This window comes from Orbicella franksi, chromosome 11 (genome assembly GCF_964199315.1).
Source record: "Orbicella franksi chromosome 11, jaOrbFran1.1, whole genome shotgun sequence".
In the NCBI taxonomy this organism is placed as follows: domain Eukaryota; kingdom Metazoa; phylum Cnidaria; class Anthozoa; order Scleractinia; family Merulinidae; genus Orbicella; species Orbicella franksi.
The window spans coordinates 10,653,370-10,714,519 of NC_138155.1; the positions used below are offsets into that span (position 1 = coordinate 10,653,370).

The 61,150-nt window shown below is 38.3% G+C and overlaps 2 protein-coding genes and 2 long non-coding RNA genes across 8 annotated transcripts; 2 read left to right on the forward strand and 2 right to left on the reverse strand.

Annotated features, from left to right (window-relative positions):
* Positions 1-18,304: 18,304 nt before the first annotated feature.
* Positions 18,305-19,827, forward strand: LOC145503002 (uncharacterized). The gene is made up of 3 exons (XR_014051411.1): positions 18,305-18,462; positions 19,278-19,368; positions 19,741-19,827. It is a non-coding gene; the product is annotated as an uncharacterized LOC145503002 (long non-coding RNA).
* A 6,371-nt stretch (positions 19,828-26,198) lies between these two features.
* Positions 26,199-44,875, reverse strand: LOC145460164 (DNA excision repair protein ERCC-6-like). Its single transcript, XM_081444899.1, has 22 exons — positions 44,791-44,875; positions 43,681-43,859; positions 42,741-42,973; positions 42,253-42,378; positions 41,678-41,784; positions 40,889-40,932; positions 40,336-40,464; positions 39,769-39,861; positions 38,848-39,041; positions 37,900-38,008; positions 36,903-37,021; positions 36,279-36,495; positions 35,597-35,710; positions 34,541-34,589; positions 34,382-34,427; positions 33,257-33,400; positions 32,123-32,271; positions 31,611-31,711; positions 30,849-31,106; positions 30,138-30,256; positions 29,690-29,857; positions 26,199-27,932 (listed from the first exon to the last, which is right to left on the reverse strand). The coding sequence occupies exons 1-22, from the start codon at positions 44,873-44,875 to the stop codon at positions 27,800-27,802; spliced, it is 2,916 nt and encodes a 971-aa protein (XP_081301025.1). The 3' UTR covers positions 26,199-27,799.
* A 359-nt stretch (positions 44,876-45,234) lies between these two features.
* LOC145460167 (uncharacterized) lies at positions 45,235-53,670 on the forward strand. 5 transcript variants are annotated; one of them, XR_014039808.1, is made up of 7 exons: positions 45,235-45,320; positions 46,398-46,447; positions 47,084-47,204; positions 48,046-48,160; positions 50,044-52,171; positions 52,583-52,819; positions 53,583-53,670. It is a non-coding gene; the product is annotated as an uncharacterized LOC145460167 (long non-coding RNA). The 5 variants fall into 5 exon arrangements; XR_014039806.1 differs by having other exon boundaries at positions 48,046-52,171; XR_014039805.1 differs by lacking the exon at positions 48,046-48,160.
* A 2,242-nt stretch (positions 53,671-55,912) lies between these two features.
* LOC145460166 (mediator of RNA polymerase II transcription subunit 20-like) lies at positions 55,913-59,678 on the reverse strand. Its single transcript, XM_081444901.1, has 5 exons — positions 59,530-59,678; positions 58,992-59,140; positions 58,622-58,785; positions 57,106-57,195; positions 55,913-56,136 (listed from the first exon to the last, which is right to left on the reverse strand). Exons 1-5 carry the CDS (start codon positions 59,541-59,543, stop codon positions 55,924-55,926), a joined length of 630 nt encoding a protein of 209 aa, XP_081301027.1. The 5' UTR covers positions 59,544-59,678; the 3' UTR covers positions 55,913-55,923.
* Between the last annotated feature and the right edge of the window lie 1,472 nt (positions 59,679-61,150).

The following is a 61,150-nucleotide window of genomic DNA, read 5'->3' on the forward strand; positions in this document are numbered from 1 at the left end:
GCTTTGCAGTGGCTGAAGAGCTTTAAAGATTTGGAAGGACAAATGGCACAATGGTTAGAAATCCGGGTACTTATGACTATGAGGTAGTGTATCGTCCGGGAGCCAAGCATGGGAATGCAGATGTATTGTCGAGGCAACCATGCAGTCGTGCGGAGCGTGGATTTCCGACAGAATCGAGGCAAGGCATACACCCGAGGATGATTCGTTTTGTGGTGCAGTTACAAGGAATGGAAGTCGGGAACGTAATTTAGGAGCAGGTTCCTCTCAAGAAATGGAATGCTGGATTGATGGAATAACGAGAGAAGAACTACAAAATGAGCAACGATGCGATCCATCTTATCACCCGTAATATGCTGGCTGGAATCTGGACAGGGACGACCTAAGTGGGAGTAGATTTCTTCTCTTTCTCCAGACCATAAAGGCTATTGGGCAAAGTTTGAGAGACTTATCCTGAAGGAAGGAATTCTGTACTGCAAGTGGGAGGTCGCAAGTCTCCGACAAGAGCAAAGCTTAAAATTGGTCATTCCTAAGAGTCTTCAAGAAAAATTGTTGTTGTCTCTGCGTAACTCAGTGAAGGCTGGTCATCTGGGAGTGAAGAAGACCCTAAAGCGTGTCAAGCAGCGGTACTACTGGTGTGGAAGCAGCCGTGATGTAAAGGCGTGGTTCCGAAACTCCCTGCGAAAGTGCTCATCTCGAAGAAAACCGCAGAAAAAGTTTCAAGCCCCACTTAAAGTTTACAATGTGGAGGCACCCCTTGAGAGGCTCGCCATTGATGTATTAGGACCTCTGCCGGAAACAGACCGGCTAATTCGGTACATTTTGGTACATTTTCGGTACATTTTTCTCGCAATGGGTGGAGACGCTTACCATGCCTGAACAATCTGCAGCAACTTTGGCACATCCCTTGGTCACTGAGGTTATTTCCAGGTTTGGTGTTCCCTTGCAAGTTCACACTGACCAAGGACGTAACTTCGAATCGCTGCTGTTTAAGGAAGTTTCTCGGCTTCTGGATATCGAGAAAACTCGGACAACCCCCTTGCACCCACAATCAGATGGGATGGTGGAACGACTAAATCGTACATTGGAGGGTATGTTATCCAAATTTGTCCAAGAAAACCAGCGAAACTGGGATTAGCGACTACCTCTTTTTGGCCATGGCTTATCAGTCTGCGATGCATGAAAAGCACTGGCTGTGCACCAAAGGCATATGTCCAGCCAATGATTTCGAAAGTTGAATCCAGGAGTGCCATTTGTCCAGAGTTACCATTTCAGTTTGTTTAAGAGGTTTGGAACGGTTCCTAGTTACACTTAAGTTACATTTAAGTCAAGAGTTAACACTTCAGTGTGATTAAGACATTTGGAGCGGTTCATAGTTATATTTAAGTTACAATCAAGTTTAAGTGAGACATTTTCAACGGTTCCAAATTACAGTAGAGGTATTTTCGGGAAGGATGTTTTTCAAATCAATGCTTTCTCCTTCGTCGTTGTTGTTGTTGTTGTTGTTGTTTTTGATTATGTAAAATAGCGTTGTTGGCTTTAGAATGATCCTTGATGCGAGGATGCATCTCTTTTATTGGAAGGGGGGAAATCTAATGAAATTGATATAGTAATTGCACGAGCTGAGGTGCGCGTGCTAAGATGTATAACGGTTGTATTTGAATGTATCTTCGCACAAGTTCTAAGACTATAAGACGGTTATATGGCGAGCACGGAATGCGCAATGTACTCGTAATACAGGATATATAAGAGACTCACGTTATGTGGTAGTCCGTGTGTGTTAGTAGACTTGCTCTGTACAAGTAAGCTAAACGTGAGGAGTCGAGTAATTAAACCGCTGACTGTTGGACTCTTTGAGTGGAAGTCGTTGTCGCTTGCGCGCGTTACAATACTTCGTCAAAGGAAATAGAGGTAGCACTGTATATTTTTCCTCAAAATACACTGCACATCTTTGGCTGGCCTTTTTCCTCCAGCCAGGATATCACAAACAAGCATACAAACACAGCTTGCCCAAATCCCTTCCCACTCCTTCAATATGCTGTCACAATTTTTTAACTCCATTTACTACAGCTTAGTGATGGCAAATTTCAACTCCCTAAGCACGTCAAGGATGTATTCCCTGCGGGGGGGGGGGGGATGTTGCTCACTTTTGATACCCACTCCTCTATAAAAATAACAGGAAACAGAAATGTAAAGAAGATTAGTATTTGGGCGTGAGATTTCATTTTATTTCAATTATTTTCAAGTGTTGTATTATAGACACTAACTCTCCATGTAAGGTTCTGCCATGTGTAATGATAAATGATGTTGTAATCAATTTGCTTTTGTAACTGTTGGTGTTGAATAGAAAGACACCTCTGAAACTTTTACATATAATTGTTATGTTGCAAAATATTCCTCACCAAATATATTTGATATGAGTAATTCACACTGGGATGACTCAAAAGGACCAAGGGATGACTCAAAAGGACCCCTATTGACTGCAAAAATACATGTTTTGCACAAAATACACTTTGCAAAGAAAAAAATATTTACATTTAAATTAGCTAAACTTCGATACTGTGCAAACAATTATTTGATGAAGATCAACTCTGAAATACTATAAATGTTTTGGCTTTAATTGCTGAATTGTCTGGAAATAAAATCTGTTCGATGAATGAACTATTTACACCGGGATGACTCGAAAGAACCCCTCTCGACTTCAAAAATGCATTTTTATATGTTTTCCACAAAATACTTCTTACAAAGAAAAAAATCTATAACTTACATTTATATTATTTGGTATAGTGCGATGTATAATGAAAAATCAAGGAAATTTCAGCTAGGCTTTGTTATCATTTTATGAAGATTGACAATGAAATGCTATAATTATAAATTTTTTGGCTTTAATTGCTGAATTGTCTAGAAATAAAATATATTCCATAAGATCTTTACACACCGCGATGACTCAGAAGGACTAACGGATAACATGAAGGGACTCCTCTTGACTGCAAAAATACGTGTTTAGACATTTTTCACGATAGAAACTTTACTAAGAACAAAAATTTTACATTTATAGGATCCTTAATACCTACCTTAAATGATAATAATTTCACAGAGAACTGAGAAGTACAATATATGAAAGAATTGGGATTTCTCACAACCGCCTCAACACTTGGCTGCCATATTGGTAGCTGCCGAACATTCTTCGGGACGCATCGTCTGACGTCAGTGTTTTAAATATTTAATGAGGTCCTTCCGAGTCATCCCTTTTAACAGCGACCCAACATTTTGAGCATGTATCATTGAGGCGCAAAGCACTATAAGGAAGAGGCAGGAACCAAAAAAAGAGAGAGGGAGAGAGAGAGAGAGAAAGAGAGAGAGAGCTAGATGAAATGGCACATTGGTAACCTTCTTGTGGCACATTGGTAACTCAGTATGGCACACGTGCACCCAGTGTGGCATATTGGTTACTCGAAGTGGCACATTGGTAACCAATGGAGCACATTGGTAACCGATGTGGCACATTGGTAACCGATGTGGCACATTGGTAACCGATGTGGCACATTGGTAACCGATGTGGCACATTGGTAACTGATGTGGCACATTGGTAACCAATAGTGGCACATTAGTAACCAGTGTGACTACATTGCTAAAATTAGAACTTATTGAAGTGTTTGTAGGATCACTAATTTCTTAAAGTTCTCCCGTCACTGAATAACTGATTGTTATTGATTAACAGAGGTGAAACTGAAATCAAGCAATTTGCAATAAAACATCATTATACATGGCACTGAGTGTTTTATATCAATTGTTGGATAAAGCAGTGACTTGTGTGAAGCACCCCGTATTACCTCGCTGTGTCCGCTGTACGCGATAATCTTGCAGAAAAAACAGTGGAAATGACGTTATTGTCAGTATGGCACACGCTACCACCAGGAACCGTGGGCAAGTGGTTTCATTGCAAAGTTTTTGATATTTTATGGTGTCATTTCTATGATCTAGGAGAGTGTTGACCATGGAAAATGTGGTTCACTTGCTTTTTATAATAACAACGAAAATTTCGCCAATGAATTAGTGGCGAAATGAGTGCAAAATTGCGAGTGCGCACGCGACAGCACACAGATAACTTTTCTGCTTGAAACCAATGTTTACGTCGAAAATTTTGCCCAGGTGTCTTAATTGATTCTTAACAACTCACTGCAGTGACAGTTGTGACAGTTTGTTATGTCACCTCCAAAGGTTGTCTTGCATTGTACTACTGGTTATGTCATTTTTATCGTCTACACTCTCGTCGACTATAGCTCTCGACTAATGAGGGTGCGTGGATTGTCATAGTTATCACTACCGCAGTGAGTGAACCTGAAGCGAACGAACGAGGCAGCAGATCTAATTGATGTATATAGGGGAAATTAAACACTTAACACTTAAACGCAAGGAATTGTTGTCGCCGGTAAGATCGAAGACGAAAGGAATTGTGGTTATGCGCGAATGGAAAAATTAACATACGCTATTTTCCATGTGCTCTCTCGCGATGAAGCAAAAGCCTAAGAGGGGAAAAACAACAGCTCAACCAACCCCAACGGCCACCTTTCTATAACGTACACCTCACTATAACCACGACATATTTCCTTAAGTATCATTTTAAATTTTTTTTAAGCTGTCTAACCGAAATATTGGGCATTAAATTTACCCTTTTCAGCCGTCCGGTCAGCCCTTCAATTGGTTTTATGCTTTAGAATTTTTCTTACCTACCGTAAACCGACCCATTAATTTTACTCTTATTGAAACCTACACCTCCAACGACCGCCTTTGTAGAACGGCTAGAGTGGCCGTTGTAGAGAGGTTCATCTGTATAGACTCAAAATGCACTCGCAAAAATTCACATGCCTACAAAATTGCCTAGTACGTCTAATCATTTTAATTGGGCTGAAGGAATTTCTTCTAACCGGACAAGGGCTTTGAATCGACTGGTTCTTTTCACCCTGTACATCCACTCATGCAGGCACAACTCATTGCAGAGAGCGACCCCACCCACTGTAGGGTTGTTTAATTTGCAGGGTTTAATAACTCCTGTAATTAAACTGTTCAAAGTTTATTTTTATCATGAAGCCGCCTCCAATTACAACGGATGTGTTGTTACGGTATCGCTTGACCGCCAGACAGATATACTACGAAACTGTTCTACGAACCCAATTTATTTATTTAACAATAAGAAATATAATCTTAGCTGCAAAGGAGTGATTTCTTAACAATACAATCTACTACCAAACTGCTAAATTTAAGTCACCACTGACACGAACTCACAACAAATCTCGGTGTCTCCAAAGAGATCTCCTTGCGGTCCGCTTGACCTTGAACACAGTTCCTCAATAGCTTTTACAATAACGATAGCACTCTATAGCTTCTCCACTCGGTTTCTACCGAGAACTACTCACGAGACTTTATAGCTTCTTCTCTCGGTCTCTGTCGAGAACAACAGCGAGACAATCTATACTACCTAGATGATTCTTTATATACATTTATGTAATATTCTAGAACATTCTTGGGGCTTCTATTTATGTAGCATTACATTATAATTACATTATTCGGTAGAATGTTCTAAAATGTTCCATAGCGTGACAGTAGAAGGTTCTGGCACAAACATTGCGTGACTTGACATTCTAGAAGTTTCCAGAGACTTATATTTACATCCGTTCTCCATAACAGTGTTATTTTCCTGAACCATATTTTTGGAATACCAACGTTAAAATCAAATAATTATAACACTGCTGCATGCACGAGTGAAACTGAAGGAAACGCCTGTTTGCTTGTGGCGTCATTTTACTACAACTACCAGGACTCATTAAATTTTAGTCCCGGTGAGTGTTTCAGGACAATTTAACAATTTTAAATGTAATTTAAGTCATTGGAAAATCTTAACATAATAAAAGGAACTATAAAAATTAGGGAAAACTAAAGCTTGAAAGACTGATATATCAATTGCTTACACAGAGCTCTTAAACTTAATTAGTTTTGAAGAGTACATTGTTAATGTTCTACAGTGAATTAATAACAAAAGTATGGCACAATGTCTTTGTCTTTCCTGATTTTATAAATTTTTATCTTCTTAAGCCGGTTTCATTTATGTTAAATGTAACAGACTAACTTATAACCCATATTCTATACTTCTAAATATCACAGTTGTGAATCCAAAGGGAGTACTCCTTATGATCAACTACATATGAAGCTGCGCTACCTTTTTCAAGCCAGACGTATAGAAAAAAAAGTGGAGAATTCGCGACTTCTGGCACAGACTTAACATTCGGGGCAGACATTTAAGCAATAAGTACAATCAGGAGACACAAACAGAGCTATTGATGCTTTACTCTCTCGCCGATATTAAAACACAAGAGAAAACATTGGAGAAATGATCATCAATCTCTGTAAGTAGAATTATGTCTCAGTCGTGCAAGAAAACTCATGGCACCGTCCTTACCCACTCATGTTGGTTTTCACGTCATATGACGTCATAATATCCACAATCATGGATCTAACATGTTGGATTTCTTAGCTTTTAAGGAAGTTGGAAAATAACAAGTAAAAATAATCCAGAATGATGATTACTGACAAATATCAATTATACAATACCGCTTAGAAAAAAAAATCCAGTTTTACTCAATCCGCATGACGTGAAGACACAGTTTGCACATCAAAATCTCAACGACGAACAAATGAACAGGCAAGAACGTTTTGGTATCATAGGGGGTACCATTTTCAAGGAGGCGAGGCAGGGTTAGCATTTACCCTTCGTTCGTTGCACGTCCAGGGGTCAATCCAAAAGAGAACCCAGCGTTTATATTTCTAAGACTGATAAATGTCTGGCTTTTGACCCAGTCAGCGACATTATTAATCAGCTAACTCATAAATTCACATTTAGTTCATGTTGTTGTTATTTCTGGAGCTTTCGAACTTTCACAAATTCTAGGGTAATTATTTTCATTTTTTAAGAGTACTTATTTGATAATCTAAAAGCTAGTGAGTGCAAGGAACAACACAATACATTATATCAACGCGACTCGAAGAAAAACTAGTCATACAGGTATTTCAGATTGTTACGGATTGTCATCGTCTCGTACACTCCATTGAAAGGTTATTTGCCCCCTTAAGATTTTTTTGACGCACACGAGAGTCTTAATTAATAAAGACCGTTTAATATATCATAATATCACTTCCACATAATGACATAATGACAATGATTATACTTTTAAAAACACAGTACGTACTTTTAACCAAAGGCATTTTTCTGATTCAATTACAGAGCTCAATCCTTGAGATCGGATGTAACTCGTTGAATTAAAAAAGGAGAAGTGACACACAGGACGTTTTCCATTCAACCAAAAATTCCGAAAATTTTGAAACGGGGACAACTGGTACGAAAATCTCCACAAATTGTTGAATTTCCTTAAAGCGAGTCATTCAACCGAAAGTTCTGGAAATTTCGGTAAGAAAATCCAAAATCAAAATCAAAATTCTTGGTCTTTTTCGGAAATTCTGGAAAATGCTGTTCAGTTCGGCAGTGGAAATTCTGGAGAATTCAAACCAGACTCTTTCGACGAATGAAAAGTGCCCAGGGAGTTTAGCTGGAAAAAAAGTTAATCGAGGGCTTCATGTAATTCTCTTGGTTACGTTATCGTTGTCACGCATGTCACTTTGAAAACGTATTGACCCCTTGTAACTACTATAAAAATAATAAATAGAAACATAGAAGAACATTAACAGCAACGACAACTAATCAGGAAAATATCAATAATCAAATGTATCCATTTCAATTTTATTTTATAGAATGACTGAGCTATTACGCGCGCACTCATTGGTCGATGGGTGTGTTCAGAGGAAAGTATGTAAATACGTTTGTCACGTGTTCGCGCGTATTTTTTTAGCAATATTTAATGAAAGTAACACAGGGCCTTTTTCGTGATTACATAGCCTCATCTAAGCACTCGGAGGTTGTGAGAATTCTTGAAAGTTATGCAAACCCTCGACTGTGTCTTGGCATAATTGTCTCGAATTCTCCAAAAACCCCTTGTGTTTAGATGAGGCTATTTTAAGACGGGAAAAAGTTCAACATTGCTTAAAAAAAAAATATCCAAAAAAATGTCATTTGCATAGGCCCTAGAATGATTGAATTTACAAATAGGTTACTTTGGAAGAATTGAACGATTTATTATTCAACCGTCTACATATATGCATTTTCTAGGTGTATATTTTATAGGTTTGCTTCAAGTGGACTTACGTGGGAAAAAATAAACGTCCTTAAAAATGTTGCCTTTTTTGGTCCCTCGATAATGTGACGAAAATCTGTTACTGAGGTGATGTTTTCTTGGTTCGAAGCCTAGCACTTCTAGTCTTTTCATTATCGACAGATTAGACAGCGCTAGTAAAGCATCATGCGCCACAACCCATTCACTCTAGGATCAATATGTCGTCCTTGTTTTTCTTGGGTTTCTCTTTTCTTTCTACTGAAGAGATCACTTTAGCTGTTCCATTTGTTCTATATCATATTACTCAAGAAAATAGCTATTAATTTTCTTTTTTTGTCTAATCATATTATTCGAGTTGCCTTGAAAGCGTTTTTTTTTATAATGGAAGGGAGAAACTCCGATCAGGTTCAATTCTCGAGAAAACAAACTGATCCACCCCATCAGTTATCAAATCATAGAAATTGAGCGCGAGTAATCTAATTGTTAATTCCCGAAGTTAGTAATCGAACCAAATCAAACGTTAGATTAATCGAACACAATCGACATCTCACAACAAAAGTCATAATCATCATCAGCAGCAGCAGGAGCAGCAGCAAATGCAATCCATCGTTCGATTGTTGTAACGTCGGGTTAATTAAAATGATTCATTGCCGTTCTCGCCGGGTCCAAAATTCTTATTAGGCACCTTAAGCAACAGACGTCGCCGGCCTAACGACGGCAACCGGAAACGTGACATTTCTTTCGAGACGTCACTGCGCATGTACAACACGTTGTGACCTGACGTTGCCCTGAGGTCGAGAACGTGAGAACGTGGAGTTTCACGTCGCGACGAAAACGTGAGTACTTAATCTTTTGTTTTGATCCCTTTTAGCTTACTTTTGTGCTACTTTGGTGCCGAACCAAGGTAGAGCTGCATAATGATTGCCTTTATGCTTAAAACAATGTTCTGGAAGTATTCCTGGACTCATTTTTTCTTAACTGAAAAATTGTTTTTGGCATGTCAAACTAGCCTTCAGCGAAGAGGTTGCTTTCATCCAACGTAATGCCGCTCAGTATAATTAGTTTTTTCAGATTTTCTCAACTTATAATCGGTAGATTGCTATAGCTTGAAATAACATTGATTTTATTTTGGCAATACCCTCGTCTTGGTATTTCGTTTAACGTAGAGGCTTTTTTAATCGACTCGATGAATTTTGTATTCGAACAGTGTGTACATGTACATTTTTAATGTTTACAAGAGCTGGCAAACTTCGCGCTACCAAATTGTCTCGCCTGGATTTTATTTCTTGTAAATACAAGATTATTGCATCCTTCGTAGAATGCTGTTTACGATTCTTTATCAAAAGAGCTGGCGAAACTCCTGTATTTGAGCGGCCGATCAGTCTGTCGAATGAAAAACGCAGTGAGCTGAGATTTTGTTCAAAATATATGTGTGTGTAATCTTGGCAGTCTGAAAATACACCTGTTTTTTTTTTTTTTCTCAATGAGCGGTGATACAAACTTTGGTTAAAAATCGCAATTAATTGCTTTAGCAATACACGTTTTACAAGTAAAATAATTTTTGCTCTTTACGTTTGACATTTCAAAGCAGGCAAAGTTTATAAACTTAAATTGTTTCGTTATCTTTCGCAATGATTTTACATCTCTTAGTAAAACATGAATAGTATAAGGTTTAATTCCATCGAGTTATTTTTAAACTATAGTTTATCTTCAACTCGTAGACGGAGTGAACAAAACAAAAAGATATGATGCTAGCCCGAGAAATCCTTCTTTAAGGAAGGTAACTTGCTGTCGCGACCGCAACCTGAAGCCGTTCTAGCCCCAGTTTCTTATCGGTCGTCACGTCGCCGTCGTCAACGAAAACGTCTGTTGCTTAAGGTGCCTGTTGGGTAGTTTAAGTAACCACGACGGCGGCGCCCAGGATAACGTCGATTAAAAAAGATGAATTTATATTTTACCTACGAATCTCGCAGTACTCTTTAGTCATTTACTTTGTTATCACAGTCAAAACTATCACAAAACTCAGTCAGGAACACAGCGATAAATTTAAAATGGAATTTAAAAACAAAATGGTCGTTGCGGCTCACGTTCTCAAGAGAACGCAGAATTTGGTCATGTCATGGCTTTGATGTTTTGCAGAGGACGGCAAAGAAATGTTCGAAGAGTCATGACACAAGTGCACAACCATTGTCCTGCTCAACAAATCTTTTGTTTAGCGACGTTCCCGTTGCCGTTGCCGTCGTGGTTTTCTTAAACTCGCTATTAAACTCGAAGTAGGTGTTAATTTAACGCTGAGTTATTATCATGACCAAAGGAAACTAACCAAGGCGACGATAATATGCTCAGGTTTTTTTTTTTCCTTTTTTTTTCTTATTTTGCCAGCTGTAGATATAACATTACGAAGATGTCAGGCTTAACGCGATTGGACAAATATTATATTTCAAGGACCTTAGGAAAATATTATTCGCGGAGGTAGGGAGGTGTTCGACTGTAGCGTCAGAAAGACTACAGATAATCTCTTAGTACGTTCCCGAACACTCAATTCGAGGTTTATTACACAGCAGAATAAAAAATATTACTAAAACCTCGGTGGAAACTTTTGCCACCGAAAGCAAATGACTACGACAATAACAAGAGAATTGAGTTGAGTTGCTCCCTCTCTATATTAAAGGTGTAAGCTACTTTCTTACACTCAACTTATTTCATAGCGTCGTTTATGTATAATGAGTTTTTTTCTTCCTTGTCATCCTCTTCTTTCTGTCTTCTTTTTCTCTCAAAACTGTGATGTGAACTGATAGTGTTGGTGACGGATGCTCGCTTTTAGTTCCAACCCAACAGCTGCAGTTATGCCTCGGTTTTTGTTTTTTTCCTGTAAAATGTTTGTGAGGATTTCACCTAGTTCAGTTCATTTTTGCTGTGTAGTCTCATCACAGTCAGGTCGCCAGTAAACCCAGATACCGGTTGAAGATGGTTGCAATCCAACTGATAGAGCTCGTCTCCTTTGTACTTGGTATCTCACAGGGATTTTTGCCAATACGACCCGAGCTTGTTCGTAGTATTCCTCTTTGGAGTAACTAATGCTCTGGCCACTGACAACGTTTGGAACCAATGTGCAACTTGCTGAACAAACCCATGACTCCAAAAAAAATGTTGAGTGTTTATAAGAAATATTATTGTTGTTTCTTGTCGTTAGAACATCACAGTTCACTACGAAAGCAACTTGAAGACCAGGCTAAAATGTAAACTAAGGAAACGCTTTTATAATAGGGCTAAAATCTGTTTTGAAAACATCTCCATCGTTACTTGGCCGATTTATTGCTTTCCTGCAATATAAACTCGTTTCCACGGCAACAACATGTATTGTTACGTTTGCCCGTTGTGACAGCAAAGCCAGAATTTGCTTTATTCAAGGACTGTTTCTACGGCAACAGTTGCCAATAGTTTGCTCCGTTACTACAAAACAGCCACGCATAGTTTTGTCGCTATTGTTGTGCTAAATAGGCCAAAATAAAGCGGTTTGCTTAATTAGCAGTTGACGTCATATATTACACCAGTGGATAGGATCAAAGATGCCGCGTTATATTATACCTGGAAAAGTTTCGTCTTCGTCGCTGAAGAGGCTTTACATTGAATGTCATGTACTTAAATCCTAAATTCCTTATTCCGTCAGATGGATTAACTGTGATTAGTTTGTTAAATATGTCCGTCAAGGTTTTGACTTAAAGTGGTTCCAGTTTCATATTGGCAACCAACGATATGATTGACGACTATTGCAGCCATAGAAATCTCCCTCAATAGAGAGCGACTAACTGTTGAGAAGATGTGCTTCAAGATTCTTCTCCATCTTTCTAACTCGATGATTTACTAGAATCGCAGTGACGAAATTAATGTTTTTACTTGATTTACACCACAAGCCTGAACTTTTACCGGGGTAGTGCCTTAAATATACGTACATGCAATTAAGGTTACAGTATACCTTCGGGTCGGCAATTTTCTTCAAATTTGGATTTTTGGGTCAAAATAGTGGTTGAAGAATAATCTCTAATTTCTGAAAAAAAATTTTGAAAAAGGCTAAATATTGGCGGAGAAATGGCGGTGTTACGTTTTCACCGGAAGTAAAAGTTTACCTCTTGATTGACAGCCCTATGGCGCGTATGCAATCAACCGAGACGATTTTCGCGGGAATTACCTATATGGATGTCACGAATTGACTACTCAGTTGATCAGCATTGTTGTTCTGATTACCCAGCATATTTGGTATTAGGCGTGTCTCTATTAAGTTATAAGTAAACATAGACCACGTTTAAACCATGGACCGGTTCGAAAAAGCGAAAACAGCGAAGAACGAATGAAAATACATCAATGGGTGAAGAAGCGAAGGTTCGCCACGCGGATGAAGCTATAGTTACCGTATAAGACGGGCAAATATTCGTGGTAAGAGAAAAGAAAGGTTCTGTAAAAATTTCGGAACTTGACAGCAATAACAGGGATGCTGACAGAGACTCTTCTGATAAGTCCGATATCGACGAATCGTCGGACTCATTGAGACCATTTGAAATATTATCCATGCACAGTTTCCCGCACACAGTTGCTCTCGGCGCTTTCTTTTGTTTGTTTCCTTCGCTCAGCCACTCTAACGTTCGTATCCTTTTTAGTCTTCCCCATTTTGCCAGACCAACTTCAAGAAAAACCGAGCTACAGAAAAATTATCTCTCTGCCTTCGGTTCCTTGAGCGCATTGCGAAACACAAGAGTTTTTTAGAGATTCGCGCGTAAATTTCACCAGGAGGTTAACGGTAGTAAACTTTCCCTGCACTGATTGGCTTAGTTATCTGAGAACCCAGTTGAAGGCGTTTGTGGGCGGAGTTTGTTTGCGAAGCAGAGAATTTTTCTTAACGCTGCTTTCTCGAATAAATTTTTTCACTTGAAGCAGACACTTTAAAGAGTTATAACTCAAAGGGAATTTGTTCAATTGCTCTTAAATTTGGACAGTGGCTAGCTTAACATATAAACTACAAAAGCGTGTCTGGGAATTGTTAGTGACGAAATACTTTTTCTTCGAGAGCGATTTTTGTACGATCACTCCACATTTTTTAAATCCTATTTCGAAAATGTTCTGTAACTTTTTACTGCAATTGAATATGCCAAAACGCAGACACGTTTTTTAAGCGCTTTGGGCCCTGAAACCGAGGAAAAAATTAAATTGGCGAAAAACGAAATTCGCTTTGACTTGTAGCTTTCGAAAGGTGATTCAGGCGCTCGCATTTAGTGGTCGTGAAAAATTCCACAATTCATTTTCTTTCAAAATTCTTGGTATGGTTTGATAGCCAGCTCCATAAGCTTTAATTTGATATAGGGGTTTAGGTATCTACAGCTTAAACTGCACGCGCTACATCGCTTGCGCGCGAGACACCCCTGAAGGTATACTGTAACCTTAAGTCGCTTGTTATTCAACTGCAAATATATTTTAGAACTGTCCCATGTTGCGCCGAAAGGCTAGCTATAGAAGCTAGCATTATTTTAGATTATTTTTCCACTGCCATGGTTCAAAGGGTCATGCATAAGTAATAAAAAATCTAAAAAAAGGAAGGTTTACAACAGCAGGATCTTTGTCATGTAATATATCAGACACGAAAAACCGTGTTTGACCACCTTTCCAAACACCGAGAAGAGAGTTGAAAATACGACGCGTAGCGGAGTATTTTTACGCACTTCGAGGTGTTTGGAAATGTGGTCAAACACTGTCTTAAGTGTTTGATATATCTATTAACCGAAACTAAAACTAATGAGAAGATGGAGAGATAAAATCGTAAAAATCTATGCTAATTAAGATCAGATATGCAAACACCGTCTCGGTCATAATTTTCATTGTTCAAACTTGACGAATTATTAATAAACTTCATAACGTATTTTCAAATATGTCCTCAGCCTCTGAATTTCGATATCCATTACTTCGTCATCTACTTTAGAATCTCTTTTTTCAAGACTTAGGTTTGCTCTTCGCACCGTCAACGAATATGGTTATTTACATGATATTACATGTATTCGAGACCTTTCCTACCTAAAACATTTTTTTTTTCAGAAATCCATAGGAATCTCCCTAAATAGAGAGCGACTAACTGTTGAGAAGATGTGCTTCAAGATTCTTCTCCATCTTTTTAACTCGATGATTTACTAGAATCGCAGTGACGAAATTACTGTTTTTGTACTGGCACCGTAGTCCAGGGTTATTTACCATTTACTTAGAAAAACCGGTTCGTCAACGAATTGTTGAAATGGTAAGCAAATATTACTGATGGTAAGCTGCGTTCAGATTGATCATTTATCATTTACGTAAAAACCCCAATTTACCAAGAGGGCCTAAGATGAGTTCGACTACCCGGTCAGTTCCTAGATGGCGGCTGGTTTGGTAACGAATTGCAAATGTTAAACATTTTTTATTCGGATATCTGGACTACCTGTCCGTTTATTTCGGATGTTTTCAGGTTGGTCGAGACAAAAATGTCCAACCATTTTCAATCTGACCGAAATTTCCGGAATTTTTGGATCAATGGTAAACAACCTATATCTCCGAGGAGCTATTCAAGCTAACCCAAAGCTGATTTGTGACGGTACCGGTAAAAGAAAATTTGCATAAATCAAGCCTCTCCTGTCAAGGCTTGAACATCCAACTCTATATTATTATCTCGGTATTAATGTTGGTGCCCATATGGATGGGCACCAGCATGGCGTCTCCATACAAATCTCTATAAATTTGGGTAAAAAAATTTCTCCGCATATCTCGCATAAGAAAAATTGCTGTGACCAAACTTTTGGCGAGAGTCTTTGCATATTTACCTTCTTTCATTTCCCAGATTCTGGACTTTCTCTATTGACCGGTTTTGATTTTTATTTTTGATCTATTTTGAATTGCGTGACACTGAAAACCAGCAATTGGTTGTATAGGGTCACTACAGAAAGTGCAGATCGGGTCGAAGGACAAAACAAATTAAAGAGAACAAAAGCAACAAGTCATTTTACCTATCTTTACTTATTTGTCCTGTAATTTAACCAAAGTTCTGTACAAGCTTTCGACACATTACCTCCTCTTATATATAATATAATATGTATTTTAATCTAGGCAGCAAAATTCTCACAGTGAGCAGATGATGACATCGTGCTTTGATTGTCATTTTACAATGAGTCCTGCTACTTGTTAAAACTTCTGAACCTCAATACGCGAGGGGAGTCTCCTTGATATCGGTTCTTGGTGATGTTTTTTATTTTATTTTTATTTTCTTTTAACACTAATCATAAAATTATAATTTCCTCGATTGTGATTGGTTTAAAAAACTCCTATTTTTCACTTGCCAAGTTGTTAAGGGACAGTTTGTTATTGGACAGTTTGTTATCCGACAGTTCAATAAGCCAATCACATTCAAAGCTATAGTTACGTGCGTGCGTGTGCGCGCGCGCTTTTGTGTTTTTGGCGCCTAATTGCCGGTAGGAGGCACGATGGGCTTAGAATGCTTACATCTCCTTTGTAGGTATTTTCCCTTTCTTTCATAACTTGGCTATTCTTCTTTTCTCGGAAATTGTAATTTTTAGCGGACCTCCGGCGGCCCGAAGGGCCACCAAGCGGAGCCCCATACTCATATAGGAAAGAAAAAGAAACCCATGAGTTGATTTTCTCATGGTTATCATGGCTAGCGGTATTGCTCGTGGGCGCGTACGCACGACGGCGACGACGGCGACGACGGCGACGGAGTTGCCCAACATGGCGGCCATACTCCAAATAATAGCTTGACAGACATGCAGCCTTAGTTTACCGTGTACTTCCTTGATATTGGACATCCATGTTATGATCAATTGACACCCGTCAAAACAAGGTATCCGCTGACCTGTATCACGTAACCATATCGCAGGCCCAAGTTTACAGCTCCTCGAGGTCACGTGGTTTTTTGAAGTTGACCGCTGACCAAGTGCTGGTTATCCATTGGATCGCGGGTTCATATTAGGTTAACTTGTTGAAAACAGGGCAGGATTGTTCGGAAGCCGGTTAACGCTAACCCAGGATTACAAGTTAGCCAAATTATAACTTTTTCTTCTGTACAAATGTTTCTGCTGTTTTGTTTTGTGTATAGGGTGATTATTAAAACATAAAACAGAAGGCCAGACAATATACAAAAAACCTCACCTCAACTCAAATCAAAATTCTACCTTTTTCTGGGTTAACTTAATCGGGCTTTGAACAACCCAGGCCAGGAGCTACGCTTTTAGGCTGGCCTAAATCTATATATTATGATTAATTGGTAATAATACTTCGTGTCGTCGAATTCGGTCTGTAATCACACTCGTGATAAACAAATCGGACTCCCGCTGCGCGGACGTCCGATTTTGTTATCACTCTTATGATAACCGACCGAATTGGACTCCACTCAGTCCTATTACCTTAAAAAAAAATATCTGTCCCCACCATTTACTCGACGGTTCTTGTTTAGATGTACAGTATACCCGCTAAAACTTAGGGTGAATATGACGAAGTTAATGTGTATAATAAAGGAAAAGTAGGATAAGAGTTATGGCCATTTCCTTTTCCAGCTCTTCATTTTACATTTCAACTAAATTTATTTTTTAGTCCTGCCATCGTGTTATCTTTTAAAAGTTCTACCAGCTTGCCATTTTGTATTGATGGAGACTACAGTCTGTTAACCCGTGCACCAGAGTACCTCTACCGTAAAGCATATTGTCTTTCAAGAGCTCTTTCCTAGTTTGCTTACACCGGACAAACTGTCGCCAAACTGACACCGGTTTTAATCAGAAAATTCTCTTAAGTTAAATCCATATACCTTTGTTATTACTTTTTGTCCGAAAACCTTTTATCCCATTAAAAACAATCAAACTTGCTCATTTTAAGTACGCGATCGTTTTAAAAAGAAAAATCAGCTTTCCAGGGTAGCGCATACGTGTTCTTGTCAGTAATACGTGAACAAACGCACGTTTGAGAAGTGTAAAAGAACATTCTTACCCTTTAACTCAAAATTTCCCTGGTGCCTTTCGTTTCGTGCATGATTTGTAGGATTCAAATCAAACTACTTCTTAAAATTAAGTTCCCTGTCAGCTAACAGTGACTTTCTTTTAGCTATACGTGCATAATTTTTGTCGAGTAATTACTTGGTATCTGAAACCTTATATTTATAGAAATACAATCTACCACACTGACATATAATATTCTACGTTAATAAAGAATGAAGCCTTACGATTGGCTCAGGCATGTGTGGTGTACTTTTTCAAACAGTCTGTGGGGTTCCCTAGACCATTCCTCCATTTTTCTTGTTCTAAAAAAAAAACACTAGATCTTTACTTCAATGTACGAACGGATTTCTTGGGGCTTCGTGCGTCATTTGCCAGGATCGTTGTTAAGTCCAATTTTATGATCCTTGGTTTCAATTCTGAAAGCAATTGATGGTCCTTGTCGAGGACGAATACTGCGTCCCACAAGTTATGATAAGTCTAACATAAAGTACGCTAGGGGTAAACTTCGAAAGGTTAAATAATAATAATAATAATAATAATAATAATAATAATAATAATCTATTATTTATATATTCAAAGTATTCACGAAATTACAAAATGTCGTAAGTGTTACTTATCGATAATAAAAATGTTCAACTTCGTATTGGGTAATTATATAACTGATTTCAGAAACCTTTTACCTCGTGACATTCAAACCATGAATCTTAATATACCATTTACGTGATATTTATCACGGATTGTAGCGTCAGCTATAGTTCACGATAACAATGGCCTGAGTTAACTGAATGTATCCTTCGTTGAAGTATCGCGCCATATTTTAGTATCTCCAACAAATGTTTGTTCATTTTCAAGGAATCCTGTGGCTTGAAAAAGTTTTGTTCTATAGCCAATACGCGTTCTTTTCATGTGTTATTAGCTTGCATGACAAATTATCTATCGGACTGCGTGTCTCCACGACTATTACTCGTAATTAATACTTCGTCAGAACCTTTATTTCTGCGTCGGAACTATGACATTAATTTAATTTTTTTTTTTCTATTAATTCCACTAGGTGTTTAAAAAAAAAACGCATTCGACTGAAGCCTCAGTTGGGATCAGACTGTCAACTCAGAATGGTTTCCAAAGCTGTTCTTATATGTGCGGTGTTCCTCATGCTTTTTGCTACAGTCCATTTGAGCAGTTCAATGCTTGTGCACGGAAGAGTTAGGAAGAACAAGCGCCCAACCCAAGTAAGAGCTGTAATGATATCTAGCGTACATATTGATAACCAAGCATGGACACAAACGACCACTGCAAACTGTTTTGAAGCAAACTTTATACCAGATTAGAATCAGGTTGCTCGCGTTTGTTTAGAGCCAAAAAGAAATCGCAAAACCCTTCCTTGAGAAACATTGGGCGAAAGGACCATTGGGCGAAGGACCGTGTGCAAACGTTGTCTAGAGATTCATTGTTGTGTTTTCAAGAGAGGCACTTTACTATTGCAGCTAGTACCTCTTTAACGCAGCTTGGCAGCTTTGGCGTGGTAATTACAATTAACCCCACCGATCACTTATACTGGAACAGGTTTGTAGAGCATGTATCTTATTCCAACGAAAGCAGGCAGAATTCTGGTTTTGTGAGAAATGTACCGGGTAACAACAGGGAAGGCACGGTGGCCTCATGGTTAATGCGCTCGACTCCCGAGCAGGTGGTCCGGGTTCGAGCCCTGGCCGGGGACATTGTGTTGCGTTCTTGAAATACTCCTAGTCGCTTCATGCTACAGAAACCGGGATAAGCTCCGGCCTGATGGGCCACTTGGCTCGTATTCAGACTTTACCTACCTACCTACTGGGTAAAGATAATGTATGATATTTTATTTTTTACGGGACTTGGCATGGGCATTGTAACCTTATATTGACGGTTTTTTTCTTTCCAAACTAGATGTTTCTCTTTTTCAAAGACAAGCTAGGACTTTTCTGTGCGAATCTTTCATTTCAAATCATTTTACGTCTTTCTTTTATGATCTGTTATTCATAATTTTACAAATCAAAATTTTATACTTTAGAAGCAGATCAAAGCAAACTGGGAGAAAAGAAAAAAGATGGAGATCAGTCTCGCAAAGCTGATGAGTCCTGACACACAAGTGACAGAAAGAGGTTAGTTACTTATAGATCACCCTGCCTCGATGTAAATTTTGTTCATGTTTTACTATTTCCTGATCTTTTCCCTTTCCAAACATATTTTGTTGAGCTTTACGCCCCACGTATTTCTTTTAGTAACCAGTTAAGTTGAAATTTCCGCAACCTTTAAATCTATTATTAAAATCATTGAAATGCTTATCCTTCATCTTACTTACGGTCTCTATTGCCAAGAGTCTGATTTTTTGGCTTTCCATGTCTCTTCTCTTTCGTTATTGCTATAGTTAAATGATTTTAACCATTATTCTTTTTAATGTTATTTGTTTTTACAAGCGCACAATTACTTCATTGCGTGTCTCATTAAAAACCTTTTTTTTTTTATTGCAACAGATCACGCAAATAAATTTCAGTATGGACTGCTGGATAACTAGCCACTGACGTTTATCAAACATGGATTTTTGATCGTTTACTGAAGTATAGGAGAATCTTTAATTGTTTACAGTATTTGCCTCATTAGCATAAGCAATATAGTTTTGGATGGAGCTAGAAAAAAACATTAGTTCTGAATATTAAAAGGGCACCGGCAGCACGATTAACTTTCCCAAGGAATTTGATCCCGATGTATTGAATACTTTTTTTGCGACACGAGTTTAAAAACTCGAAATTTTACAAAGTATGAGCTCATTAGCGCTTTTGCCACCCAGAAATTTTGCAGTTTTTGAGGGTCAATTTCTCCTCGAATATTACACCCAAGGAGCCAGAAATTTTACCAATCACTAAGTTTCACACACTCTTTAAATGTTTGTAGTCAATTTGAGTCTAGCGTGATGCCTTTTCTGCGTAAAGTCCTATGTTAATGAGGAAAAATGTAAACAATGACGTCCGAAAAGATTCACCTATACGGGTAAAGAGTTGGAAACATCTAAGAGTTGGAAATAAAGATACCACTCAAAACATGATTAGTTGCACATATATATAGTTTCACATTCCTTATTTAAAGTGTCTTTCTTTGACTGTCCAAGTCGTCTCAAAAAAGCAAACTAATTCTCGGACGTAAAAGATGGGGGATCACACGAACGGTGGGGCTTCAAATCTTCTTATAATTTGACAAAACAGACTTCGCACAGGGGATCTTTTCTGAGGTAAGCTTTCATCGTTGGGGGATCTGTGATTCTTTTTCATGACCGTCGAATAAACCTGGACAAAATCCCCCCCCCCCTCCCTGGACCAGTAAAATGTACACCATTCTTGCCCATAGACAACACAACAGTTTCTTGTCTGTAACAAAGCACCTTTGGAGTATTTTAATTCCTACAGCAAGTAAATGAATTATTCCTCTCTTTTAAAAACAACAACCTTTAAGTTTTTAGCTAAGGCATTTCAGAGTGGGACTTCCTCTAAATTAACCGATTTCAAATTGCAGTGAAATCGTTCGGGTCGCCATCCACCACAGGCCCCTCGGACAAACAGAGTTCAGTCAAAATTAAGAATGAATGCATTCCTCAACTTCGTTTTGCCCAAAAAGGTAGATTCTCGGGTTTGTTAAAGTTTTTTATTTCCCTCTATATACCAGTCATTAAATCTTGTTTCTTTTCACTGCTAATTAAGTTTGCGACAAGCAGTCCTTTCGCACGAGCATCCATATTCATTCTTCTCGTAATAATGGTACAACTCTTCGCCAGCTTTACAGCTAGGTGCCCGGACAGGCGGACACGTGGGAAAGTACGGTCTGGGGCCCGTACCCATTGCAAACACAGTACATGGTGCAATCCTCGCTAAGGACGCAGTTCACCCACCGGGAATAGCTTTCCTTTGTGATAGCAGCCCTTAAAAGAAAAAGAAAGCTCGTTTCTAAGCAACAAACAAAACCTTATCCTCATGTTAAAGCTCATCTTTTATAAAAAAAAAAGTTCATTGAATGTCTTAAGACAGGTTGTTTTGATTTAAGAAGTTTCTTTTGTGGGGGGGGGGGGGTGGCTAGTAATCATAGGAAGAACAATTTATAACAGATCACACTAATCAATTTCTGTATGGATTTCTGCGTAACTGACCACTGAAATTTATCAAACATGGACTAAGTAAGTAAGTAAGTTGATCGTTTACTGAAGTATACGAGGGTAAAGAGGAAGAAACATCGAAGGGTTAGAAATAAAGATGACACCCAAAATGTATGACTGATTATTCAGATATTATGAAAATATTCATATTATATTATTTTTTATCCCTGCATTTCCAAACTTAAGTAAAGAGCCTTTTTTCCCACATATTCCTTCTACTAATCTCAACGTCATTTCATTGGGAAACTAATGAAAAATATGTATTTTCAGTAACATATTTTCAGTAATGTATTCCCAGTGATATATTTTCTGTAATGTATTTTCCGTAATATGTATTTTAAGTAATGTATTTTGGTAATGTGATTTAGAAAGGTGTTTTCAGTACTATACTTTCAGTAATGTATTTTCCGTAATGTATTTTTAATGATGTATTTCAGTAGTTTATTTTCAGTAATATATTTTCAGCAATGTATTTTCAGTAATGTATTTACAGTCATTTATTTACAGTAATGTATTTTCAGCAATGTGTTTTCAGTAATGTATTTTCAGTAATGTATTTTCAATAGTGTATTTTCATTAATGTATTGTTAGTGATGTATTTTCAGTAGTTTATTTTCAGTAATATATTTTCAGCAATGTATTTTCAGTAATGTATTTTCAGTAAAGTATTTTCAGTAATGTATTTTGAGTAATATATTTTCAGTAATGTATTTTGAGTAACATGTATTTTAAGTAATGTTTTTTAGGTAATGTGTTTCAGGAAGGTGTTTTCAGTATTTTCAGTAATGCATTTTCAGTAATGTATTTTCAGTAATGTATTTTCGGTAATGTATTTTCAGTAATGTATTTTCAGTAATATATTTTCAGTAATGTACTCCCAGTGATGTATTTTCAGTAATGTATTTTGAGTAATATGTAATTTAGGTAATGTATTTTCAGTAATTATAATGTGTTTTAGGAAGGTGTTTTCAGTACTGTATTTTCAGTAATGTGTTTTCAGTAATGCTTTTTCAGTAATGTATTTTTAGTGATGTATTTCAGTAGTTTATTTTCAGTACTGTATTTTCAGTAATGTATTTTCAGTAATGTTTTTTCAGTTATGTATTTTTTGTGATGTTCTTTTAATTGTTCTACCGCATTTAGCTTAATATGGTGGTAACCAGCTCTCAAGCCAATAGCTACTCTGGTTACAACGCTCATACCTTTTTAGTCATCCCCTAACCATATTTTAAAAAATATATATTTTTCTTTCTACATTTATAATACTAACTAGTGCACAATAAATTAAGTTGAAGTTGAGGTTGAAGTTCGTAAAAGAGAGATTTTTAAAATGATTTGAAAATGTAACATTTGTAAGGGAAAGTTCGAAATCGTTGCTCACGACATTGTAAATAAAATCAGCAATTCTGCCCGCTTTCGCTGGAATTAGATGCTTGCTTTAAAAACCTGTTCCAGTTTAACTGATCGATGTGGATATTATATGTGCCACGTCAACGCTTCCAAGTTGCGCGAAAGAGGCACTGACATAATTAAAGTGCATTCCTTGAGGACACGACCATGAGTCTCCCTCTTTCGCTGGAATAAAATGCTTGCTTTAAAAACCTGTTCCATTGAAACAGATCGATGTGGATAATTACATGTGCTGCGTCAATGCTACCAAGTTGGGCGAAAGAGGCACTGAGAAAGTAAAGTGCATTTCTTGATGACACAACAATGTGTCTCAAAAATTTTTTTTCGTTTATGTATATTTCTCCCACTGTTCTCCACGCCCAGGACTGATATTTCGCTTCCAAAAGAACGCATAGACCGGCATATAGTTTTCTTCAAAACAGATTGCGGTGGTCGTTTGTATCCTTGTGTTTAACAAAATGTACACTAGATATGATTTATGTTCTTACTTTGGTTTGGCGCCTGCCCTTCCGAACACTTCTCTGTACCAGCATTGTACTGCTCAAATGGACTGCAGCGAAGAGCACGAGGCACGCCGCAAAAATAAGAACAGCTTTGGAAACCAATATGGATCGCTGAGAATCTGAACGGATCTGAGGTGTACGTCGAATGTGCTTTCTTTTTAATAGCAATAGCCCTTTTCGCGGTCAATTTTTCTCATTTGCTTTACAATGTAATCCAACGTGGATGCGAGGCAATTTAGGGCTAAGACTACATACAAAAAAGCTCGAATTTGCCTCACATACATGCTAGATTTTATTGTAATGCAAGTGAGCAAAGGTAAGCGTGAAAAGGGCTATTAGGATTAATGACAAAATGTATGCAAATCAGTTTTATAAGATGCTAGCGACTGACAAAGTACTTATGAACGGCAGGAAGGAAGGAAGAGGAAGAACCGATGATGTTTGGATCATACAGCAACACATCTAAGTACTTTTTGAGGGATTATGTAACCATAGCAATGGTAATCTTTCCACCTGTGGGAATAACATGTTATTTTTACGTGTAAAATAACATGTTATTTTCACGTGTGAAGATATCATGTATACGCGCGACAGCTCACCTGGTATTTCACTGGTGTTTATATAATAAGTATAAATATTTCTTGTATACAAATGCTTTTCACTACTTTTGTTTTGGCTCGGCTAGATCTATATATTACCCAACATGTAAATCAGGACACGCAATAATTGAACAAAAACAAGACCACCAAAGGCACGAACCTGAGAAAATTATCAAAAACTGCACCCTTGCATTTTCGAATGCCAAATATTTCTTTAAGCTTAGAAAAACATCCATATAAACAGGAACAATAAGCCAGTTAAAGATTAATGACATTGATATTTTTACCTACGATGAGAAAATCTTAACTGATCTGTGACTTTCTGGATTATTGGATAATACAATTCAAGAGATTTCATTGGTTGGGCCGTCATAGGATGTAAGTAATAACACCATGCTCTGCAAACATGCTAAGCGTGAGCGTGATTTTTTGAAGGCGTTTTCATTTTTTATTCTTTGGGGCAGTTTTCAATCACTGACTATCTACTATCTCATATTCAAGGCCCGCTCTTGAAATGATTGTTAGATATAAATTTGTGAATTTTAACCCTGAGCTAGTGTGTAATGAAAACACAATATGAAACCCGATTTGTATATTCCAAACGTGTTGCATCAATTAAAATCGATTGCTCCGACCAAACGTCAGCAGAACGCGATAGAAGATTGCGAATCATATATGTTGAAAAGATTATATCTCAAAAGGCGCTAAAAAGCACTGGGCCTAAAAAGTTTCGATTTCTATTCTCAATCTCATTAATAATTCATTCATTTTAGACAAAGGAAATCATGACCATGGCGGTGTTTGGATATCTGATTTTAATTAGTGTAGATTTTTACGATTTTGTCTCTCCGTTTTCTCCCTAATTTTAGTTTCGATTGGGAAGATATATCAAACACTCAAGACAGTGTTTGACCACATTCCCAAACACCTACAAGACACACCCCAGTGAAATCAATTTTTGTTAATTGTATAAGAAATAATTGTCCAGGGATCAATCTCACCTAAATTGGACTGTGAACCAGGTAACAAAATTGGACCATTAAATGCTGAAAACTTATTTACTTCAAATCAAAACTACCAAGGCAAACGTGGTCACGTATCCAAACTGCATTTATGAAAAAGAGTCACATGTACTGGATCTGTTAAATAAAGTAATGTAATAAAATCTTTCGTGAAATTTACACTGAATGTCGTCTGATGTCCACTAAGGGAAAAAACCTTGCCTCCAGTAGAGTTAATCTAAGAGTTCCATACAGCTGGAGTTTTTCCCGGTTTCCATAAGTAGCCATAAGCGACTGGGAGTATTTCTACCTCTCCCTGAATGAGATGCTAGTCCATCTCAGGGCTAAAACCCAGTAGAGAAATTCACCGGTACCATTTATACGTGCGCAGCTGGGTAGAGAGAGGCACTGTGAGAATAACGTGTGTTGACTAAGAACACAACACAATGTCCCCGGCCAGGGCTCGAGCCCGGACCGCTCGATCCGGGGACGAGCGCACTAACCATGAGGCCACCGTGCTTTCACATCTTAACTTAGAGCACAGTAAAAAAAGCCTGACCATCCGGGTAGGAACCCAAACCACTCGCTCCGGAATCCTATCCTATTTGGCCTCAGTTCCCTCCCGCAAAAACACTTTTAATTCAAAACTATTCAATTTGGCATAATTAGTCACTTTAATTACTCTAGAAAGTACTGCGGCGCTTGTTATATTTTTCGACCTTTTGGCATGCACTGTAAATTCGAAGGCTCGCGCCTTTGTCAGGGAATGAGCTGCCTTTGCAGCAACTTGGTAAAGACTTTTCTGGTGCAAAACAAAACAAAACAAAACAAATTTTGTTGAAAATGTCATTGTTTTAATCAAAATAGATTTATGCAGCCTCCATCGGTTAATATTTTCACTTGGAATGACACTCTTTGAATAAGCGCCGCCGCGTTTTTGGCAAGAGGTGGCTGGCGTCTACAATAGAGGACGTTGTTTGTGAGAGCAGTATAGCCGCGCTATCTTGAACACGCCGGGTTATCTAGACAGAATTCCAGCTATGTCGAATTCAAATCATTTTCCGTTGAATATACTTTTTCAGCCACCTGCTATCTTCCGTTTCCCGTGAGAAAGCAGAGTTCAGCTGTATTTCAATGTCAGGAGTAATCAACGGAGCCGCTCCTCAAATTATCCGCTCCTCGGTCTTAAATTCAGCTGGCTGGGAATTTAACTAAAACAGTGATACCCTTACTGGGAATTTTCCTTCACACGAAACTTGCTGGGTAAAAGTTCTGAAATGTAGTTTCCTGGCTGGGAAAAAATTGAATTTTTTACAGTGCATTCTGGAATTCATTGGCCGGACCGTGTTTGATGGCGACCACATAGGCCATGTGGCGAGTGTAAATTAATAAATCTTTTGTTAGGCGCACAAGGTGACTAATAAATGAAGTTAATGAATGATGTAATAATGAAGTTAAGTGTTGTCTTTGTGTTTTGTGCTGTCATTTTGGAGTCAAAATTAGACATATCAGCAATATTTTAAGTGTTGATTGGTTTACTCCAACACAATCCGTACGACAGTTAACATATTGGCCGAATCAGAGAGGCTGGTTGGAGTGGTAATTACCTTTCCTATGTTTTTACGTTCTGCTCAGGATTCTGCTGTTCCAAAGAAAGCTCGGTAAGTATTCTATCTACATGATGGTTGTTTGATGTTAGTCAAGGACCTTTTGAAAAAAGAGAATAACAAATTTACTTTAGTCCTCTGAGTTCAACTTAAGCAAACTGGCGGGCACGCCGCCATATTATTCAAGTGCTGTTGCACTCTTCCAAAGCCGCGCAAGTGATAGAAATCAGGAGAGATCGCAAGTATCAACGTATTTATTCAAGTTGCTAGTAAGTAGCTCATGTAGTAATAACACTTCGTTGCAGGAATCCAGTCCTCGCGATTGAACTATATTTCCAGGGTGAAAAAATCACTAATTCAACCCCCATCCATTGTGAAAGCAATTCTTCCAACGCTCAGATCGGAGTTGAACAGTGTGATTGCTTTAAAAATTTACTTTTGTTCCTTCGCTTTTTTCCGTCGGCAAACATATAAACACATAAAATCATCTGCGCGGCACTTAGCGGTCTTTCGATTCTGCCTGGCCTGATTCGCGGACATTGTGCTGTTTTAAATTATTTTTAGCCCGCGAACAGGCTCCCGGTGAAGACGGAAAAAAAATTCGGCGAGCGCGAAATAGAAGAATGAGCGAAGCAATCGGGGCGGGACAGGGGAGCTCCCTCGCTTCGTTCGGGCTCACCGGGAGCCTGTTCGCAGGCTTAATTTTTTTATGTGGCTCGATAGGATTTCAACATTTCTTAGTTTACAATAACCTTAATAGGAATTCTTTCCTTTTCCTATAATTGTAAGCATTTCGCGATCTTTATCAAGTAAAACAACCTGCTTTGAAAATGCGTCTGACAAAACTCTATACATTTTCCTCAAACTCTGTATTTGTTTTTGCACAATGCCAACGAATTCGTACCAAATTAACGTTTTACTGCGAAATTTCAACTGAACCCAGTTTTTTAGCGCGCTTTTGACCTTAAACCCGACTCCTTGTCGTCTTTCAGCTTGTAAAATCTGTTGCTATTAAAGGCACCTGATCTCTTTTAAGTTGGGTTGAACTTTAAAGTCCAAAACTTAGTTGTGCGATTATCATTTGACTTAGTCCAGAATTTACTAAAGCAAATCTTTCAAGATTTTAAAGATTCACTGAACCCTGAGGCATTTTTAAGCTGCTTGAAACATATAAGGTGAAGATATCAGAAGACTTGGTATAAATTCACTTCTGTAATTACACTCATGAACTATCTTTGGTGATTTTCCTGTACTCTCGTCCGCAAAGATCAACTATGGATGCAAATTCATTTTCTTCCCTAGCTTAAGAATCTTCAAATGGAGCTCAAGTTCGCTATCCATCAGTTCTAACGCGTCCATGTACCCCATTAGAGCGTCTTCTATCTTGCCATCAAGTTCTTGCTGCCTGCAAATTAAAAAAGAATACCACATCAGCCTGATCCCACAAGCTCTTCCTCTTCCTCTTCCTTCCTCGTGCCTTCTCCTGGTTTTCACACGGCCATTTTCACGTTTGTCTTACATTACTGATTCGTTGTAATGAGCAGTGGAAAACAGAATCGGAAGGGACAACTCGGAATCGACAACTCAGTGGCCTGTGTTGCAGCAAAATCCCCGGTTTAGACAGCCTGCGACGCAGGCTACAAATTGGAAGCTTCCGCAGAAACCCTATTTGAAACGTGCAATCAACCTTTGCACAAAAATTATAATAAAAAGAAGTTAAACCACAACAGCTCTGACGATCAGTATGGTGATATCTACTACCAACAGTTATCCTTTAAAACTGCGAGGAAGACAGCGTGATAATCAGCCAACATGGACAAGGTAATCGACGTCATTTTGAAAGATTAATTTACATTGTCTGACATATTCGGAACCCATGCAGAATGTACGCGGATGATACCAGCCTGACGCGTGCTAGTACTGATATTGAGTAAATAAACAGTCGCCTTAATCACGACCTGAGCAATGTGTACGAATGGCTGTCTGCTAACAAGCTTACCCTAAATATGACAAAAACTGCGTTTACGCTTATTCCATCAAGGCAGAAGTTATCACAATTTATGGAAAGTTCCTCTCTTACTATAAACGAGAACGCAGTTGAACAAGTTACCTCCGCTAAATTCCTTGGAGTTTATGTCGATCAAAATACAAACTGGGAGTGTCATATTGAAAATAGCTTGAAAGTAGCTTGTGCCATTGGTGCAATGAAACGAATTCGGCATCTCACTCCATTTAGTGTTTTAATTAAAGTTTATAATAGGCTTGTTCAACCACATTTTGATTATTGCAATGTAGTGTGGGGTAACTGTAACAAGGGCCTTTCTGAAAAACTGCAAAGGCTTCAAAATCGCGCAGCTCGCACCCTAATGTCGGCGAGCTATGGGAGTAATTTGGACGATTTGTTCTGGGCACTAGGGTGGCGAAGACTCTACTATCAAAGATTGGAAAGGAAGTGTGTCCAAATGTATAAAAAATTGAATGGTATGACACCTGATTGTCTGAGATCAAGATTCGTATATCTTGACAACGTAAATGCCTATCGTTTAAGGAATACCGAAAACAAATTAGTTCTTCCACAACCTCGAACTGATTATCTTAAGAGAAGTTTTTCGTACAGCGGAGCTCAGTTGTGGAACAACTTACCTGTAGACCTAAGACAAGCAACTTCACTGACCGATTTCAAATCTAAATTAAGTCGCCACAGTTTAAAGTAATATCTTAGTTTTAAGTAAATTTCAAGACACGGCCTCCAAGAAAAGCAATTTTTTAAAATTTTTATTATAAGTAGGCAGATAGGTAGATGGTCCAGCAACTTAGTTGACTGATGGGAAAATCGGTATAAATAAAGTTATCTTATCTTATCTTATCTTAACTGTTTCATTTATCCACGAATATGGTGGCCAATCAACGCCACAGAAAAAATGCTTCAGACTGGTGTAATTTTTTAAAGTACATGTACACGTTTTTAGTTCTATTTTTTCATAATATTATTTGATAGTTTGATTCTTTTTTTATTAAACTGCAGGTATTTGAGACTGAGGACGCCCTGACTGTATACGGTCATTATGCCAATTTGTAGAATGAAAACATGTTATGTTGGTTATATCAAAATTACACGCAGAAATAATTAAGATATCATTCAGAACTCAGCGTGTTTGTTACCTTGCGCTGTTTAGACACGCCTCGTACTGCTCATGTTCCTCTTTGCTTGTTACGCATGCGCATTTTTGTATCAGAACGAGATCGGAGACATGTACCCCCATGGGACACTGACGTACAGACACCTCAGCTTCAACCTCGTCTCCTCCACTGTTTGTCGTCTTCAAGTCGCTGTCATAAGATTAAAAAAAAAAACTGTAACTAGATAATAAAAATTAAACAAAAGCAAAACATGCAGCGCAAGTGACCTGAACTTAAGTTAATGTCAGTGGAAAAACTCAATGCACAGATGATTACTTATATTTTCAAAACTTAACTCCGCCTCGCGGCGACCCCTTTAACACGGTCTTCATTACGCTCAAGTTATTCTGGCCCGAACAAACGTCCAGACAGTCATTTTTTTATTTAAAATTCATGAACGAAACGAATGAGAAGCATCTGCAGAGCTTACATTTCAGGTGAAGGACTTTCGTTTCTGATGTGAAAAGAAGCAAAGTCTTTCACTAGTTCCTCTCCTTCGTGTTCTTCATCATTGGCTATAAACTCTACTAGTGCTGTTGGTGATGGAGCCTTTCCAAAGAAAATTAAGATAAATGAACCATGATTAGTGTAAAAAAACAACAACAACTTACAAGGTACAAGTTTTCGAGGGATATCTATGCACATTTTAATCCATATTTGGTTCTTATTTTTTCATTCCAGAAAAATCATTTTATTCTTCTTGATCTTCCTCAATTGCGTTCATCGATTACAAGTTAGTTTTGCCTGTCACGTTACAGATTTGATGGCATAGCTTCCTTATCCTAATAAGAGGAATACAAGTTATATTTAGCATGGTTTTCAACTGAGTATCGTAAAACCAAAACCAAACGAATTATTCCAGCCAGTCACAAAGACAATACAGTGGACCAATCAACACTCGAAGGAATGACATTTAGCTTACGTAAAGCGCAGGAAAACGCGCAACGAGTAAATCACGATTGCTCTTAGTTCTACTTCTGATTGGATAGAAAATTGGCGCCAGTTTTTTAACCCAATCGTGAAGCGCAGTTGATGCAAAACCGTTGCTTTTTGACACTCAAATGAAAACCGGTCTATAGTACACAAGACAGTTTAAACCAGCAAGTCACAAGCAAGGTAAGTACAGCATAAAAAAACACACCTTAACAACCTGCTTAGGCTGGAACCTGGTTGTATCCTTTGGTGTCGGCTTAATAAACCTTTCGCTGTCGATTTTTGCTTGAATTTTCTGCCGAGCATTCATGTTGCTCTCGCTTAAAGGCACTGAATGAAGTAAACCCTTGGGTAACGCCATTCCTTCATGACTTGTGGGGATCCCCCCTGGGGGATATACCCCACCGGGTTGGCCTGGTCCTGATTGTGCCGCTTCAGCTGCTACTAAATTCTGAGCTCGAAGAACCTGACAAGAAGCAAACAAACACAAACATCGTGAATCAGTTCCGCAATCAGGAACATTTACCATTTACCATATCATTTACCCATTTCCAAAACCGAGAGCTAACCGTAAACAGGCTGACCGGAGCGTTATTCAGGCTAACCAGAGCGCTATTTAGGCCTAAACGTGGTCTGCAGTCTGCAAATGTTATATACAGCCTTCAGTAATCCAAGAAGAATACGCAAGCAGTTGCATAGAAGGCCGAAGTGTTCGTTAATTGGAATTATGATGGCTTAGGGTGAAGGACAATTTGGTAAATAGAGAATTAAAAGAAAATTTCAAGTACCAGAAAATTACCAGCAGGAATTTCCATCTGAGTATTAGCCCCAAAAGGAAAATTGGGGAACAAGTACATCGACTCTCTCTGGAAAGAATCTTTGAAAGAAAACATATACTGATGATTATAAAATATGCAATTAAACAAGAGAAACTGCAGATGTCACTCATAATATTAGGCTAAATACTTACTCTAGCTTCAATAGCAGCGTGATCAGTCGCCGCAGAACCCTCGGGTGCCTCCACAGCTTCTTGGCTGTACATTAGATTGTGGTCGCTAATTCCAAATATGTCTGCAATAAAACGGGTAAGCAGACAAAACTTGGCTACGTTCTATGGTTGCAAAGATATGCAAGACATGCTACAGTTTAATTAACACAGAGATAACTAGATCCACTTATTGATCTGCAAATGCTGCCTTTGAGCACAGTCATGATCATGAAGAGTAGAATTTCTCGTGAAGTGTGATCGGTCTCGTTTAGAGTTAAAGGTCTTAAAAGCCAGAAAATGGTGTGAGATGCCATAACCGTATATACAGTCTCTTACATAGGACAAGCACACCCGACAACCCATCGGAGGGTAAGCACGTGTTACACGATCAGGTGTAGTATGTTATTTGATGTTGATATTTTCTTGAAGCACTCTTTACCCAAGATGTCTTTTTGCAATATTGCCACAAAGTCGTCTACATTTTAGCAACTTACTCAATGTCTTCATAAACTTGATGTGTCTATCAAGTTCACCGTCTGTTTTTCTGTGACATGAGTGCATCTCCTCCAGTTGCATTTGAGTTTTGGATGTATAAGGATCGTCCAGTGTGAACAGATCACGGAGTTCTTGACGTGAGAAATATCTGCAAAATAATCACAGATCATCCGTTTACCTTCTGCAGCTTTAGAAGTTGGGTTTAAAGGTGGTTCATCATCGTATTTTTTAGCAATACAGAGGTGAAATATACACAAGCTGGAATTTAGATAATTAAAGCAACATAAGTGCAGAAAATAGCCAAATACTTTCAAAAACAAATTGAGAAAGGAAATTGGTGTTCACAGGAGGCAGAGAAACTCGATTACCTTTTTTTTTCCGAGTACTTCTCTGATTTTGAATGCATGAGAAAATTTCCATAACACTTAATTGCTCAAGACACAATTTGCGGTAAGTATTCTTAAATACATGTCAAAAGAGTTTACAATTAAATTTAAAGGGATCACATGGAACTAGTAAAATTTACAGTTTCTCCTCTCTTTCGTCTCTGAATTTCCCCAGAATATGAACTAAACGTATTAAAATTGTAAATGCGATGAGTGTCCCCTCTATACGTTCAACTTTTAATGATAAATTTCTGGTGCTTAAGTCGTCGATCTCGATCTTGCTGAACGTCGCTATCTTTCTGTTTTAAAGGAGCTCAGTCACGATATTTTGACCATGTGCAAAATTACCTTTGAATTGAGGGAAACCTGAAAATAGTAGTGTACTAAGATAGAAAAACACCAAAGAGATAACAATAAACCATAAAGGAACAAGGATGGTTTCGGATGGAGAGGATTAACACGGATTACAAACGACGAACTTCAAAATTTGGGCTTAGCTTTTCAAGGTACCCAAATACCTGTTTTGTTTCTTTTTTTTTTTTTGCATAAGAGATTGCTACTGTAAAAAAATTTTTTAATGTCTGCTGGGGGGCTGGCTTTCGTAGTTTTGACGAGGATGGCCTTCCCCTGAATTATTATTAGCTCTTCATCTTCTTAACCTTCTTCTCAGGGTTCAAGAAAAATAGGTTCCTCCCCACCCCCCTCGACTTCCCCAACACGCTCACTCCAAGATAACTGACGCGTTACCTAAAAGGATTTTTGGACGTCCCTGTAGTCTGCTTCATCAACGCTTCCTTAAAGATTTGCTTGCGGTAGATTTTTTCTTCAAGCGTCCCACAAGTGATGAGGCGGTAAATAACAACAGTTTTCTTTTGTCCAATACGATACACTCTGTTTACAAAACAACACGTTGGTTAATGTCTTTGCTATGTTTTGTGGAAAGCCTTTGGCAAGTTTTGGAATTAAGCATGCAGCCTTTTCTTATCGCTACTTCAAGAGGCCTTTCGGAAAACTAAAATGTATGCGAGAGTAATTAGATGGAACATTAAACCCTTCTACGAATGTCAAATGTAAAAACACAACTGGGAGCTAAAATGAACTGTTCAAACATACGTTCTTTTGTAGTGCTATGGGTCGAGCCTTTCGGTTTATTGAGCTGTGACCTCAATACCAAAGAAAGGACAAGTTTAGCATATCAAACTTTGGCTATTGTTATGGTTTGAATTTTTAAGAAAATGGACCTATTGTTGAGCCGTTGAAAATTTCGCTCGGGCTTTCGGGTAAATCCAAAATTTAGTGTCGCATCCCAAGTGGAGATACTTCGTTTGAGATATTTCGATCTTTCTAAAGAAACATCTAGTACTCCCAAAAAGTTTGGAAGAACCTTTTAATTAGGCTTTGTTCGAAAATTTCCAACTGCCAGATAAATTAATCTTCTATCAGACTGAGCCCCTACTTCCGTGTAACACAATCTCCCCGTCCGTCCCCCGGTAAATCTGTCGTCGATGCAGGCTACTATATCCTTTACCCACCCCGAGAAGGGTTGATTTTGTTATCAGCTGGTCATTAACGACGGTTTTGAATCTCGCGCTCGGAAATTTGCTAAGCGTCGATTCTTTAAAACCTTTCCGACTTTTGCTTTCTAAATAGAAAAATCCCACAATTTAAAGGCAAAAATGGTAAAGCTTGTTTGCGAAAAACTTCATCAGAGCAGATCAATGTTTTGGCCTTTGTATCGGTTATTCCCCGCTATTAATTTCCAAAACGTCAAGTTAAGTTGAGGTCACCATTTTTAAAGGGTCAGGACTTTCAGAATTTGCTGAAAAGTGTAAAATTTGGTGGGTCATTGTTACTATGGGAACATCATCTGACCTGTCCACAGCTTGTGCATCAGAGGCGGGATTCCAACTAGGATCAACTGTGGAAAAATCAAAACAAAATCGAAATCAAAGACAGATTGTAAATTTAAAGTAGCAGCCTACGAGAAAGTGACATCGTAAGATTTTTCTATCAGGGTCAGTATCAACTTACAGATTACCACACGATCAGCTTTGGTGAGCGTAATGCCAACACCGCCGACCTGGAAAAGAAATCACAAATCAACAATCCTAGTCAAAAGTCTTGGGGCACTTTGCACTTTTGCCAACTCATAAAATTTATGGTCTTTCCGTCCATCTTCCTCGCCCCACCCCCAACACAATGTTGATTCATCCGAAGTACACCCGCTATTCCAACATTGCTTTGGGGGAGGGGGGACGTGGAAAATTGAATAATGACCTCCCACTTCAAAACATTGCGTCACAAGTTCGCATTTTGACAAGTGTCCCACGGAGTTTTGGCCAGGATTAAAGTTAGCACTTCTCAACCATTTCTTCTCTCAGGCTTTTTTTTCGCGTCACGCTCTACGTACGGACTATGAAAAGAGGGCCTGCTCCTACATGTAACTCCGGCTGTGGCTGACACATTCTGCATTTTTGCTTGATTTCATGTTTCCATACTATGCTAACTGTTTGTGCGTTTGTATATGTGTATTTCGGTCATTTAAAAGCAGTATTAAGAAAACCGGAATGCTCAGGAGTCCAGTTGTACACTAAGGATAAGAATGCCAACTTCAAGGTGTGGTTAGACTGGTGGACGTGAAAATGTCGCTTAGTGCATAACCTCTTAGCCAATGCAAAATGAGAAAAAGTTTATTCTCGACTCTGATTCAACTTCATGCAACACTTGCTGGCATGAAAACATTGCTAGAAACTTTCAGTTTCGAATGTGTGAAATACGTACTTTGTTTTGCAACTTTACAGTGCCACAACTAAAATGGTCCCCGAAGAGCCAAATGAGTGGCCAACACAATACTAACATTAGATTCATAAATCACCAGGATTAGTTTTCGAAGCGTGTAAAAAGGAAATGTATTGATTGGGTTTTGGACCTGATTGGGTGACGGACACACTGAACAAACAAAAACTCTTTCAAATGCTATGGCAAAAAGCTAACGAGAAGAAAACAAATGTAAAACTAACACCCTTGTAAAGAGTCAGGGAACTAATTGGTTTTAGAGCATGTTGGCATAGAATTTCGCCAACTTACTTGCGTGGTAAGAAGGAAACACGTGTAGGATGAGTCGTTCTGGAATGTGTTGATGATATGCTGTCGCTCAGCTGTGGTTACAACGGTCCCATCAATACGAAGAATCTTGTGACCCTAACATGAATTCAAAAGAATTCGATATTTATCAATATTAAATTATCTTTTTAATAGAAGTTTTTTTTAATCAAATAGTCTCTCAGCGACAGTGTACCTGTACCATTAATGCATTTGTCCTCTCAAGTGCCTGATGTTAGAGTTGTCAAATCATCATTGTCTTAGCTTGTCTTCGATTGTCTAAAAGTAACTTCTGACTGACCATTTATTCTACATATAGATTGACCTAGGCCAGGTTCAAGGTTTTTCCGATTCTTGATCGTTGGCATCAGTGTTTTTTGATGTACAACTGAGAAAATATATCAAGAAAGATCCCAAGACTGTGTTTTATCGCATTTCCTATCACCTTGAAAATTGTCAGAATTACTTCTTGCACATCATATTTTTTTAACTCCCTTTTGAGAATTGGAAATTTGATGAAACGCGCTCTCTCTCTCTCTCGAGCGTAATTTATTTATTTCTTCAAAATCAGACCCCCCCCCCCCCCGCCCCCCGAGACACCACTGCTAATGCATCAATGAATGCACTAAAATGGAGTACACATAAACAAAAATAACAATTATCCTACCACATGTGTGATGACCCTCTGAACAATGTCCAGCATTTTCCGGGACTGACTAAACACTAGGCACCTATGGCCCTCAGACTTAAGGTTCTCTAACAGTGACACTAAGAAGACCATTTTTCCTGACTCCTGAGTGAGCACTTTGTCTGAAGGACCCAACCCCTTTGGTTGAGTGGCAAATGATCTAGCACTATCTTCTTCGGTGTCCATCTCAACTAACCTGGAAAATGAGAATTTTCATTATGTGAATTATTACTATTGAGAAATTACAACTTTACCGTCACGAATGAAAACATATAATCGACCTATACCCAATTCAAACTACTGGAAGTAATTACTGTTCAAATTGACCTTGGCAAAGTCATATCCAGTCATCGCTTTCCTTGGCCAGCAGTCGGGAAACGAGCGACCCTGGAAGGTTCTGAAATATAAGACTAGCTTTAGCCTAGCTGACACATTGCTCAATCGTGTCGCTGATGTTTTACTACCAAGCAAAATCGAGCCTTTACGAAACTTCCCAGAGTTGCTCGTTTTGTAAAGCTTGTGGAACGAGATTGTATGTTTGAGTTAGACAAGGATCACAACTCTCAAATTGCTTACTGTGAATTGCAAAATTGTGCACCAAACCTGGCTTCTTCGTCCAGGCCAAGCTGCTCACAGGCAAGAGTAGAAAGAAGACGAGGGTGATCACAGATCTTCTTTAACACATTCAGTTCGGCCAATGGAGATCGAGTGCTCATTAACATCTGCAATAAGGTCGGAACATTTAAATTCCTTTTTACTGACCTCTAATCTTTTTCCGTTTAACTAGCATCATAGTCCTCATTTACATGGAGTATAGAGACATTTGTTTGCTAAACAGGTCTGTGATATGTATTGTTAAGGTCAATAATTTGCTCCATTGGTATGAAATGCATGCAGAGAAGTACTGATCCTGATAAAAATATTGCTAAGTGCAAACATTATGTAAGGGGAATGTCTCTCTCCTACAATCATTGGCAGCTCAGAGCTGACAGACAATAGACCAGTTTCAATATATTAAAATTCAGCTTGGCAGTGAGGCTTAGAGGACACAAACAAAGGAAATTGAATGATCATTTTTATTCATTTCTTTTGTTTCTGTCCTCTAGGCCTCACCATTAAGCTGAATTTTAACGTATTGAAAGTGGTTTATTCTATCAACTGATGCAAAAAAACAATAAAACTCGCACACACACACCAATTCCAATTTTATTTTCTGAACATAAATTTTTCACTTTAATAAAGGTCACCTGGAGCTGACATGTAAGAAAAAGTAGTTTTTCATGTACAGGATATAATGGTCATCACAACTGTAAGTGCAAATCCAGAGAGTAGATTTCTATTTTTAACATTATGGCAAACTTTAAATGACCTTCATTACTAAAATCATTCACATATAATCCCATAACCCTCGCTAATTTTGTGACTAATGATAGACTTAGGAAAGGACCTCTCTGTATATCACCAGTAGGTGAGAGAGCTTCCTGTAATAAATAATATTATTATAATAATTATTATCATTATCATTATCATTATCATTATCATTATCACTATCACTATCACTATCATTATCATTATCATTATCATTATTATTACAACATACCTCTTTCACTCGTTCAAGACCCAGAAAGTCGCTGTAGATTTTTATTTGGCTGTCAGACATTTTCAGCCAAACGACAAAGTCATTTTTTCTTGGCAAATCCTCAGGCATTCTAAAAGATGCAAAATATTAAAAATTAATAATTGGTCCACTATTCCTTCTTTAAACAAAACTGGACTTTCAGGGTAAGATGAAATGGGAGGTAGCAGGCCGAGGCTTCCACTTCTCATAATGATGGTTAATTAAGATTGTTACTTTCCCGCACAATGAATCATTGTCAGTAATAATAAAAATAATAGTGAACTTCTTTAGGATTGCTCTTATAGTCCAGTTATTTCAAGAGAAAGATGACTGGCTGTAAAGTTAACTAAATGATTGGTAAAATGCTTTGCTCTCTTGATTTAGAGATTTGCTAAAAGTGTAAAAGACATGACATGACATACAGTCAATTCAATGGTGATTTTCCTGGGTATTTAGAGTTCTTTTTTCCAATATGTTTTAATGTGTCCAATATTTTTTTTCCAATATGTTGCATGTAGATTCAGGTGTATATTTACTTTAAAGCAGGTCTAAAAATATCTCCTGGCATGTCAGGTTGTTAAAACATTTAACCACGGATTAAGTACACTGAGTTGTGGTAAACAATGGTGCTTACTTCTTGCTGCAAATAATAAAACATTGTCTTTCTTGAGTTGAGGTCACTGCTTAGATTTGGCTTTTGATAGTTAGAGAGCAGGTCCCAATTTTTCGAAGACTGGATAACGCTATCCACCGAATAAGTGATTATCCACTGGATAAGTGTTAACAAAACAAACTCCGCTATCCGCTGGATGGTGATTTATCCAGTGGATAGTGTCATACTCTTTTCAAACAACCCAGGCCTGAGTACTATGAATGAGCTATGGTATAAATAATACTAGGTATAAGTAAGTGTGACAACAGGGGTCATACTTAGATGAATAATTTGGTCTGTTTTCTTTTTCTGATTCTACTGATTCGTCAACTCCATCAGTTTCTGTTTCGTTGTTCTCTAGTACCATTGCTTTGGTACGACGCAGAAAGTGTGGCTCAATTAGCTTGCGTAAGCTTTCTGACATCTCATTTCCAATGCGCTTTTCATAAGCACTGGCATCCCTTTCTCTTGCCTGAAAACAGAAAATGGAAAGGACAAGATGAACAAATGTCAAATGTTCTTCAGATTACAGATGGAATTACATTAAGAGAAATTACCAAGTTCAAGAGTGAAGACTAATCTTTTGTTTACATCTGTTTTTATCCGCTTGGCAATGTGCATCTTCATTCCCTCTCTATGAAGATAGAAGAAATTCTAAGAGACTCGAGAACAGAATTTTTGTGGACAGTTTTTTGGAATCGGGATCATTTAAGACAGATTAAAACTACAGGCAAGGGGAAAACAAAAGTAATTAAAAGTAGTTAATATCCCTAATGAACAATTCCCTGATGCATCTCACGCTGTGACAGGACTAGCGAGTCTTTAATTTGCAATACTTGACACAATGAAGCATTCACGAATCTCATCCGATCTCTGCAGGTGCCAAACATAATTCGACAGCATTGCAAAATAGTTAAATGCAGTCATATGCCATTACCTGCTTTTTCGTGCCTGTGCTGTAAAATTTTCATGAAGGTATCAAGTATATAATTCTATTTCTAAAGACAATAAGACCTGTGGTAAACCGTGGAGCAAGTCAGCAAATTGTGTGTGCATCTAATTAAAACTACTTGTAAGAATCCGTTTCTCTTATACATGTATTCTTTTTCTTGGTTTTTCCTCTCTATATTCTAAGTACATCTTTTGATCTAGGAGAAATAAATTGACTGGATGACTTTCTTGAAATTTTGTGAACTAACCCTCACAATCGGATTCTCATACTCTTGCTTGAATGTGCGGGATGTTCCTAACAGCTTGCCTTCACAAGCAAAGTCAAACAATGCCCACATTTCCTGCCAACAATTAGTCAGAATAGGTCATCTATCATTAAACAAAATATCTCGTATTCTAATACAGTGGCATGTACTGCAAATTCACAAACTAGCAATTGAAGAGTTTCTGATTTGTTTATTTATCTTAGAGTTATTCAATCAAAGTGCTTTTAAAAGGGCATATTTCTAGAATTTTTTTTTCCATAATGGGGCTGTGAATTTTATATATATATATATATATATATATATATATATATATATATATATATATATATATATATATATATATATATATATTTGTTAGAGCAGGTTTATAATTACAAGATTGAATGAATAATATTGAATCGGCAGCCAAAAGGTTGATGTGGACCTGCTTATAATAGTAAAATAACTGAGATATTTCTCTTTTTAAACACATGAAAAGAAATAAACAGAAGTGTGGCCTTAAGGTGAGTGGTCCAACATTTTTGTCCATTGCGATACAGTAAGACTTACCCTTAGGTTGTTCTGTACTGGTGTTCCCGTCAGAATAAAATGGTATTTTGCAGGGATTGCTCGGAGGTTTTTGCTGGTCTTTGTTGCTGTGTTTTTGATTTTGTGACCTTCGTCCAAAATGATGTAATCCTTCAATGAAAAAACAATTCAGGAAAAAAGTGTTTACAAATTGCAGAGTTCATCCTGGCTATTTTGATTAAAAGATCAGTCACACAGTGCAAATGTTTTAATACATGTAGGACTGATCCTTTCATTTCAACAAATGATATACAGGATATTTAAAAATAAACTCACAGTGCATGTTTTGCAAAAATGAAAATTAATGACAAAGCAAATACTCAAACAAAGCCTCTTGGAAGAAAATAGACTAATCAGAATGTTACTACATGTAATTGTTGCTGATCTTTTTTATAAACGACCAGTGAGTTTGATACATCCAGACAATAGAGCTACAAACAAAAGTTTTCCATCACAAGAAGCCAAAAATAATAAGATCTGTTTTATTTTGATGTGGTTTAGATAAACCATGTTAGAATGACTGCATGTTACTTACCCATGTTATTTCCGCCAACTTTTCATGGCTTGTTAAAATCAAACCTATGAGATATAACGTCACCGAGAACTGCTAGTTGGAAGAAGTGTTCTGCGACAATTTTAAAGTAAACCCATTAAAGAGCTGTGAAAGAGCATCTATATCAACAATGATTTATTTTCAGCTTGCTTCAGTTTAGTGCTCATAAGTTTGGTGATTTCGGTGGACATAGTTGTGACAAAAAATAATTGAGCTAACTTCAGTTGTAATAACAAGTATTTCCAAAATGCTTCCATGCTGTACATTTTACCTCAGTCTGTAGAGGTTGCTGGAATCTAATTAAACTTGATATTAACATAACTGAGTACCAAACATTATCAAAATAGTCAACCGTACAAGAACTTGCAGGTACTGTATAACCAGGGTTCTGTAGCCATTCACAAGCGAAGAAACTATGCAAAATGCTTAAACTTTTCATAGCCATGTCAAAAGATAATGAAACAATACAATTGACAAACTCTGGTGAAACCCTTGCATTGGATATTTGACAGAATTCATGACAATATTTGTTGTTCCTATTTTAACCTGATCATCATAAACCTATTAAAGACAGGGGTGTAGCCAGGATTTTGCAAAGGGGGGGTCACACTGTGTCAAAGTGAGGGCAATCACCAGATTATCATGCCATTTTTGCCACCTGTTGTTGGTTGTTTGCTTAAAAAAGGCTTATAAAAGAGGGGGTCATGGGCACCCCAGGACTAGCTAAGCCCCTCATTTATAAAAAGAAAACATGACTGACGATAAACCTACCATAGGTAGTCAAACAAACACCCCATCGTCTTTGAATTTTTTCTAGGTTTCTGAAGCGTTCCTTTTTGTTTGTTCCATGAAAAGATTTCACACGAATACCAGGAGCCCTAAAAATGACAATTCTTACACGTTATTTCATTATAAAGTGGTTTCTATCGCTTGAAGCAACTAAAAATAATAGCAGTCCAACACCTGGCTGTGGTACTCATTTAGCTTGGAGAGTATCTTGCTTGACAATGAACACAACACTTATGTTTCTACACATTGTTAACCCACTGCTATGAGCCATTTTGGTGATGAGTTTATTTACATTTAAACAATAATGCTTCTATTTTGACATATTTAGAATAAATAAATAAATAATTAAAAGATAAAATATCTTGAACAGATTTCTGAAGTTATCAGAGCCTGACATTGCACGCTGAAAGAGGGCAACATAAACAGCTTGCGGTGCATTTTAATACACCTTTGAATGCACGATAAGTTATAGACTGATTGATGAGTCCATTACACCCTGGGTCAGTTAGAGTACTGGTCAATGGGACTGAATATGATCATCAAAACTTGACTCCTACCATTTGTTGAATTCATGTTCCCAGTTTGGCATCACTGACACTGGCATTATAATTAAGACCCTCTTGATCAACTTTGCATCAAACATACCGGCAAGGAATGATATGACTTGAATAGTCTTCCCTAGCCTACAAACACAACATTTCAAAAGTCCGTTGATATCTTTTATTTCATTTTCAGTTGATGTTTCCTTCTGTCTTTAACAGTCAGGTGACCATAAGTTGATTGTGGAGCCAAAAGTCTGTCAGTAAAAGATTTTCGATTCTAATGTTTTTGTAGCGAAACCAAAATAGCAGACCTGAAAGCTTATTGTTAACCCTGAGCCAACCAGTCATAATATTTTGACATTTTTTTTAAAATTCTCAGTTGAATCTTTGACACCTGTGACACTGTGACCAGACAGGTATCAATGATGGCAGAACATTAATTTGGTACACCTATACAATGTTTAATAACCACATCATTGTGCACACTATAGTATTGTTCTCACCCCATGTCATCAGCGAGGATGCCTCCCATTCCTTTATTAAACAAACTCCAAAACCAAAGGATGCCCTCCAGTTGGTATTGATATAAGCACTTGTAAATCTCTGATGGCAGAGAAAAGCCTTCACCAACATCACAGTAAGACATTCCATCATCATCACCATCACCATCTTCTTCTTCATCATCGTTTCCCTCTTCTGCCTGTCCCTCTTCCGACTGGTACATTTCTATAGCTTCCTGGCAAAAATTATGAAGGGACTTGAAAATTTACCACCTTAAGCATAATTAACCATAAGAAAAATTTTGTGATAAGTCCATCAATTGAATTGAAGTTACTGCATGATATCTCCCTTATGCAGCATGTTATTGACAGAGACATATCTTCACATGTCTTGTTTTTTCATCATTCACTTGTGCTTTCAGAGAGAAGTTGTTTGTATAGACTTTTTACTTTCAAAGCAACTTTTTATTTATCACTCCACATATAGTCAACATGTTTATGACCCACAGAAAACAATGAGACTAGCAAATCGAGAAGCTGAGCAATGTTACCATTCATTGGTAGTTTTTACAAAACCTGTTCTGCAGTGTCTTCAAGGAAGTACAGTGCAAAACCTACCTAGATATTTTAAACTCTGTATGAACTGTGGACAAAGTTTATTTTAAAATAACCTGCAAAGGCTCACTTTGCGCGGACAAAGAGCTTTTTAATGCTTCAAAGATTAGCTTTTGAAATTCCCTGACAGTGTTAAAATTAACGTTTTGACTTCTGGTTATAAATTAGCACTTCTGGTTATAAATTAGCAAATGAGGGTAGTACCTTCTCATGACGTCTCAATGTTTTATTTATTAGGACTGTTAACTACAGTTTAACTTTTTATGGGACATACAAGGTGCACACAATGAGAAAGCATAGACAGCTGAATGGCAAATGTTATCTTTACCTTGACTCTTTCAATTTTTCTCAGCAACTTCTCAGACTCAAATATCTCATAGGCTCTCTGAAATAAGTCCAAGGCTTGTTCAAGACATCCTCTTCTTCCTAATTCTTTGCCTTCTTTAATCAAACAGTTGTACTTGGCCTTTTCTTCTTCAAGGTTGTCAGGCTTCCCTAAAGATGTCACTGTAAAACAGACATGATGGCATTTTGCTGTTGTTACTTTACAAGTATGTTACCCTAAAAGATACCTGGACAGCTAAAAATAGTGGTGTTTCACCCTGAGCACCTGACAGAGACCAAAATCTATGATTGCACTTTACGGAACCACTAATAGATCGTTTTCACGTGACGTCATCAAATTCCAAAATCCAAAACTAAAGAGCCACGAAAATTGTTGGTGGAGCACAGAGCTCCACCAACATGGCGGCTCCATAACTGGGCTCTGTAAATTTGCGCAAAACGTTTCGACGAATAGCTGAAGTTTGGAAAAACACAGAGACCCAAAACTGGGAGAAGTGTCTTCTTTACCTGTCTCCTATAATATTAAAATTTCTTGACTTTATCCACTGAATAGTTTTCGATTTATTTTTTCGTTGCGTGACAGTGAAAACCAACTATTGGAACCACTAGTTTATTGTGTAGCAAAACTGCTTCCCTCTAGTTCAAACGAGGTAAGAGGCGGTTGTGTTGATTCGACTTCAGTTTGTATCGAATACTTTAGATTTGTGTGGAATCGACTTCGATTTGTATTGAAACGAACGGACACTTAAAGGAGCACAGTCACGCTATTTTGAGTTATTTTTGCCACATACAAAATTACCTTTAAATGGTAGGAAACCTGAAAATAACAATTTAATAGAAAAACACCAAAGAGAAAACGATAAACCGTAAAGGAAAAAGGATGGCTAAGGATGGAGAAGATTAATACGGATCACAAACAACGAATTTGAAAAATTGAGGCTAGACTTTTCGATATGCGCAATTAAACCATAGTTAGTGGATGATTACACCGTGACTGCGCTCCTTTAAGGTTAAATTTTGGGTTCGGTACACGGGTCGGATGGGCGCTTTCAGTGCAAGAAAACTGTTAATTGGTTTGTGTAGACTGACTGACCTGAGTGATGACTTATCTCTTTAGCAATAGTGAGACCTTCCAAGAGTTCTTTGGTACCGTCTAACAAAGCGTTGTACTCGGCCATTTTGAACCGATCCTCGACGATTCTCGAAGGAAAACACAATCAAATGTGGCGCCAAAACTTATATCTGACTTCTCACGTGACTTTTCCTCTAGTTCCCAGGCTCTCTGTTGTTATGTAGCCACAACGCTTTCACATGACGTCACGGCGGCCATGTTGGTACCTTTCGTCCCAAACAGTCCCAAACCAGTCCTGTGGGAGTTGAACTCTTCCCCAGGTAACCACTTTTCTACGTTTCAGTAAAATTGCATGCGGGCGGACCACGTGAGTTAAAAAGCAAATTATTCTGCTACAGGTTCGCAAGGGAATATATTTTTCACAAATGAACATAATCAAAAGCGTGCTGAACAGCTATAACCGCTGCATTTGGAAAGGATAGCGCTTCCTAGCGCTTGTCATCTTTTTGATCGCCGCACGGAAGTCACGAAAGGGGGTAACGAAGCATCTGGTGAAGATCATTGACTATACATAACGTTATTAATATTGATTATTTGCAATCGAGAAGCAAAACAAACTTGCCGAAGAAAACAATTTCTGCCTCCGCATCGTTTCGGCTGATGTTGTTCTCACTTGTTGCAAGACTTGATCGAATCTTACCAGGAAAAAAGGTAAGATTTACAAGAGAAATCAGATTTTACTAGTCACCTGCTTACATAATACAGAAGCTGATATAACCAACGTGTCTTGAAGGTTAGTCAATAAATTTTAGCTGATCGGTTTAGCCTGTCACTTAGTAAGTAAAATTAATTTGGACACTTAACTAATTTTAACCAGCTTCCCCCTTTCTCTACTAACCACTCCATGCTAATCTCTCCTTTATATTATTATTATTATTATTATTATTATTATTATTATTATCATCATCATTATTTTTACACTACCTTGTGGTAGATGTGGCCGCATTGCAGTTTGTTGGTCCCTCAATGTTAGAGTACACTTTAACATCTAACAATTTGACCTAATATTATTTTGAATTCTTATTATTTTCAATTTTTTGCTTACATTTCCATACACCCACCCCCAGATATAATACCCACTGTTTCAGTGGAGATTTGGGAACCCTTTTATTAGGCGATCCCATGCCTTTACACCTGAAATGCCACAAAGGTTTCTAGATATATCTACTGCTCTAAAGGGTGTTTTTGAACAAAAAGTTAAGATTAATGGAACATTATCAGTTGATTGATTAAACATATTTGTGGACACCGTATTGTTGTAAAAGAGCTGAGGCCAGAACAAGTATCCAGAGAATTGACTGAAGCTGTCCTCATTGCCAGTGGTCTGGCATTGGGCAGCATGTCCATTAAGACACTACATTTTATTTAGCCAGTTCTTGCATCCGCACTCCCCTTAGACAAGGCTGTTCAATCTGTTTTCTTTTAACCTCAAGGCAGTAGAAGATTTTTAGTTTCATTATTGTTTCTTCGTTTTTATTATTATTATTATTGTTATTATTATTATTATTATTATTATTATTATTATTACAATGGCTAATTTTTTGTCAATTTTACTTACTATTGTTTAGAGTGGCATAAAGAGGACTATCTCGTCAAAGTGGTTGTAGTTGGACCAGAGGTTAGTCAGTTCTCGTTAACTCTGTGATCCATTCAAAAGTGATGCACATGATTATATGTTGATATTGCAAGAAGAGAATATCGACTCAATTTAGCCAAGCTGTTCAAGAGGTGATAAGAATAATTATTTCAAAATAAAATCATCGACTAGGCTAAAAATATTTCCTTGTTGTACAGTGTACCACATGAGAAATGAGGTGGCCTAAGAATCTCCAAATCAAGCAGCCTGGGATCAAGTGACAGCCTTGCTCATTGTGTTTTGTTTTTGGACAAGACACTGTTTTTCACAGTGCTTTTCCTCACCCAGGAGTGGTCATGGGTACGAGTGACCTGTTGAGGCAACCTGACAAAACAGTTTGAATTGTTTGACGGTTTTGATAACTTTTCAGTTTTTAGCTTGACACTGAATTTGCGAGAGAGGTCAAATGCAAAGTCCAAAGATAGTAACTGTAATACCAGCTACATGTACATGGGTATTTTTTTGACTTTAGTTTAAGGGTTCCTTAAGAAAATTTTTAGAAATGATACAATTTGGTGGTATGAGAAACAACTGTTAATGGGCATGTATGCTGTATTATGAAAGAAATGTGAAAATGGGGAAACTAAAATGTATTTGGTGTGTTTGAATATCTTCCAGATTTCTTAGAGTCATTGTATTGCCATCATTACAAGCTTGTGACCTTCATGCAGCAATGCAAACTTGCGTTGCTGTTGTCAACAGTTCAACCAGTGAAGGAATGGCATCTGCAGTTCTAGAGGTATGTAACTGCTGTGACACGTTTACCTCCTAAAACTTATCCCTGTTTTGTTAATGTATATTATTATTATTTAATATTCATTCATTTCCGGGCATATACATGTAGAGATACGTAATAATTGAAGGGTTTCATGCAAAAAGGGGTATATTGCTTTTTGGGCCGATTTTCATTTTTTCAGGATCAAGCTAATTTTTGGCAGACTGACTTGTTTTGACATGAAAAGCATCGTTCCGTAATTGTTTTTGGTGATTTGGGCTTCGTTTTGGAGAAATAATGTATGCAAAAAAATCAGCTCAATCCTTCAAAAAATGAAAATCGGCCCCAAAAGTGATATACGCCTCTTTGGCACGAAAATATATATTCCTGGTGCAAGCAAAGTAAAATGAAAATTATGAGCGAGCTTGAGGTAGACTTGAAGCGTTTGATGAAAGCAGCGCTCCACACAAGCCAATGATGCTTGTTTTGCGTGTTTATGGACCGAGACGGCATTGAGGTCCATAAACTCGTGAAGAAAGAACGAGGCCAATATCAGTTCAGCCATCTTGACCGAACAACTGTGGTCAATAAAGGATTTATCATATGGCTTACGGGCATTTTTTTCTTGCGGGACACAACGGGTAGTCTCGAGCCAGGTAGCCAATCACAGCGCAGGATTTGGTTCATCTTGCATAAATGTTCTTACTACACAACACCTGAGATGGTCTCTCCAGATTTCAGTTTCTTGGGAAAGCTGTTCCAAACATGGCAGCACATGGTATTTGAGTAACCTATGAGTAGGTCCTGTCATTTGACTCAAGTCACGGTTCATAACGCTGTTCCGTATTGATATTTCTTTCATAAGAATGCAAGTACTCGATGACCTTGGCGACTGATCTGAGCGTGCGGTACGGGAACAATACTTCAATGAAATTGACAAGGATGGATCTGACACTATCGATTCTGAAGAGTCCTTAGCGGTAAGACTCGGACTCTAGCATAATAAAAACACATCAAAAAATAATAGCAAAGAAGTTCGCAAAACTTTCTTACCAACTTCTGTAAAAGATCTATACACTAAACTGAGCTTCCCCCCCTAACTTTAAGAACTCCTTTCAGCTGCTCTTTTCTCGCTTTCCCTAGATGACAAGTCCTGGTAATTTATCAACACGAAAACACTGCACTGAGATCTCTCTTCACCCTTTGTGTGTGTTATGAAAAGAGAACTTTTTCTATCTCTGTGCCAAGTGTAACCAGTAAAGAATCAAGGATATGAAAGAGAATATGGGAGAATAGCAATGCTATCCGTAATTAATAGCATTCTACTAGTATACTAATGCAAATGCTGTAATATGATTGGCTGGGCCATTGAACATTATCAGCCATTAGTGAGAGTGGCTGGAGGTCGTCTAGGAAATAGTGACGGTTTTTTTTTTGTTTTTCCAAAGTTTTGGAGGAAAATTTTGATGCAAATGGATAGGTAAATTCCTGAGAAGTCTAAACGAAGGACATTTACGGTTTCTTGACTTGTAAAAAAGTAGAAATTATTGAAAAAAACTGATGCACGCACGCACACAACTTCAATTTTAAATGACAATTCAATCCAAGCGATCTTTTTCAGGTGCAAAGTTTAATTATACGTCAAGTAATTGGAAACCGTTATTTGAAGTAAATTTTAGTAAGAATTCTACTAAAACAGTTAGATTATTCGCTCTCGATTTCTATGAGGTGATATTTGATTCGGCCTTCGGCCTCATCAACTGTCACCTCATAGAAATCTCGAGCTCATAATCTAATTGTTAATTAATCCTCTCTTGGAGTTCTAAAATATATAGCAACAAAAAAAACACAAAGAAGGCAATGCCGGCGTATTCTGTGGCTGCAAGCTTACCCAAGTCCACCATCTTATTTTATATATACCCTATAGGTGATTTATGATCCAAAACAACCCCACTTCAGTATACTAACCCCATCACTCTCTATATGGAACTCCTTAAGTATACCCTCCCCTCCAAAATGGCTTAACTAAACGTGCCTGAATTAAAATCTTAAAATGTTCTGCCTTGTTCACTGATAGCTTAGTGCTTTAACTAATCGGAAATTGTACACTACTTCGGAACTACAGTGGAATCTCTCCATAACGGCCATCCTGGGGACAGAAGGAACCTGGCAGTGGCCGTTGTAAAGAGGTGGTCGTTAGTGGAGCCAGGAGGTTCGACTGTAGACATACATGAAGACATGCCGGATTGATCATCGCAGCTATACACACAACTTAAGCAGTTGTCAAATTAAAGCCTGAAAAAATTTAGGCCTGAACTGGATTCGAACCCATGACCTCTGCGATACCGGTGCAGTGCTCTACCAACTGAGAACTGGTCACATTGTGAGTTCGTAATATACCCATAGATGGTGAAGAATACAAGTGAAATATGAAATATCATATATTTGGACTGCGGAGAAAGATATGAAGACACGATTGACCATCGCAGTTGTACACCGTGGCACAACTTTAGCAGCTGTAAAATTAAAGCCTGAAAAGAATTCAGGTCCAGAGATATGATATTTCATATATTCACTTGTATTCTTATGAGTATTTTATATATACACTTGTATTCTTCACCATCTGCGGGTATATTACGAAGTCACAATGTGACCAGCTCCCAGTTGGCTTATCGCAGAGGTCATGGGTTCGAATCCCGTTCAGGCTTGAATTTTTTTCAGGCGTTCTCCGCGGTCAAAATGTACGATATTTCATATATTCATTTGTGCAGAGTCTGTAGACATACATGTTTTAACAGGTTTTAACAAAAATATAATTTTCCTTACTACACCGTCGCTCATGTGATGTATTTTCATTTTGCAGCTCATCTGTCAACTTCGGAGGATTACAGATGTATTTAACGAAAGTGAATTTGGTCAGACAGGCAATTTGTGTAAGCGTGATACAGATAACATTCAGCGCGTCAGAAAACTGAGTGTCGCAAAGCAAATGCTTGCGGGATTGTTTTAACACGACTTCGTTAATAGTGTGGACTATATGATAAAGACTTCTTTGATAATTGTAAAATATTGATGGCATTGAAATTCTAACTCTTGTGAACTATTTACACGTCTTCAGTATGACGAACCAGGGCTTCTTAGAACTGTGTTTAATTACAATTTGCAAATTGTATTCAGCGTTTTTTTGTTTTTTTTTTCGGGAACCGTTTAGTGAAGGCTTCCAGTGATTTCAATAAAGTAATTTTCCCGTATTATGAGACGTTTTAAGGGTATTTCATTTGATAACACTGGATACCTTTGCTGTTAAAGTATTGGGAAAGAGCTACAAATAGATCGGCTGGTTCCATGTGGGAGGCTTGTCCTAATATTTTCCATCAATAAAAAATAATGAAACCTTATCCCAATATTAAGACAAAAACAAGACCAAAGTAGAGAGAAATTAATCATACAGAGCACATGGCCGTCCACAAGGAGTCTAACGAGTTTCGGTTATCATAAACCATCTAAAGGGTGACAGATAAAAAAATAAACGTGATGTATTAGAATATGCATGCAAAAATCTTTATAATAAATAGGTATCGTTCACCATTTATTTATAGGTGCGTTTCTTTGGGGTGATCTGGATCAAGATCAGTGATCCAAGATCACTCAGATCATGGTGCAACAAAGGAACCAATGAATCTATTTCGGCGCAAGGTAATAAACGCCGAAAAACTTGGAATTTGTGAAAACGATGCGAAGTGCTAAATGGAACACAAACTTCCACTCTCAACGGCCCAGCGGGCAAGTGGGACTCTTCTTCAGAAGTCCCATTTCTCGCGCGTGGTTCCTTTTACATTCCTACTGGAATTTTGGGACTTCTTTTCAATTGAAAACAACCCAAATCTCACAGCGCCTCCAAGGAATACTTCAAGTTGGGCGGGAAATCTTTCCAATGACGGACGCCGAAATCGAGCGGTGCAAGCGCACGCACATTTGAGAGCAGATTTTGTGAGTCAGGCACAACACACATTATATAAGTGATACTTTTTTTTACTTATGTCTTCGATCGTTTTGTGTTTTTATCAAACAACTTACTTTAAAGTAATGTCATTTTAGCCTCCACGTTTACATTCTGTAATGTATGATAATTTTTGCGTTACTTTTATGTGCGACTGAGCATTAGGGGGAGAAGAGAAGTTTGCGCGTTATAAATTATAACTATAATTCTATTACAATTATAATTATAATCATAATTATAATTATGTCAAGAGAATAAAGCTAACAGTGGAGCTTAATTTCCGCCTGGTCTTAAATGTTTTTAATTAGGCCTAGATCGCTTTCAGGAAGCAAAGAGACAAACAAACTGACATCAGTTTTGTTAGAAATACACACATTACACTACTCACTGAATTCCGCCCAATTTAGTCGCTAATTTAACTAAGAGTTTGAAGAGTTTTTCATAAACCTTTCCTGTCATGAAATGCTACGGATCAAAGATAGTAATCAAACAATAGAGTCCTTAGACATGGGTCGTCAGCATAAAATAGTGTTTATTTGCAAGCAATCCGTGGCGTTTGCCGTACATTCCAACATATCTATCAAATCCCCTCAGTGACCGATGACCCTAATTGATTTGTTTAGCAAAGCTTTGTTCTAAAATTAATTTAAGCGTGGGGTTTCGAGTACCAATAACCATACCCCCGGAGACAGTTCACCGGAGACATTGTCTCTTAAATTGACATGTCCACCGAGCCTCTTTACGTGGCCACTTTCAAAAGAAGTCATTAGGTTCTCGTTATAAATCTCTTGTTCGCTAGTTTCTCATTACATTTCCAATTAGAACAACGAGTCGCTAATCACAGAGCCTTCATCTCAAACTTTGGCCGCACAAATCAGAACATCTGCTCAAAATGGTTTCAAAAACTGTTTCTTACCTTTTGATGTGTGTCGTGGCACTCACTGGAATTACTAAAGTCCGTAGCCATCCGATGATGGAGGCCATGACTGAGGTAAATACAAATGACTATACGATATATTAGCAATATCAGATATAACGAAAAGCGATGTAACGATATTAGACTGTAGTGATCGATCAACAAGTTTATTCACGGGTATGATTACGGAAGGGATTACACGAGACCAAGTTCTGTTACCAACTTATCGTTTCTAACAAAACTCTAGGAAATAATTTAGATAAATTAAGCGAGACTCTTGGTAATTTATTATCCGGCGCCACCAGACCGTCAAATTCGCAGACAAAAGACAGTTTTAAAGACCTACGATTCTCGGATCCTACGATTTTATTAAAAATAAACTGGGGCTTCGAAACAACCCTATCTGTCACGGACAAAGGGAATCAACATTTTTATGTAAGATAAAGTTTTGTTTGCCGCAGTTAGAAGCTTTTTTTCTCTTTTTAGAGCTGTTACTACGAAGGAAAGCCATACTCTGTCGGTGAACTTGTTCCACAAGAGAACTGTAGCATGCTTTGCTTTTGCAATGGGTACGGGCGTCCCAACCCGTGCTTTCCCATGTGTCAACGCCGCCGGATACGACCCTGTGAAGTTGGTGAAGAGTTATACAGTTATAACGAAGAGAATGAGTATGGCTGCCCGTGTGAAATGACTGCTTGTCGCGAAATTAATGACGACTGAAAGGTAAGAATAGAGACTCTTCTCCACAGAAACGGTGAGTTTTTATGCAAGAATATAAATCTCGATCGTCCAGGAATGCATTGAAACTCGACGGAACTCGACAAAAGTCTGTTTTCCTAAGAGGCTTGTCGCCGATGGGGAATGTCTTCACTATTTATAACCCACCAACTCCAAAAAAAGAGAAGTTCTTACTCTAAGACGCTGTCATCTTTATTTCGGAATTTTTGCTTTCAATGTGGTTAGAGACAAGTTCGTAAAACGACAAGGCATTCGCCTGCGAGAGACCACAGCAAACGATTTACACCCTTGGGAGGAAGGTGGGGGAAGGGGGGGGGGGGGTAAGAACTTATCACGTGCCCGACGTACAGAAGCATAAAAAAGAAAAACGCGAGTAGTTTTATATTTTTAACCTTTTAAACTAATTTTTATCTAATTTTTTTTTTAGCATATTGTAAGGTTTATAACGTGTTACTTTTTTAGCAGGGCTTCTACTGATGGCAGTTTTATTTATAGAGTTCACAGAGTTACTCTGAAAAAATAATCGTTTTACTTTACTCACTAAAATACCAAAAGGTATTACAAGTTATGGTTTTCAGGGCGATAGAAGTAAAAGCACAGATTGGGGCATACATGCTTTTCCTTTCCATCGAGCAGAAAACACCGTGCGCTTCGAGGCAGCAAGGGTAACAACGCCTATCAGCATCGCGCCTACACTTTTTCAGGACAACCTTTCTGAGCCTATGTAAATGTGTTTTGTTACCAACAGATGGCACAAACCAACAGTTGATGCGTAAATGTAGAGTAGTGGCCATACAAGTTTGTCCAACGTCGACAATTGGTTGTGCAAGGGCTTAACTGAGTTTATGCATTGATGGATTCGAGTGCCAGCCACAAGAATTGGAGACCTTGTTTCAAAATATTGTACTTGAGTGCTTCCAATAAAGATGTCGAAATCGAAGTCTGTTTCCAAACAGTTGTAAGTTATTAAACACATTTTCCAACCATAGCCATTTTGCAACGCCATGTTTTGAAAGGTTCTCTGGAAAGCAAACTTTTAAGCATCTTTTCGTCTTCATATGGAAAATTCTGATTCTCAAGCTACAATTCATAAATAACAACTGAGGATAAAGGTTTTTACAAGGTCCAAATGGGTTTGGCGGAATGTGGGAAGAGACTAAAAATGCAGGCGGGATGCGGAATGACAGAAATTTTAATGGCGGGTTTGGGGATAAAACTACGTCGGCGGGAGCGGGATTTGCTCATTTTGACATGCGGGATGCGGGATAGTTTTAAAGTTGACGGCGGGATGCGGATTGAAAAACAGAAAATCACAGGTTACGGATGTTACACGGAGACCTGCGACTCTAAACAGGTGGGATCAGGATAAACATCCTGAGTGGGGCGGAATGGCGGGATTGAGGCGAAAATAGTGCGGAATGAGGGATTGAAAAAGCTATGTTGTACCCTCTTTATACAGTTTATCCCCCATATGGGCCGTGTTCCTAAGGTCCAATTACTTTTAGATCACTTCCAATACCTGCGACTCCCGGAAGTTCTAGAATTAGCCGATCCTGTGGCGCGAACTTTACTCAGCGTTTCTCCAGGCATTTTCCATCCTACAGGAAACATCCACGCAACGCGCGAGCAACGCGCGTGGTAACATCCGCGGAAGAACTGGGTACCAACGTCTAACAATAACTTGAGTAGGATTATCGTGGATCTACTCCCTTATAAATTACCTGTCTTTGAAAACAATCATAAAAATTGAAACAAGTCTCATACGCATACGTTTCCGTCTGTTAGCGCATATATATATATTTTTTCGTCTTGACAATAGGCCATTTCCGAATTACCTTGCGCCTCTGTTTCAAAAACAGTCCCCGTTTAAAATCTTTCTTGTGAAAATAAGTTTGATTTGCATGAAAATGAACCTGTAGGTGGAACTCATTTTCATATGAATGGTTTTCTTCTCACGAAGACTCGTTTTGACAGAGGCAAAAGACAATTCAAAAATAGAATATTAGGTTCGATTATGCCTCTCCACACGAGATCGATAACAGAAACAACACTCAAAATATCTATCAGGCGAGGACGCCTGATAACGAATCTGACGGACCCACATTGAGCATACATTGTTTACACATTGTTGTTTACACATTGTGTGTGTGCTCTGTACATACGTCATGTAAACTACTCAAAACCTTCAAAACATAAACCTACATGTGTCCGGTGATAAGTCGAGTCTCTTGTGCGCAAGTTTATCTAGTTTTTCTTAAGTTTTTCTTCAATACAGATCGTCCAAGCAAGCTCAAAGACTTCAGAGGTTTAGCATGACATTTACGGCAAAAGGCGAACGACAAAAATTACCTCTGATTTTATGTTCTTTTCTCTAAACCTTAAATAAAAAGATTTAAATTTATCATCTATGATGGCGTTTTTGATTGCTGTTTAAAGAGTTGGAAATAAATTAGTCAAAGTTGAAGGGAAAAATATAAACAGAAACTCCTACTCAAAAGTTACGATATGTACTGAAATCAAAATTTGCGCTGATCACGAATAACCTTAATCACTCTTTGAACAAACAGTACGGGCGTTTTTGTGGGCGAGCGCTGAATAATTTCGTTCGCGTACTTGGTCAGAGAACTACAAGTTCATTCTTCAGCCTAGACTGTTCACAAACTCTATTTTTCAACGCACGCGACGGAAAAAGCGAGCGAAGGGAGCGCACGCGCAAGCGCCAAGCACGAAGGGGGTGGGGGCGGGGAAACGAGCGAAGCGAGCTAAACGAAGAATATAGGCACATGCCCTCTATTTAGCTTGGTCCCTACCCCCTACCCCGTCAATGCTTCCGTTTTGCGCTGGCGTCCAGTTCTCTCGCAATTCTACCCACGCGTTCAACAATCGAATAAAAATACGAGAAAATAGAGGTTTGAGAACAGTCTATCTTCAGCCTCGCCAGACCCCCTTTTGTTTACGCATCAAACATGGCAGGGAAGCAGCTCGTTCGCTTACTCGCTCAAATTACGACAGCACTGCCAGGTAGGCTGATCACGTTATGTTTGCCACGTTGTTTACAAAAGTATTAAATACTAAAACTGAATTCACGATCATTGAGATAAAGGTGTTCCGGCTGATTTTCTGTAGGTGTTGAACACTTCGATGTACTGAAGTATAGTGTCTGAAGGGCAAAACAGATCGGTGCTTTTGTTGCTGCACTTGGGAGGAAGAGGAACAGTGAATGATGGATCCATGAAGCTTGACAGGAACTCAGTCATCAAACCCCAGCACTGTTGAACGTCCATGCACGGCTGATATTCCAACTGAAAATCACGTAAAATACATATATGTTATTTGCTGGCCAGGAGGTCCGTACTGAGAAAAACTAAGACGGAGGGCATAATTTTTCCCAATACGGTCCGAAGGAGGCCAACCAAGGCCGGCAAATAACGTGCTTCAAATCAGGTGCACGCGTGGGTTTGACAATTCGGACGCAAATACTGTTTGTTCAATGTTAACATTTAACACTTATTGACTGGTCCCGAGGGGAACAGTGAATTTTGTTCCCGAGAATCTCAATGTTTTCCGAGACGACCAGTCATTAAGTGATTTGTTATATAGCAAAACAAAACAAAAGCAAATTTTGAAAAACGCGCCGAGATTCCAGCGACAGCATCAGGCCACCTTGAACTGCACGCCCTGATCACGTGCAACAGCGGTCAATATTTCGCGGGTAACAGTGAACTGTTTTCCGTTTGACGTCATAGTTTTTGCAACGTTACGCGCTCATGGCATTTGGCGGTAAACAGTTTTATTGTTAGATGACATGTGTGACCACGAACTAGCCAATGAATGGGCGCGCTGTTGCCCGAAAAACGCCAGCTATATAACAATTTACGTTGTTTTACGGTGTAGCAAAAAGTTTGAAAAGTCAAAGTTGGAAATTTCGGAGCGGTACGCTATCCACCGGATAAATCACTATCCAGCGGATAACGTGGTTTGTTTTGTTAACACTTATCTACTGGATAGCGATTTATCGGGTGGATATACCGTTATTCAGCCTTCGAACAACTGGGGCCTGGTGAGCAGGTTCCGACTGGAAGGGCAAAGACGGTACAGGCTGAGAGTGAAGTGGCCGAGGGGGAGAATGGGGTGGGGGGTTCAGTAGCCGGGCCTCTTCCCCCTCCTCTCTCTTCTATCCTCTTTCTTCCCGCTTTCTCTTCGCCCCATTCTCGACTAGAGAGCCTATTCACAGGCTACTAGAAAGAGAAATAAACGAATTGTCTATTTACCTCCACAACCAAACCTTTGAAGCTTGGGCCAGCAGAAACTTGACCAAACTTCAGAACAAAGTCTCCATACTCGTATCGTTGCCCTTTTGCCTAAAAGATGGAAAGACAAAGTCAAAGCATTTTATATGGTCAGTGTTGATAGAACTAAAGTGAAAGTGTGAACTACCTTTTGCAAGAACGTTTTTACAAAATTAACTGCACATACAAGGAGCTGGATGACATGTGATGGCTACCATCCTAGCCACCCAAGAGGAAAAATCTTAGTCTCCCTATGTAATGTAAACTATAGTTGAGCACACCCATTTGATGCACCACAACAAACTGTGTGTAGCGAAGACTTCACTCTATTTATATGATGCTATATGATCCTATATATGTGGAATGTGGGTGACAAGATGCCTGAATGTCTTCTAGTCTGTGTTCTTGCAGTGCCTCTTGGTCTCCTCACTTAGGAGTGGTATATGAGTTCAAAAAATGGCTAGGGCAACCCAACCTTGTGACACTTCGCCTGTTCCAGGCTCTTGGCAGTTGGGGATGAGCGAGCGGACTTAGTCCTCCCTCATTTTTTTTCTTGCTCACCCTCTTTTTTTTGCTCATCCCCAACTACCAAGAGCCTGGAAAAGACTAGGTGATATTCTGTCAACTAGAGCAGTTTTCAATTGAGTGTCATAAAACCAAAACCAGTGTAATCACTTTGACCAATCACAAAGGACAAACTCAGACAATATGAACCAATCTTAAATTGAAGTAAATACATGAAGCTGATGTGAAGTGCGGGAAAACAAGTGTTAGTGAGTCACAATTGGTTTTGGTTTCCTTTCAGATTGAATGAAAAAGTGGCACAAGTTTTTTAAGACAATCGTGTACTGAGCGAAGTCATGCAAAATTTGTTACTTTTTGACACTCAAGTGAAAACCACTCTATACTGATTCAAATAATGTTTAACTATTATTATTCAACTTTCATACACTGTACGAATTTCGATATTCTGATTAGCTGATTTGTACCACGTGATACTGGGTTGTGACGAAACAACCACCTTGACATCATTATCGTGGTGTAATAGCCGTGGTGTAAATTCAACACACCACTTTCATTACACCATGGCTTCGGTTGACTCAAATATAGTGGTTTCAATGCAGTGTTTCTTTGTGCAGTGTATTCAATTTGAATAATAAAAATGTTAACGCACTCACTGCTCGTGAATTATTGGGATTTACCTATACTCATTCACTGACAATGAACTCGAAATTTTCAATACCACACTCAGCAAAGCCTCATGCGGTATTGAAATTTCTCGTTCACTGTTAGTGAACTCATGCAGGTAAATCCCGATAATTCACTCGCTGAGTGCATTAACCTGTAATTAACCTGAGGACTGGAAACTAAAATGCAGGGTTTAAGTTAGGAAGGATACAAAATAAACACTGATACTATAGTTCGTACATCACAGGCAAAATACAAGTCAAGCGTCTGATAGCATAAGTTAGTATGTGAGGGAGCAGGAACTAAATACCTCTATTTTAGATGTTTTTCTTGGAGTGTAGAATGTCTTCAGTTTAGTCATCAATGAATCAAAACCGGAATCTGCTACAAGACATGTTCCAGTTTCCAGAACGGCAAATGATGTGTAAGGAAACTCTGTGCTGTGTACAAGATGGATCAGCTTGGTTGCTGTGTCTAACAAAACAGGACAAAAAAGTACTTTTTGAACAGAAGTATAGTATAACACGTGCTTTGATCGGGCAGACTAAGCTATCTTCTGCAACTACCACACTCATGAATTGAATTTCCAATACACCCGGGCCCAATTCACCAAGTAAATATCTATTTACTAAATTTTTAGAACAATCACAACATGAGGCAAGTAAATATTGAGCACTTACTAAAGGTTGCTACTGCTTGGTAAGTCTCACAGTTGACGAACCAGTTACCAGTCTTCTGGGCACCCATTAATTCTGCACGTTTTTGTAGTTTTTCCACTAAATGAGCTTGCTGCCCACTTTTACCCTCAGGTAACTCCACAGGGATTACACTTGAAATTCATTGAGATAAAAGCAGGTGAACCATTTAAATAATCACATTCAAATGCCACAAGAATGTGGTATTAAGTTTACAGCCGAAAGTAGACGTAGACTTAGGCTTACATTAGCTAGAGTCCTAGAAACGTTTTTCAATACGTGGTGTTTGATCTGTACGCAAGAGGGTTTTCCAAGAGTCCACCTTCGCATAAACTTTGCCATGAGAGTAGATGAGAAGGTATAGTAGAAAAATGAAAAGGCTGGAAATATCTAACATTAATCATTAGCAAGGACGTCTGGATCATGGAAGGTCAATAACACACGAGTATTTTATTTAAGAAACGAACCCAAAGAGGTGAACGAATACATTGTATAGCTAGTTTCTACTTATCATATTACTCACCAAGTAACTCCCATGTTTTAAAATAAGTTTCCACACAGCACGTGTGAAAATCAGAAGCGAAAACTGTCAAAATTTCAGCTGCACTTTCTTTCGGACACTGTCATTTGGCGGCCATCTTTAAAACTTAGTCTCCCGCTCATTTGCGCGGTTGGAACTACGGTTGGAACGCCTGGTTAAGGTTACCGTATACCTTCAGGGGTGTCTCACGTCCAAGCGATGTAGCGCGTCCGGTTTAAGATGTAGATACCTAAACCCCTATATCAAATTAAAGCTTATAGAGCTGGCTATCAAACCATACCAAAAATTTTGAAATAAAATGAAGTGCCGATTTTTTCACGGCCACTAAATGCGAACGTCCTAATCACCTTTTGGAAGCTACAAGTCAAAGCGAATTTTGTTTTTCGCCAATTTATTTTTTTCCTCGGTTTCAGGACAAAAAGCGCTAAAAAAGCGTGTCTGCGTTTTTCCACATTCAATTGCAGTAAAAAGTTACAGAACATTTTCAAAATAGGATTTAAAAAATGTGAAGTGATCGTACAAAAATTGCTCTCGGAGAAAAAATATGTCGAAATAAACAATTCGCAGACACGTTTTTGTTTTTTATATGTTAATCTAGCTACTGTCCAAATTTGAGGGCAATTAAACAAATCCCCTTTGAGTTGTAACTCTTTAAAGTGTCTGCTTCAAGCGAAAAAATTTATTCGAGAAAACAGCGCTAAGAAAAATCTCTTGCTTCGCAAACAAACTCCGCCCACAAACGCCTTCAACTGGGTTCTCAGATCACTGAGCCAATCAGCGCTTGGAAAATTTACTACCATTAACTCGCGGTTAAATTTACGCGTGAATCTCGAAAAAACCCTTGTGTTTCGCAATGCGCTCAAGGCGGAGAGATAATTTTTCTGTAGCTGGGTTTTTCTTGAAGCTGGTCTGGCAAAATGGGGAAGACGAAAAAGGATACGAACGCTAGAGTGGCTGGGCGACGAGAACAAACTGAACAAAAGAAAGCGCGGCGGAGCAAATGTGCATGGATAATATTCCAATGGATCTCAATGAGTTGGGCGATTCATCAGTATCGGACTCAACAAAAGAGTCAATGTAAACATCGCTGTTATAGCTGTCGAGTTCCCAAATTTTTACAGAATCTTTCTGTACTCTTGACTCGATCTTTTCGCCCGCTTGATATGATAGCTATAGCTTCATCCGCGAGGCCAACTTTCGCTTCTTCACTCATTGATGTGTTTTCATTCGTTCTTCGCTTTTTCGAAGTGGTAAACAATGTTTTCCGTGGCCCATGTTTACTTATAACTTAATAGAATTACATCTAATACGAAAAATGCTTGGATCTGAATAGCCAGCCAATTCGTGGTATCCAGATATTCCCGCGAAAGTAGTCTCGGTTGATTGCGTACACGTTATAGGGCTGTCAATCAAGAGGGAACTTTTACTTCCGGCCGTAACGTAAAACCTCCATTTCTCCGCCAATATTGAGTTTTTTTCAATTTTGTTTTCAGAAATTAGAGATTACTCTTCGATCATTACTTTGAACCAAAAATCCAAATTTGAAGAAAATTGCCGATCTGAAGGTATACTGTAACCTTAAGTCAAACCTTGTTCCAGTACT

Excerpts from the sequence above, each read along its gene's own strand:
- LOC145460166 (XM_081444901.1), bottom strand. Across the intron at positions 58,786-58,991 it reads CCAAGCAGTAGCAACCTTTA|ACACAGCAACCAAGCTGATC; the intron begins GTAAGTGCTCAA and ends CTGTTTTGTTAG. Across the intron at positions 56,137-57,105 it reads TCAAAGGTTTGGTTGTGGAG|TTGGAATATCAGCCGTGCAT; the intron begins GTAAATAGACAA and ends CGTGATTTTCAG.
- LOC145460164 (XM_081444899.1), bottom strand. The coding sequence starts at position 44,875 with ATGGCCGAGTACAACGCTTTGTTAGACGGTACCAAAGAACTCTTGGAA. Across the intron at positions 40,465-40,888 it reads AGTTGGCGGAAATAACATGG|GATTACATCATTTTGGACGA; the intron begins GTAAGTAACATG and ends TTTTCATTGAAG. Across the intron at positions 29,858-30,137 it reads GAAAGTCCTTCACCTGAAAT|CGACTTGAAGACGACAAACA; the intron begins GTAAGCTCTGCA and ends ATCTTATGACAG.